Source organism: Salvelinus namaycush, chromosome 16 (genome assembly GCF_016432855.1).
Source record: "Salvelinus namaycush isolate Seneca chromosome 16, SaNama_1.0, whole genome shotgun sequence".
NCBI lineage: Eukaryota > Metazoa > Chordata > Actinopteri > Salmoniformes > Salmonidae > Salvelinus > Salvelinus namaycush.
The window spans coordinates 47,671,774-47,743,104 of record NC_052322.1 but is presented as its reverse complement, the minus strand read 5'-3'; the positions used below and the strand labels follow the sequence as shown (position 1 = coordinate 47,743,104).

Below are 71,331 nucleotides of genomic sequence, written 5' to 3'. Positions count from 1 at the left end.
CTCTCTGTACTATAGGACAATACTGTTACGTAACCCTCTGTACTATAGGACAATACTGTTACGTAACTCTCTGTACTATAGGACAATACTGTTACGTAACTCTCTGTACTATAGGACAATACTGTTACGTAACTCTCTGTACTATAGGACAATACTGTTACGTAACCCTCTGTACTATAGGACAATACTGTTACGTAACTCTCTGTACTATAGGACAATACTGTTACGTAACTCTCTGTACTATAGGACAATACTGTTACGTAACTCTCTGTACTATAGGACAATACTGTTACGTAACTCTCTGTACTATAGGACAATACTGTTACGTAACTCTCTGTACTATAGGACAATACTGTTACGTAACCCTCTGTACTATAGGACAATACTGTTACGTAACTCTCTGTACTATAGGACAATACTGTTACGTAACTCTCTGTACTATAGGACAATACTGTTACGTAACTCTCTGTACTATAGGACAATACTGTTACGTAACTCTCTGTACTATAGGACAATACTGTTACGTAACTCTCTGTACTATAGGACAATACTGTTACAATACTATTTAACAGTCTGATGGCCTTGAGATAGAACCTGTTTTTCATTCTCTGATAGCAGTGTGAACAGGCAGTGGCTCAGGTGGTTGTTGTCATTGATGATGTTTTTGGCCTTCCTGTGACATCGGGTGCTGTAGGTGTCCTGGAGTGAAGATAGTTTGCCCCCGGTGATGCGTTGGGAAGATCACACCACCCTCTGGAGAGCCCTGCAGTTGCGGGCGGTGCAGTTGCCGTACCAGGCATTGATAAAAGCCCGACAGGATGCTCTCAAATGTGCATCTGTAAAGTTTTGTGAGGGTTTTAGGTGCCACGCCATATTTCTTCAACCTCCTGAGGTTGAAGAGGCGCTGTTACGCCTTCTTCACCACATTGTCTGTGTGGGTGGACCATTTCAGTTTGTCGTTGATGTGTACACCGAGGAACTTGAAGCTTTCCACCTTCTCCACTGCGGTCCCGTCAATGTGGATAGGGGGGTGCTCTGCTGTTTCCTGAAGTCCACGATCATCTCTTTTGTTTTGTTGACGTTGAGTGAGAGGTTGTTTTCCTGGCACCACACTCCCAGAGCTCTCACCTCCTCCTTGTAGGCCGTCTCGTCATTGTTGGTAATCAAGCCCAGCTCTGTTGTGTCGTCTGCAAACTTGATGATTGAGTTGGAGGTGAGTGTGGCCGAGCAGTCGTGGGTGAACAGGGAGTACAGGAGAGGGCTGAGAACGCACCCTAGTGGAGCCCCAGTGTTGAGGATCAGCAAAGTTATAGTCAATGAACAGCATTCTTACATAGCTATTCCTCTTGTCCAGATGGGATAGGGCAGTGTGCAGTGCGATGGCGATTGCATCGTCTGTGGATCTATTGGGGCAGTAAGCAAATTGAAGTGGGTCTAGGGTGACAGGTAAGGTAGAGGTGATATGATTCTTGAGTTGTCTCTCAAAGCACTTCATGATGATAGTAATTTAATTCAGTTACCTTCGCTTTCTTGGGTACAGGAACAATGGTGGCCATCTTCAAGCATGTGTGGACAGCAGACTGGGATAGGGAGAGATTGAATATATCTGTAAACACACCAGCCAGCTGGTTTGCGCATGCGGCTAGGGATGCCATCTGGGCCAGCAGCCTTGCGAGGGTTAACATGCCTAAATGTCTTACTCACGTCAGCCACGGAGAAGGAGAGCCCACAGTCCTTGGTAGCGGGCCGCGTCAGTGGCATGCGTCGCGTCACATGACCTACTCTTCCTGGGGTCCAGCAAAATTAAGGCAGTTATATACAATTAAAAACATTACAACACATTTCACAACACATTTCACAACATATTAAGTGTGTGCCCTCAGGCCACTACTCTACTACCACATATCTACAACACAAAATCCATGTCTACGTGTGTGTATAGTGCTTATGTTACCATGTGTGTGTATGCGTGTGTCTGTGCCTTTGCCTGTGTGTGTATATCTCTTCACAGTTCCCGTCTGTTAGCTAACTCCCTGTACTGTGGGACAATACTGTTAGCTAACTCCCTGTACGGTGGGACAATACTGTTACCTAACTCCCTGTACTGTTGGACAATACTGTCAGCTAACTCCCTGTACTGTGGGACAATAATGTTACCTAACTCCCTGTACTGTAGGATAATACTGTTACCTAACTCCCTGTACTCTGGGACAATACTGTTACCTAACTCCCTGTACTGTTGGACAATACTGTGTCATTTGGTAATGTGTTTGTGTTTTTCTGATGCCAAATGGGAACATGAAATGAATGCAATTGAGGCAGAAAAAGTGCAGTCAGATGTATTTTTATAACAATGACATCAGCATGGTTCATCAACAGCTGTTTAACCACAAACCAGCCAACCGTGGCCTTGTGCCTTATCACTGGACTGCTGTTGAGATGCATTCCAGCAGAGTGACTGTGTACACGTTTGTGGGTCTGTCTGACAGTTTATTTTTCCGTCCGTCCGTCTGTTTGTCTATCCATTTGTCTGTCCGTCCGTCTGTTTGACCGTCTGTCCGACTGTTGCCCTGGATGAATTTATTATTTCTTTGTCCTCTCAAGGTTAAAGGTCAGAGGAGGTCAAAAGAGGTCAAAACGCCACCGGTCAGGTGTGCGCCCACAAACACACATACAGTACAGGAGTAATACAGTAATTGCACGCATAAACAAGTCTGAACCAAAGTTTACAGCTGAAGGGCTGAGCAAGTAAAGACTGCTGGGATGGCGGATCTGTCTGGACCTGACCACCTGACTCACTTCCCTTCTGGTATCAGCTGTCTCAGGGAGGGGGAAATTCCCATCTCTTTCTCATGTCTTTTTCCCCCCTTTCCCAAACAGTGGTTTTCCAAAGTTGTCAGATACATCATACACTTCCGTAGACAGAACTGTCAGCAGTATAGGACGTCTCTGAAAGTCAGACATCGTATAACTCTCAGTGTGTTGGGAACAATAGAGAAGCACAACAATGTTAACTAAGCCAAGGCCCTTCTTAAATATTTTTAGGAATAAAAAACAAAAACAAAAACAAAGCTAGAAAACGACATCTCTTAAAAAAGTTATGAAGGCGTCGTCCCAGATAGAAAAGAAAAACAAACATTAAACAACCAATAGTGTAATAATATCTGGAGCAATCAAAGCCCTCGGCTGTCTCTCTCTCTCTCTCTCTCTCTCTCTCTCTCTCTCTCTCTCTCTCTCTCTGTCTCTGTCTCTGTCTCTCTGTCTCTGTCTCTCTCTCTCTCTCTCTCTCTCTTCTCTCTCTCTCTCTCTCTCTCTCTCTCTCTCTCTCTCTCTCTCTCTCTCTCTCTCTCTCTCTCTCTCTCTCTCTCTCTCTCTCTCTCTGCGGCTGGCTCTGTGGAGGCTCTGCTGGGTGACAGAGAAAGACACACCCATATAGGCCACCATTTTATAACTGTACGTAATTAGGCTTTAACCGCCGCGGAAAGGGTTGGCTGTCCATAAAGGAACCACAGGACCCTGTTGCCCAGCCCTGCCCAGGATCGGGAGCCAGAGCCTGGGTAGACAACAGACAGAGTCAGCCTTCTGCACTCCCTCGTTCTATGGCCCTCAGTCAATACGCCTGTCTGGTCTGCTTTTCAAGACTCAAGAACAAAACACACTGGAAACACATTAGCTAACTGTCTCACTGTCTCAAATTAATCTGAATGGAAGTATCTGAGGGTTGCAGCAAAGTATATTCATCTCAGATTAAACCCACACTAACCATGCTGTTCATCTCAGATCAAACCCACACTAACCATGCTGTTCATCTCAGATTAAACCCACACTAACCATGCTGTTCATCTCAGATTAAACCCACACTAACCATGCTGTTCATCTCAGATTAAACCCACACTAACCATGCTGTTCATCTCAGATTAAACCCACACTAACCATGCTGTTCATCTCAGATTAAACCCACACTAACCATGCTGTTCATCTCAGATTAAACCCACACTAACCATGCTGTTCATCTCAGATTAAACCCACACTAACCATGCTGTTCATCTCAGATTAAACCCACACTAGCCATACTGTTTGGTCCATCCCATCACTAGTCATACATATTGTGTGGACACAGATACAAATATCTAAGCACATTTTGTTCATATCCACCTACATACTCATATAGGCTACAGTATAGGCCTCCACTTCGCTGATCCTCAACACAGGGGCCCCACAAGGGTGAGTGCTCAGCCCCCTCCTGTACTCCCTGTTCACCCATGACTAAAGTCTGCAGATAACACAACAGTGGTAGGCCTGATTAGCAACAATGACGAGACAACCTACAGGGAGGAGGTGAGGGCCCTGGCGGAGTGGTGCCAGGAAAATAACCTCTCACTCAACGTCAACAAAACGAAGGAGCTGATCGTGGACTTCAGGAAACAGCAGAGGGAGCACGCCCCTATCCACATCGACGGGACCGCAGTGGACAAGGTGGAAAGCTTCAAGTTCCTCAGGGTACACATCACTGACAATCTGCAGCAGCGCCTCTTCCACCTCAGGAGGCTGAAGAAATATGGTGTGGCACCTAAAACCCTCACAAACTTTTACAGATTTACAATTGAGAGCATCCTGTCGGGCTGCATCACCGCCTGGTACGGCAACTGCACTACCCACAACCGCCGGGCTCTCCAGAGGGTGGTGCGGTCTGCCCAACGCATCACCGGGGGCAAACTACCTGCCTGCCCTCCAGGACACCTACAGCACTCGATGTCACAGGAAGGCCAAAAATATCATCAAGGACAACAACCACCCGAGCCACTGCCTGTTCACCCCGCTATCATCCAGAAGGTGAGGTCATTACAGGTGCATCAAAGCGGGGACCGAGAGACTGAAAAACTCCTTCTATCTCAAGGCCATCAGACTGTTAAATAGCCATTACTAGCCGGCTACCACCCGGTTACTCAACCCTGCACCTTAGAGACTGCTGCCTGGTATACATAGACATGGAATCACTGGCCACTTTAATAATGGAACACTAGTCATTTTAATAATGTTTACATACTGCTTTACTCATCTGTGTAATAATGTGTATATCATGTATTCTATTCTACTGTATATTAGTCAATGCCACTCCGACATTGCTCGTCCTAATATGTATATTTTTCTCAATTCTTTTAGATTTGCATGTATTGTTGTGAATTGTTAGATACTACTGCACTGTTGGAGCTAGGAACACAAGCATTTCGTCTACACCCGCAATAACATCTGCTAAATATATTTATGTGACCAATAAATTGTTATTTGATTTTATTTGAATGGTTCTTTCACACATGTTTTCATTTACCAACACCTGGTCAGAATCAATTACTAAAACTGAAAAATCCTGAATATAGTATTCAAAGTATAAACACTCCCAATGAACACACACTCTGTTCGTGTGAGAGAACCATGTCACATCCTGTATCCTGTGTTGTCATGGAAACATTCTGGTAAGCCTACAGCACGTGGTGATATGGCCAATTGAGAAACTGCCACAAACTGTGCTTATGGTTGCCAGACACTGGAGGCTTGCCACAGGAATTAACATTCAAAAAGTGGACTATAGCTCACTTCTTAGATCTGCATGTGGCCAACTTGTAAGATTTGTATTTGCCAAGGCAGCAGCTACTCTTCCTGGAGTTCAGCAAAATTAAGGCAGTTATATACAATTAAAAACATTACCACACGTTTCACAACAGATTTCACAACATATTAAGTGTGGGCCCTCAGGTCACTACTCTACTATCACATACCTATAACACAAAATCCATGTCTAAGTGTGTGTATAGTGCATATGTTATCGTGTGTGTGTGTGTGTGTGTGTGTGTGTATGTGTGTGTGTTTGTGTATGCGTGTGTCTGTGCCTTTGCCTGTGTGTGTGTCTCTTCAAAGTCACCGCTGTTCCATAAGTTGTTTTTTAAATTAGATTTTAGTGCTAGCATGAGTTAGTTGATATGGAATAGAGTTCCATGTAGTCATGGCTCTATGTAGTACTGTGCGCCTCCTATAGTCTGTTCTGGATTTGGGGACTGTGAAGAGACCTCTGGTGGCATGTCTTGTGGGGTATACATGGGTGTCTGAACTCTGTGCTAGTAGTTTAAAGAGACAGCTCGTGCATTCAACATGTCAATATTTCTCACAAATACAAGTAGTGATGAAGTCAACCTCTCCTCTACTTTGAGCCAGGAGAGATTGACATTATTAGTGTTAGCTCTCCGTGTACATTTAAGGAACAGCCGTGCTGCCTTGTTCTGGGCCAATTGTAAAGTCCCTCTTTGTGGCACCTGACCACACGACTGGACAGTAGTCCAGGTGCGACAAAACCAGTGCCCTTCTCAGCTACTGTTGTATCAACATGTTTTGAACCATGACCGTTTACAATCCAGGGTTACTCCAATCAGTTTAGTCTCCTCAACTTGCTCAAATTCCACATTATTCATTGCAAGATTTATTTAAGGTTTAGTGATTTGACCCAAATACAATGCTTTAAGTTTTTGAAATGTTTTGGACTAACTTTTGTTGAAACTGACTGCAGGTCTTTGTTAAGTGTTGCAGTGATTTCACTAGCTGTAGTAGCTGAAGTGTATAGTGTTGAGTCAACATCATACATATAGACACACAGGCTTTACTCAGAGCCAGAGGCAGCTCATTAGTAAAGATTTTAAAAAGTAAGGGGCCTAGACAGCTTCTCTGGGGAATGCCTGACTCTACCTGGATTATGTTGGAGAGGCTTCCATTAAAGAACACCCTCTGTGTTCTGTTTGACAGGTAACTCTTTATCCACATTATAACAGGGGGTGTAAAGCCATAAGACATACATTTTTTATTATCAAGTTCTCTCAGCCAATCATTAGTCATTTGTGTAAGTGCCGTACATGTTGAATGTTCTTCTCTATAAGCGTGTTGAAAATCTGTTGTTCATTTGTTTACTGTGAAATACATTGTATCTGGTCAAACACCATTTTTTCAAAAAGTTTACTAAGTGTTGGCAATAGGCTGATTGGTCAGTTGTTTGAGCCTGTAAAGTGTGCTTTGTTATTCTCTTGGGTTGAGGAATTACTTTTGCTTCCCTCTAAGTTCTGAGGGCACACACTTTCCTGCATGCTTAGATTAAGATTGCTTAGATGGCTAATAGGAGTGGTAATATCGTCCATGATCATCCTCAGTCATTTTCCATCCAAGTTGTCAGACCCAAGTGGCTTGTCATTGTTGATAGACAACAATAATGTTTTCACCCCTTCCACACTCATTTTACGGAATTCTAAATTTCAATGCTTGTCTTTAATAATTTGGTCAGTTATGCATAGATGTGTAGGTTCAGAATTTGTTGTTGGCACGTCATGCCTAAGTTTGCTAATCTTGCCAATGAAAAAAATCATTAAAGTAATTGGCAATATCAGTTGGTTTTCTGATGAATGAGCCATCTGATTCAATGAATGATGGAGCTGAGTTTGCCTTTTTGCCCAAAATTTCATTTAAGTTGCTCCAAATCTTTTTACTATCATTCTTTATATCCTTTATCTTTGATTCATAGTACAGTTTCTTCTTCTTTTTGTTAAGTTTAGTCACATAATTTCTCAATTTGCAGTACCTTTGCCAATCGGTTGTGCAGCCAGACTTATTTACCATTCCATTTGCCTGATCCCTGTCAACCATACAATGTTTCAATTCCTCATTAATCCACAGGGATTTAACCGTTTATACAGTCATTTTCTTAGTGGGTGCATGCTTATTAGTAACTGGAATAAGCAATTTCATAAATGTGTCAAGTGCAGCGTCTGCTTGCTCCTCATTACAGACCAGCAAATATTCTTCAACACAGTAATCACTACAAAACCTTTTGTATGATCTCTTATACACTATATTAGGCCCAGCCTTTGGAACTTTGGTTTTCCTAGATATGGCTACTATATTATGACCACTACATCCGATGGATTTGGATACTGCTTTAGAGCAGATTTCAGCAGCATTAATAAAGATGTGATCAATACATGTGAAGGATTTCATTCCTGTGCCATTTGTAAATACCCTGGTAGGTTGACTGGTGAAAGCCAGTCAATATTTAGGCATACAGAAAATATACCTCTGTTGATTTCACATACATGATCAAGCATTTCACACATAATTATCCAGATACTGACTGTTAGCACTTGGCGGTCTATAGCAGCTTCCCACAATAATGGGCTTTAGGTGAGGCAGATGTGACATGAGATCCTCTCTAAGCTTTACATGAAAAAGACTCTGAACATAAAACGGCAACACCTCCGCCATTGGCATTCCTGTCTCTTCTGAAGATGTTGAAGATAGTACAGTATACCTATAGAAACAATAGAGTCGTCAGGGTTTTACTTTTGCTGCTACAGCATTCCTTTTTACTCTTCATTTTCCTTCAACCTAAATGGGAAACTACTGAGAATGCTAGCCGACTGTATTGCCACCCCTATGTGCTATATCTTTAACCAAAGCCTAAAGGAGTGTGTGTCCACAGGCGTGGAAGGAAGCTAAAGGAATTCCACAACCTAAAAATAGTAAAGCACCCTTTACTTGCCCTAACAGCCACCCAATCGGTTTGCTGCCTGTTCTTAGTAAACTGATGGTGAACATTTTTCAAAGAACAAGTTAACTACTGACTTTTGGCATGCATATAGAGAAGGACACTCAACGTGTACTGCACTGACTCAGATGACTGATGATTGGCTAAAATACATGGATAATAAGAAGGTAGTTGGAGCTGGATTAGATTTCTGAGCAGCCTTTGATGTTATTGATCATAATTTGTTATTGTTATGGCTTTACATCACCTGCCATCACATGGTTGAAGAGTTACTTATCCAATATAACCCAGAGAGTATTCTTCAATGGAAGATTCTCTAACATCAGATATGTACATTGTGGTATCCCTCAGTTGCCTTGGGCCGTTACTCTTCTCTATATTTACAAATGATTTGCCGCTTGTCTTGCAAGAAGCTAAAATGACTAAGTATGCTGATGATTGCATACTCTACACATCAGCACTTACAGCCAGTCATCTCACTGAGACTCTTAGCAAGGAGTTACAGTCAGTGTCAGAATGGATATTAACAATAAACTGGTCTTAAATACATATAAAACCAAAAGTATTGTATTTGCTTCAAAGCGTTCTCTTAGACCTAAACCTCAGCTGGAGTTGTGCATTAAGGGTGTGACCATTGAGAAAGTTGAAGAATCGTAGTAACGTTGGATGGTCAGTTATCATGGATTAAAGACAAATTTGTTGTGAAGATGTGGAGAGGTCTGTTCTAAGAAGATGTAGTAGTTGTTCGGGCACTGGTCTTGTCCCATCTCGATTACTGGTCAGATGCAGCAAACAAACGCCTAGCAAAGCTGCAGCTGGCTCAAAACAAAGCAGCATGCCTTGCCCTTAACTGCACACACAGAACTAACATCATAAACATGCATGATAGTATTTCATGGTTGAGGGTTGAGGAGAAATGGACTACTTCTCTTCTCATCTTTTTAAGAAACATTCGTGTGTTGGAAATACCTAACCCCTCGTATAATCTATTTGCATACTCTTCAAACAGACATACATACCCCACCAGACACACCACTATGGGTTTCTTCACAGCACCCAAACCAAAAAACAGATTTAATGCATCGCTCAGTTATGTATAGAGCCATGTCATCGTGGAATACTCTGCCACCAGAGGTTACTCAGGCAAAAAAGCAAGTTTAGCTCTTTCTATAGATCTAATTTAACTGTACTGTATATGAATATGTATAACAGTATAAGTAAATTTGTCGTAATACATTTGGTCCCTTAAAATGGGGAGACTATGTACAAAATTAAAGCTGACAGTCTACAACCTCATAGTCATTGTGTCCTTTCAAATCCAGAGTGCTGAAGTACAGCGCCAAAACAACAGCACATGTGTCACTATCCCAATACTGTTGGAGCTGTACATTATCTCTGTATATATCTCGCTGTATTTGTGTCACTGTCCCAATACTGTTGGAGCTCAACTTAATGTACATAAAGTTTCAATATTTCGATGGAAAACCTTCACCCTCCCATCTTCATATACCGTATGCATTTCAGGCTCCTTTAAGAAGTAGGTGAAAAATAAACCTTTTGTCACACAAAAAACATCATCCCCCCCCATCAATTACAAACCATTTCACGTGTCGGCCATGGTCGAGCAAAACAGCAGACAGATACACCTCGTTGCTGTACTAGACCCACACAAATGTCCATGGATTTATTAAATATAAAACAGACCTTTGAAATAGTGCTGTTTTTGGTGCTGTTTTCAAGGACTGTATTGGCAAAGTTTCTCAATGAACAGGTCACATAACAGCCTGTTATACTGTCCATGTGTATTACCAAACCACACACAGAGAGACCTTGGATTGCACACACTGGTTTCGCAGCAAGAGCTCTGTTTTTCTTCAAAACGACATAGTCTGTCAACATCAAACCCCTGTCTGGTTTGATGCAGGCTTTACGCTCATTCAGACACAATCATATGGTTATTTCTGTTTATGTGTGGCCCCTCAGACAATCCACAGGCCTTCATTTGAAAACACCTGCCACTGATTTCACATGGCGTCAAATGAACACGGCTCTGTGGATGTTAGCTAAGAAAGGCCAACGTTTTATTTATTTAGCTGTTTCTCTCTCTCTCTCTTTTTCTGCTCTCTCTCTCTTGCTCTCTCTCTGCTCTTTCTCTCTTTCTCTCTCGATCTCTCTCTCTCTCTCTCTCTCTCGCTCTCTCTCTGCTCTTTCTCTCTCTCTCTCTCTCTCTCTCTCTCGCTCTCTCTCTGCCTCTCTCTCTCTGCTCTCTCTCTCTCTCTCTCTCTCTCTCTCTCTCTCTCTCTCTCTCTCTCTCTCTCTCACTCTCACTCTCTCTGCTCTCTCTCAATTCAATTCAATTTCAATTTAAGGGCTTTATTGCATGAAAACATATGGAAACATATGTCTACATTGCCAAACGCAAGTGAAATAGAAAATAAACAAAAGTGAAATAAACAATAAAAAATGTACAGTAAACATTACATCAGTGACCTAGTAGTATCCTGGCACAGGCCATACTGTATGTTGTCATATGAAGTGGTGGAATAGATATAACAACTACGGTCATCAGGGTTGTGGGTTTGATTCCCGCATGGGACAGATATAGAGTAGATGATATCATGGTGCTCGTCCTACAACAAGCCCTTTATTGATGGATGAGCACCATGTGGGCCAAATCTTAGCAGAGCCAGAGAGCCATTGAGCGTGCTACTTTCAGAAGTACTGGGTAAAAAGCATACAAAAGTACTGGAGAATCTCTTTAAAGATAAGCCTCACAAAAGTATCTGTGACCAGTCTCTGTTACTGAGAGCATAGAGAGAGAGAGAACACCAAATAATGCATGCAGAGCAGAATTAGACCGACACCCGCTAATTATCAAAATCCAGAAAAGAGCCATTAAATTCTACAACCAACCAGGAAGCGATTCCCAAACCACCATAACAAAGCCATCACCTACAGAGAGATGAACCTGGAGAAGAGTCCCCTAAGCAAGCTGGTCCTGGGGCTCTGTTCACAAACACAAACAGACCCCACAGCGCCCCAAGACAGCAACACAATTAGACCCAACCAAATCATGTGAAAACAAAAAGATAATTACTTGACACATTGGAATAAATCTACAAAAAAACAGAGCAAACTAGAATGCTATTTGGCCCTAAACAGAGAGTACACAGTGGCAAAATACCTGACCACTGTGACTGACCCAACATTAAGGAAAGCTTTGACTATGTACAGACTCTCTATTGAGAGAGGGCGCTGTAGGCAGACCTGGCTCTCAAAAGAAGACAGACTATGTGCACACTGCCCACAAAATGAGGTGGAAACTGAGCTGCCAAACCTCCTGCCAAATGTATGACCATACTAGAGACACATATTTCCCACAGATTACCCAGATCCACAATTTTTTTTTAAACAAATCCAATTTTGTTAAATTCCCATATCTACTGGGTGAAATACCACAGTGTACCATCACAGCAGCAAGATGTGTGACCTGTTGCCACAAGAAAAGGGCAACCAGTGAAGAACAAACACCGCTGTAAATACAACCCATGTCTATGCTTATTTATTTTCCCTTTTGTACTTTAACTATTTGCACATCGTTACAACACAGTATATTGACATAATATGATATTTGAAATGTCTCTATTCCATTGGAACTTTTGTGAGTGTCATGTTTACTGTTAATTTTTAATTGTTTATTTCACATTGGTTTATTATCTATTTCACTTGCTTTGGCAATGTAGACATATGTTTCCCATGCCAATAAAGACTTTTGAATTGTATTGATTTGAGAGAGAGAGAGAGAGAGAGAGAGAGAGAGAGAGAGAGAGAGAGAGAGAGAGAGAGAGAGAGAGAGAGAGAGAGAGAGACAGAGAGAGAGAACACAAAAGCCTTACCAAATTGTACAATATTGTCTCTTGTATTTTTACATTTTATATTCAACCACAGCTGTGGGCCAAAACAATCTCATGTAGCTTTAATCCACATTGGAGTTGGAGCCCACTGTTCAGCATTTACCCTGCATGCATAGGGCCTGATGTGATTCAGAATAACTCCGTCTGGTGCCCTGAACTAGCCTAGCCTGGGTACTAGTCTGCTTGTGCTGACATTTAACTTCTTGTACTCTGTGTCATATGCAGTTTGGCATGACATGGAGTGGCAAAGAGTGGAATGATAGCACAAACAGATCTGGGACCAGGCTATGGCCAAGCTTTCTTCCTTCTCAAATGTTTACAACTCACCACTTTTGTTTAACAACAAGTCATCAGTCTTTGGGCATAATTATGACATGGCCTGTTTGGTTTTAGACCGGCTTGTTAAATGTAAGCAAACTGTTTATGTCTTGTACATTGTTTATAGAAGGTGGGAGTGGTGGTTAGATACACCAAACTCACTTCCTGTCTCTCTCTCTCTCTCTCTCTCTCTCTCTCTCTCTCTCTCTCTCTCTCTCTCTCTCTCTCTCTCTCTCTCTCTATCTCTCTCTCTCTCTCTCTATCTCTCTCTCTCTCTATCTCTCTTTAAGCCTGAAGAATGATGCAGTTGCTTTGTCGTGGCTCTCCACTTCAGAAGCCTTCAGCTGAACTGTACTTTGTTGCCATTGGATTGTTGATCTAGTGGTCTGCACAGCAGTTCATCTACTTTGTGATGTGGAGAGTGTGTACTTTACCCAGGCTGTGTTGTGGAGCTTTTCTGGGAAAAGTTTTTGTTTTTTATACTAGATTAGGGTTGGTGTCCTGCCATCATTTTTCTCCTCACTGACAAAACATTTCTTGTTTTTTCTATGCTTCCTCTTTCGGGATTAAAATGTTTTTTTTTATTGTTCCTATTATTACTACCGTGACAATTATCCAAAATGATTTTTTTAGAAACAGTAAAAAAAAATTAAAAAAAAGCAGTGGTTTCATATTTGTATTGTTACAAAAAAAAATGATACATCTGGTAACTTTAGTACAGTTGAGTGAAAATAATGAGGATTCAAGGTCAATTCAAACTCCCACACGCCAAGCAACAGTTGGCTGACTGGCCTCGGAAACAGCCATCCTTCTGTACTACTCAAAACTAAAAACAACTCTGAATTGATTTACATTGTTTAGAACCCACCTGAACAGTTCTGTGTGTTTTTCTCCTCTTACAACGGGTATGTGGACACCCATTCAAATGAGTGGATTCCAGCTATTTCAGCCACACCCGTTGCTGACATGTTATAAAATTGAGCACACAGCCATGCAATCACTACAGACAAACATTGGTAGTAGGCCACCCAACCTCACAGAACAGGATCTCCGAGGGCTGAAACGCGTAGCGAGTAAAAATCGTCTGTCCTCGGTTGCAACACTCACTACCGAGTTCCAACCTGCCGCTGGAAGCAACGTCAGCACAATAACTGTTAGTCGGGAGCTTCATGAAATGGGTTTCCATGGCTGAGCAGCTACACACAAGCCTAAGATCACCATGCACAATGCCAAGCGTCGGCTTGAGTGGTGTAAAACTCGCCGCCATTGGAAACACGTTCTCTGGAGGGATGAATCATGCTTTACTATCTAGCAGTCCGACGGACAAATCTGGGTTTGGCAGATGCCAGGAGAACGCTACCTGTCCCAATGCATAGTGCCAACTGTAACGTTTGGTGGAGGTGGAATAATGGTCTGGGGCTGTTTTTCATTGGTCGGAATAGGCCCCTTAGTTCCAGTGAAGGGAAATCTTAACGCTACAGCAGTTTGGGGAAGGTCCTTTCCTGTTACAGCAGGACAATGCTCCCATGCACAAAGCGAGGTCCATACAGGTTTGTCAAGGTTTGTTGAGATTGATGTGGAAGAACTTGACTGGCCTGCTAAGAGCCCTGACCTCAACCCCATCAAACACCTTGGGGATGAATTGGAACGTTGATTGCGAGCCAGGCCTAATCGGGCAACATCCGTGCCCGACCTCACTAATGCTCTTGTGGCTGAATGGAAGCGAGTCCCCGCAGCAATGTTCCAACATCTAGTGGAAAGCATTCCCAGAAGAGTGGAGTCTGTTATAGCAGCAAAGGGGGGGACCAACTTCGTATTAATTCCCATGATTTTGGAATGAGATGTTTGACGAGCAGGTGTCCACATACTTTTGGCCATGTAGTGTAACAGTATGTCAGGTACACACACATACAGAAAAAAAACATACCTGCTGAAGGTGAGTCATGTGTATTGTATAAGACCGTCCTGCAGGCAGGCGGAAACACTTCCCCTAACAGAGGAGTGGAGCCAGACTGATTTAACTCATCAGTCCCAAGGACAACAGCCAGTCAGAAGTAGTTATTTCTGGTCCATTAGACCAGTCTTCATCAAAATAGTCTATTTATCTGATACTTGATCTCTCTGTCAGTCTCCAGATCTCTCTGTCAGTCTCAACTGTGCTGAGTCTGACAAACAGCTTTTTTTTAGGAGCAAGTTAGTATGATTGACTGGGTTTGAACAATTTACAAGACTGTGTAATTACGCTGAGCTAAAGGCTATGGCATTAGCTTCGAGAGCCAACACAAGTCTTCAGGTTTCTGTTACGCATCAAGCGAGCGAGGTTCTGACAAACTATAGCAGAGCAGATCTGTTCCACACATTTTCCCTTAACTCTGCTGGTATAATTAAGAAATAAGGCCCGGGGGGGGTGTGGTATATGACCAATATACCACGGCTAAGGGCTGCTCTTAAGCACGACGCAAAGCTGAGTGCCTGGACACAGCCCTTAGCCATGGTATATTTCGGCCATATATCACAAACCCACGAGGTGCCTTATTGCTATTATAAACTGGTTACCAACATAATTAGAGCAGTAAAACATTTATGATTTGTCATACCCATAGTATACAGTTGATAAACCTTGGCTGTCAGCAAATCAGCATTCAGGGCTCGAACCACCCAGTTTATAAATGCACACAATGACTCCTGTTGTGGTTTTACAGTAAGAGATTTTCAAGAGATGTTTCTATGGTTTTTAATTTCCTTTGTTTTATGGTACTTGTTACCTTTTCCTGACCTCCATTTTACACAGACATTATTTACTCAACCGGCTCTTCTTAACTGCACCTTTATGGCATCAGGCCTACAGTGAGCATTGGCCAATGTATGTTCCTGGACTGGAGCAGTATATTTTTAGGCTGTTGCTGTATGTGTATACCAGGTGCATCAAAGCTACTGTATACTTTAGACTGAAGTGAATTGTGTATGGGATCGAGTAAATATATTTTGCACCTTGGACAGCTATCAAGATAAGACACAAGATATGCTCATGCAATATCCTAACGAATACGGCAACATTTCTTTGGTGTTGTTTGTCATATCCCTTTACCAATAATTCCGAGAAAACCAACCAGCCTTTCGCCAACCACTGGCAGAAAGTAGATGGACAATGCTTCCCATCAGTCCCTTGCCTCACGTCCTGCCTACAGAACTAGAATGAATGTGATTCAATGTCTATAGTTGTATCATCACCTGGATCATTCCCAGCTGTAGACCGCTTCTCGGCACATCTGGTCTAGTGTATATGGGGACGGGGACGGGGACGGGGGCAGAGGGGGGGGGAGGGGGGGGGGGGGGGGTCAGCTGTGTGCTCATAGAAAAAAAAGCCCCTCGTGCAGGTTTGAGTCATTCTTCCTGCTTCACTGAAATGCTGCTATATACAGAAGTAATTAACCACATAACCACATCATAATAATAGGTCATGTTGTATCTGGTCTTTCGGGGGTCATTGTCTCCATTTTGATTGGAAGGCTGAAGAGCAAACCAATACTCTACTCTGTATGTTGTAAAGGTGTTGCACTGAGGCCTATGTAAGATTATTGGACGCTTGGACTGGAAATAAAACCAGTCTTGAATGATGAAAGATCTCCTCTGTTGGGAAACACACACTACTGATGACCCAATATGGGGCTCACGCGTTTGATCACAATGATTTAGGTGATGATCATCACTGTTATGGTGACATTAATGTAGCTTGTTACCTAAAACAAATTGACCACAGACAGTATTGCAACGCCATTATTACATGGACATGTTCAGTAAGCCATGTTGTGAAATTAATCACAACGTGTGTTGTTAAGAAGCATTTTATTTGTGTAATAATGTGCGTAGCATCATTATATCCTTATATATAAAAATAAATATATATTAAAAACATGACTTTCTATATCAATTTATTTAGTAACATTTTTATTTAGTTCAATGTCAGCCATATCATTCTGAACCATACCTCATCTACTACATGTATTCAGTCATTGATCTGTGGGGAAAGACAGAGAATGTTATTTTTATACCTTTATTTAAACTAGGCAAGTCAGTTAAGAACAAATTCTTATTTTCAATGATGGCCTAGAAATAGTGGGTTAACTGCCTTGTTCAGGGGTAGAATGACAGATTTTGTACCTTGTCAGCTCAGGGATTCAAACTTTCAACCTTTCGGTTACTAGTCCAACACTGTAACCACTAGGCTACCTGCCTGTATATCTTAGTCAGTTGTCAGTACAGTAGTTATAGCTTGACCCAGTCAGTCACAGTTTTCCAAGTCTGAAAATAGAAAAGTGGAAGCAATCTCCATTTAGAGAAGTTTTTTTGTTTTTTTTTGCAGCTACAATGTATTATTTTAGATAACAGAAGTTTGTGTATTATTTTACATTTTACATTTATCTTCCACATGTGTTACAGTTACACAACCTCTGGTTAAACCTCACAGATGAATATGACCATTGAATAAACATGCCGTAACCACAACTATGCATATATTTATGTGACTCAAACTAGTCAGCAGGTGCTTTTCCTAGAACCTCGTACAGGAAATGAAAACAATGGATTTCTGGGACACTACAGCATACTCTGTTCAAATCAAATCAAATCAAAGTTTATTACGTGCGCCGAATACAACTAAGGTGTAGACCTTACAGGGAAATGCTTACTTACAGGCTCTAACCAATAGTGCAAAAAAGGTATTAGGTGAACAATAGGTAAGTAAAGAAATAAAACAGTAAAAAGACAGGCTATATACAGTAGCGAGGCTATAAAAGTAGCGAGGCTACATACAGACACCGGTTAGTCAGGCTGATTGAGGTAGTATGTACATGTAGATATGGTTAAAGTGACTATGCATATATGATGAACAGAAAGTAGCAGTAGTGTAAAAGAGGGGTTGGCGGGTGGTGGGTGGCGGGACACAATGCAGGTAGCCCGGTTAGCCAATGTGCGGGAGCACTGGTTGGTCGGCCCAATTCAGGTAGTATGTACATGAATGTATAGTTAAAGTGACTATGCATATATGATAAACAGAGAGTAGCAGCAGTGTAAAAAGAGGGGTTGGGGGGGGCACACAATGCAAATAGTCCGGGGAGCCATTTGATTACCTATTTAGGAGTCTTATGGCTTGGGGGTAAAAACTGTTGAGAAGCCTTTTTGTCCTAGACTTGGCACTCCGGTACCTCTTGCCATGCGGTAGTAGAGAGAACAGTCTATGACTGGGGTGGCTGGGGTCTTTGACAATTTTTAGGGCCTTCCTCTGACACCACCTGGTGTAGAGGTCCTGGATGGCAGGAAGCTTGGCCCCAGTGATGTACTGGGCCGTTCGCACTACCCTCTGTAGTGCCTTGCGGTCAGAGGCCAAGCAATTGCCGTACCAGGCAGTGATGCAACCAGTCAGGATGCTCTCGATGTTGCAGCTGTAGAACCTTTTGAGTTTCCTGAGGGGGAATAGGCTTTGTCGTGCCCTCTTCATGACTTTCTTGGTGTGTTTGGACCATTCTAGTTTGTTGTTGATGTGGACACCAAGGAACTTGAAGCTCTCAACCTGCTCCACTACAGCCCCGTCGATGAGAATGGGGGGCGTGTTCGGTCCTCCTTTTCCTGTAGTCCACAATCATCTTCTTAGTCTTGGTTACGTTGAGGGATAGGTTGTTATGCTGGCATTTCCTGTTACTACAGGAAATAGGTTCCCATAAGAAATAGTTATTTTAGATTACATTTATGTCATAGTGTCACTCTTTTGCCAAAATTCCATACATTGCTTTGACTAGAATAAAAGCCAAAACATAATTATTCAACTGTGTATGTTCCCAACTGTGTATGTTATCCTCGTCAGTGGAGGCTGGTGACGGGAGGACAGCTCATAATAATTTCTGGAACGGAGTGAATGGAACGGCATCGAACTCATGGAAATCATGTGTTTGATGTATTTGATATCATTCCACTTAATTCCGCTCCAGTCATTACCACGAGCCCTGTCCTCCCTAATTAAGGTTCCACCAATCTCCTGTGATCCTTGTACATGTCAAAACGGAACAAAAAAAGTTAGATATTGGGATACATTTGTAGATTACTACATTTTGGAAACCCCCTGAACAATAACATAATGCTCACTCCCAGTGGGAGGGGTAATGACTGGGAGAGAGAGAGAGAGAGAGAGAGAGAGAGAGAGAGAGAGAGAGAGAGAGAGAGAGAGAGAGAGAGAGAGAGAGAGAGAGAGAGAAAGGGGGTGGAGGTTAAGAGGGTGACTAAGACTAAGAGCATAAATACTGAACCCAAAGCACAAAGCACCAAAGGAGAACATCCTATCCACTGAACTTCAAGGAACAGTGATCCACTGCAAGCTTTGTTACTGTCACTGAGAGTCCCTTCATTGGCTGTCTGGCACATCATAGTATCTTCTCTATTACTTTGGGCGACTTTCATCTTACCTTGGTCTCACCATGAGATCTCACCATAGAGTTCTGGTTTTCCTAGTGTTGGCAATGTGCACTGTAGGTGGATGGTGCGTTCCCCTGAAGAAAAGCGTGTCTGTCACCTTCCCTGGAGATGTCCTTCAGAACATGACGGATTTGGAGCTAGCAGAAGTGAGTAGCGGATACATAGAGATGCATTAAATGTTCTAGCTTTTTTTTTTTTTTTTATCTATAAACAGATTTAATTTGTCCTGAAAACAAAACATACAGCCTGGGCTGTGTGTGGAGGATTGCTAAAATACATTTGGTCGAATTGTCCATCGTATCTCAATGTCATGACTTATAATATAAACCTAAAGTCAATCAATCTAAATGGAGTCATTTCTAATTATATGCAATAATCTCAACATTTGCAATCTCATTATTTGCAATTATCAAAATGATCTATTAAATCTCGTTGCATTCATTATTTCCTACCTCCAGAGCTACCTGAAGAGATTTGGCTACATGAACGTTCAGCACCGCAGTGGTTTCCAGTCCTTGGTGTCCAACTCCAAGGCTCTGACGAGAATGCAGAGGCAGATGGGGTTGGAGGAGACAGGGACGCTGGACAAGTCTACGGTAGCAGCCATGAAGGCACCTCGCTGTGGGGTACCCGACGTACGCTCCTACCAGACCTTTGACGGGGACCTAAAATGGGATCATCATGATGTTACATACAGGTACTGTGAAGGGGATTATGTGGGACTAGTTTAGGGTTCTAGCATTAGGGTTGGGGTAATCTCATCCACCCAGTGTGGACGAGGTTAGTGTTACAGGTATAGTGTGCGGAGAAGTTAAAGCCAGGTGTGCACAGTGTAACAATGGCCTGGAAATACTATATGATTTACAGTAAACAGAGCAAGTAGCTAAGCATGTGGCCGTTAAAGCCTCAGTTGCCTTCATAGCGATTTGCTTTTCTCTCTAGGATCCTGAACTACTCTCCAGACATGGGAGCCTCTCTGATAGACGATGCCTTCGCCAGAGCCTTCAAAGTGTGGAGCGAGGTCACCCCTCTCACCTTCACGCGACTGTTCGACGGCACCGCCGACATCATGGTGTCATTTGGAAAAGCAGGTAAAGAAGGGCTGCGGTAACTGTATGCAGCCCGGGATCCAAACTGATGCTCTTGTTTTTTCACCCATTGTTTCACTTCAGTGAAACGGCGCATGTCAGTTTTGGATTTCAAGGCTATGCAATATGTGCCATACAATCTCTGAAAGCATCAATTAAACAGCCTCAGCCTCCCAGAACATTTACAGTTTTAAAATATATCTCTAATTTGAAGAATACACATCCAAATTAAATCTTTATTGAAGAAACATGAAAGGAACTAACTGAACTGACCATATTGAAATACATTTGACCCCAACCCTGCATGAAATTAATGGCATTAATTCATTGCCTTGTTATTTTCCAGATCATGGAGACGGCTACCCCTTCGATGGTAAGGACGGCCTTCTGGCCCACGCCTTCCCCCCTGGTGAGGGCATACAGGGAGACGCCCACTTTGACGATGATGAAAACTGGACCCTCGGCAAAGGAGCAGGTAAGCATGGAGGTGTATAGTCAATCCTGGCTGTTTCAGTCAGTCAGTATTTCATGGAGCTAGGTCTCGTCCGTAGTGTCCAGTATTTCATGGAGCTAGGTCTCCCCGTAGTGTCCAGTATTTCATGGAGCTAGGTCTCCCAGTAGTGTCCAGTATTTCATGGAGCTAGGTCTCCCCGTAGTGTCCAGTATTTCATGGAGCTAGGTCTCCCCGTAGTGTCCAGTATTTCATGGAGCTAGGTCTCCCCGTAGTGTCCAGTATTTCATGGAGCTAGGTCTCCCAGTAGTTTCCAGCGTTTCATGGATATTGGTCTACCTGTAATGTCCAGTATTTAATGTAGCTAGGTCTCGCCCTAGTGTCCAGTATTTCATGATGCTAGGTCACCCTGAAGTGTCCAGTATTTCATGATGCTAGGTCTCCCCGTAGTGTCCAGTATTTCATGATGCTAGGTCTCCCCGTAGTGTCCAGTATTTCATGATGCTAGGTCACCCCGTAGTGTCCAGTATTTCATGATGCTAGGTCTCCCCGTAGTGTCCAGTATTTCATGATGCTAGGTCTCCCCGTAGTGTCCAGTATTTCATGATGCTAGGTCACCCTGTAGTGTCCAGTATTTCATGATGCTAGGTCTCCCCGTAGTGTCCAGTATTTCATGATGCTAGGTCTCCCCGTAGTGTCCAGTATTTCATGATGCTAGGTCACCCCGTAGTGTCCAGTATTTCATGATGCTAGGTCACCCCGTAGTGTCCATTTTAAGCATCTTATTGACTGAGATTGAACTGAACTATGTGCCTCTGTCAACATCTCCACATCATCTGTAGGATTGAAATCTTGAGCTGCAGTGAACCATCTTATTATATGTATTTAATCATGTTTGACATAGCTATTGTTCACAATTGCTCCCAATAAAAACATCACTTTTTTGTTCTAGCTGTGAAGACTAGCTTTGGCAACGCAGAGGGTGCCCTGTGCCACTTCCCTTTTTCCTTCGAGGGCAAGCAGTTCTCCACCTGCACCACAGAGGGGCGCTCTGACAACCTGCCCTGGTGTGCCACCACAGCCGACTACGGCAGAGACAAGAAATTCGGCTTCTGTCCAAGTGAACGTAAGATTGATAGTTAATACTTGAGAGGAATGATTGGTCAGAAAGTCTTTTAGACAGAGTTTGCTTTGACATGCCTCTAATTATATGTCCCCTGTCTCTCTACCTCTTTCTCTCTCTCTTTCTCTCCCTCTTTCTCTCTCTCGCTCCCTCTCTCCGTTTTCTCACACACAGTTCTGTACACATTCGACGGAAACAGCAACGGCAAAGAATGTGTGTTCCCCTTCGTGTTCCTGGGGGAGACATATGAAGGTTGCACCACGGAGGGTCGCAGTGATGGATACCGCTGGTGTTCCACCACAGACAACTTTGACAAGGATAAGAAATATGGCTTCTGTCCCAACAGAGGTAAGGGAGTATCACTGTCACCACTACCAGACCTGGGTTCAAATAGCATTATTTTTCTTTCAAATACTTTGAATGTTTGATTGATCCTGTCTGGAGAGGGGCGGGGTTGGCATCAGATGGGCGGGGTTGGCATTTTTGGGACTATTCCAATGGTTCCATTGCTCCAGGAAACCTCAATCAAGCACAGCCAGAGAAAACAAATAGTATTTGAACCCAGGTCTGATTACTGTCACACATACATGAATCACTAGCCTGCCTTCAGTGACACATGTTCCCTAATAGTGTTGTGTCTGTGTTATGACAGATACGGCTGTGATTGGTGGAAACTCTGAGGGAGAGCCGTGCCAGTTCCCCTTTGTCTTCCTGGGGAAGAAGTATGACGCATGCACCAGCGAGGGACGGGGAGACGGCAGGCTGTGGTGCGCTACCACCGGCGACTTTGACGCAGACACGAAATGGGGCTTCTGCCCAGATAGGGGTGAGTGACATAGACAGTGTCAGTGCACCTACCATGCTGACTCAAACTGCTGGCTCGGATCATTTACTTTCAAATTGCCCTTTCCAGCACGGTTCTTGGTATATGCATAACCAGGCCAGCGCAGTATAGCTCATCTTGGTTCAATAGTGTGGAAAATGTATATTACTGTAGGTGCACTAGCCTGGTCCCAGATCTGTTGTCTCCTTCTATAGCCTGGTCCCAGATCTGTTGTCTACTTCTATAGCCTGGTCCCAGATCTGTTGTCTCCTTCTATAGCCTGGTCCCAGATCTGTTGTCTACTTCTATAGCCTGGTCCCAGATCTGTTGTCTACTTCTATAGCCTGGTCCCAGATCTGTTGTCTCCTTCTATAGCCTGGTCTCAGATCTGTTGTCTCCTCCTATAGCCTGGTCCCAGATCTGTTGTCTCGTTCTATAGCCTGGTCCCAGATCTGTTGTCTCCTTCTATAGCCTGGTCCCAGATCTGTTGTCTCCTTCTATAGCCTGGTCCCAGATATGTTGTCTCCTTCTATAGCCTGGTCCCAGATCTGTTGTCTCCTTCTTATAGCCTGGTCCCAGATCTGTTTGTGCTCGAGCCAACTCCATTACTGTAATTTTACAGCCAAACATGACATGGCTTGACGGGTAGTTGGCATGATAGCAGACTTGCACTCAGGCCATAGGTGCACACTACAACTGACTTAATGATGTGTTTCTACTCACCCTCTCCTCTCTCAGGCTACAGTCTGTTCCTGGTTGCGGCCCACGAGTTTGGTCATGCCCTGGGTCTGGACCACTCCAACATCAGAGACGCCCTCATGTATCCCATGTACAGCTACGTTGAAGACTTCTCCCTGCATGAAGATGATGTTGAGGGCATTCAGTATCTCTATGGTATGATATTATCACAATATGACATGATTACACAATATCCCCAGTCTGGTCCTAGATCTGTTTGTGCTTTCTTGACTGACAACGACCATAGGAGTTGGCAAAACAAACAGACCTTGCACCAGGCTGCAATATCATGTGATCCCACAGAATTCACAACATACATACATACAACAACGCAGTATTTCCCTCTATCACCACAGAGACCAGTTGGTAATGGAACAACAATGACAATAGTTAAGTGTTGTTCATTTCATTCATTGCATTCCTTCCCACTATCTTCCCACCCAGGATCCAAGACAGGCCCTGACCCCACACCCCCTGGGCCCACCATCCCTACACCTGGTCCCAGCGATGAGCCTGAGCCCAACACCCTCACTACCACCACTACCAGCCCCACCACTACACACTCTGTGGACCCATCCCAGGACCCCTGCCAGATCAACAAGTTCGACACCATCACAGAGATCGATGGAGACCTGCACTTCTTCAAGGATGGGTGAGCAACCTTTTAAAAAAGAAGGTTGCTTTGCTGTCCGACAGTAGAACCTTTTTGAGGGCTTTGATGTTAAATGGGTGTTGTGCCCCTTTAAGAGAGCACAAGAGTTGTGAGATAAGGGAGAGATAACTGGAGAGAGATAGAGGATAGAGTTATGAGCTAAGGGAGAGATAACCAGAGAGAGATACAGGATCGAGTTATGGGCTACGGGAGAGATAACCGGAGAGAGATACAGGATGGAGTTATGAGCTAAGGGAGAGATAACCAGAGAGAGATACAGGATAGAGTTATGGGCTACGGGAGAGATAACCGGAGAGAGATACAGGATGGAGTTATGAGCTAAGGGAGAGATAACCAGCGAGAGATACAGGATAGAGTTATGAGCTACGGGAGAGATAACCGGAGAGAGATAGAGGATAGAGTTATGAGCTAAAGGAGAGATAACCAGGAGAGATAACCAGAGAGAGATACAGGATAGAGTTATGGGCTACGGGAGAGATAACCGGAGAGAGATACAGGATGGAGTTATGAGCTAAGGGAGAGATAACCAGCGAGAGATACAGGATAGAGTTATGAGCTAAGGGAGAGATAACCGGAGAGAAAAACAGGATATACAATGTAAGAGTACAGGACAGAATGTAAATAAACAAGCCAAGGATTCACATATTCCTTACACCGGATTACCCTTTTACTACTAAGAACAGCTACACCACAAGGACCATAAGAGCTCATGAACACTTTTTGGTTCATTATAGTACAATTTCTTCTGACAGTATAGCCCATTATCTTACAATGTAGAAAATAATTATACATTGTTGCTAATTTCCTAATTGTGATGTTTTTTGTTTTTTGCTGATCCAACAGGCAATATTGGAGGCTGTCAAGCAAGACAGACGGTGGACTGAAGGGTCCGTTCTCCATGTCTGAGAGGTGGCCAGCTCTGCCAGCCGTCATTGACACGGCCTTTGAGGACCTTGTGACAAAGAAAATCTACTTCTTCTCAGGTAAACCTGATTTTTACACACACATTTCCCATCCACACAAACACACACACACACACACACACACACACACACACACACACACACAGACGACATCACTCTAAGCTTTGTCTCTGTTATCCCACAGGCACCAGGTTCTGGGTGTATACAGGACAGAGTCTCCTGGGACCCCGCAGCATTGACAAACTGGGTCTGCCCTCTACTGTAGAGAAGGTGGAGGGAGCACTGCAGAGAGGGAAAGGCAAGGTGCTGCTCTTCAGTGGAGAGAACTACTGGAGGTGAGTCAAGTTTCAATGTCCCGTATACAAGTACAGTGAAATGCCTTTCTTGCAAGCTCTAAAACACAAAAAATGCAGTAATCAATATCAATTTAGTACTAAAAATAACATAAGGTAGAACAAAAACCAGGGGGGGAAAAAGTTCAGGAAGGAGGGTGTGTTGAGATAAGGTTGTGGGTTCAAGTTCTGAAGGGATTGTCATCGCATACACATACTAGAAATGCATGCACACACTGTATTGTAAATTGCTTTGGATAAAAGTGACTGCTAAGCAGCAGAATATTGTTATAAGCTATATTATCATAACCTAGAGAATACTGACCTAAAATGTAACTAGAAGATGAAGAGGATCAGAAGAGCTCAAGGAAGGGTTAAACTTATAACTATTTACTGGATCTGTAGGTCTGTGTTTTGTAATAACCAAACCAAATGTATCTGATCCTTACAGGCTGGATGTGAAGGGCCAGAATATCGACAAGGGATATCCCCGCTTCACAGACATTGTCTTCGGGGGTGTTCCCAATGATGCTCATGATGTCTTCCACTTCAAGGGTAAATATTAAATTATTAATTTACTCTGTGTGTAGACCTTTAAAAAGGGCCTTATTTTATTCTACATGAAGCAAAAAATATTACAGCAAACTGTCAGTTTAGTTTGTACTTTCTTATCAAAGTTAGACACATTACAATCATGTTATAACTCCTCATAACGTATTGTGATTGTTTCTACTCTAGGCCACATCTACTTCTGTCGGGATCGTTTCTACTGGCGAATGAACTCTAGGAGACAGGTAGACCGTGTGGGATACGTGAAGTACGATATCCTGAAGTGCACCGACTCCTCCATCTACCGCTACTGAGCTACTTTACCCATAGAAATTGACATAGTAGAATGAGTATCCCCATTCAAGTCAGTATTCCGTGGCGGTCTAAGGGGCCATCTCGGTTCTAGTATGTCTATTTCTATGGCACTGTTTCTGGGCTGAATATTTAAGAACCTTTCCAACAGGATGTTCATTCTTAGCCTGAGTCCCAGATTTGTTTGTGCTGTCTTGCCAACTTACTGCTATGCCATTCTCTGTCTCCCCTGAGGCTATAAAAGGGGATCTCTGATGTGAGAATTATGCAGATGAGTGCTTGTGGTACTGTTGGTGTATGGGGTGCCGTTTGTAAAGTTGAAACGACGCCCCACTTTGTGTGCTTTGTAAGATGGTGAAATATTGCCCCCCGCCCAGTTGATTCAGGTCAAACCAAATGATACACATGTATGGGCAATTTCCTTCTAACTGTGTGAGTAAATGGGTTTATTGTCACTCTAGTCTAGGGTCCAGAGACAGATAACCACAGCCCTGAAATAACGATTTCAGCACCAGCAGATCCGATTCACAATCTGTTGGTGCTTAAGCCTATCTGCCTGGCGCAGATATTTTTGATGAGCCATGAATTTGTATGTATATTACCCTCTGGTTTTATTTTTGTGTTCAACAATGCAATGTTGGTTTATTTGGTGTTATTTTATATTTCTGAACTGGCTCAAAAGCCATGTATTTTGCACTGGATGTCACACAATGGTGTCTCCATCACTTTTAAGTTATTTTGTAAGTAAATCAATGTTTTGTATTAGAACTGGAAATTCAATAAACAAATAGCACTTCATTATTAGTTGTTGTCATTTTAACTATATAGCTAACTAATCATCTTGTGCAGCTGTCACCAAGCCTCTTCCTCTCTGCTGTCAACACAATGAGGTTCCGCATAATAGTTGAAGCTATGCCTGTTTTTTGTTGTTGAATGTCCACACAGCTGACAGAGCCAAACATCCAGCGTAATTAGGTGCCACTGCTACATTATAACAAATCCAAGTAAATAGATGCATTGTAACATCTAACCATAGTTATACAATCATCAAGATGCTATTTTACAATTGTAAGAAGCAGCTTGATGCAACATCGTAAGAAGCTCGATATTACACTTGATATTACTGCGCTGCTCGTAGTCAAATCCTGTAATACGTCTTCCTCTGGAAACAATAATCCTATACTTTCCCCAAACATCTAAATATACTCTTAATTATATTTATTGAATATAATCGTTTAATACGATTAATTGGGGGGAAAGCTGCCCTTAACACAATGAAAATGCAAGGAGCACATTTTAAAGCAGCTTCCACTTTAGCGAAACAGAGAAATAAGATCCGGTTTGTCGAACAGGAAGCGAGGAGATACTGATGGCGCCCGACTAGAATGGAGTAGCAATTATCGCGTACAACTTCTTATACTGTTTGGCGTGTCTACTAAGTCATAAACGAATTCAACTCGCAATACACGGTAAGTAAAAATCCCACAGGATCTCGTGTTATATAGATAAATTAATTACATTTTCTTCAGGAACGAGCGTTGGGCGATCTGTTTTTGCTGAGGCCCTCGAGGCCCCACGCCTTGGTAGGTTCTATAATGCCTGAATGCAAAACGAAGGCAGGCGGAAAATGGCGGAGCAGGCAGGAGGGAGGGCAGCTAGGCTTGTTTAAATCAAAAAGAGGGGTCGTTGTTAGCTACACGCTCGACTCCAGGTGTGTTTAGCTAGAGTGGTCAAAATAAAAACGACAATAATGGCTATATTTGACCTGTTATGCCACCGACCTTGTTGCATGTGTTGTGCAACCTCATGTCAGCAGTATTATATTACCAGGATCTGACTGGCTTATCCAAGAACGAACGTTAGCTGGCTAACTAACCTTGCTGTCTTCCTAGCAAAGCTGCTATTACTAGCTAGTTTAGCTACTAGCTAGTAAACGTGGCTTTCACTTTGGCTATCTAAGCACACAGAAGAAGAAACCACGTCCAATGTAGTTAAGTTACAGTTAGCCATGTAGCTAACTAGCTAGATAACTACTGCATGTTAATCAGTGATATTGTTTACCTTCACACTCAAAGACCCACAGAAAGGAGTCCGTTCTACAAAGCACCCTCATGAATGCTACTCTAGAGAAACACCTATAAACTGATATGCAATAAGCTGCAATTCTTAAAATAAAAAAAAAGGGCATTTCACACAATCAATATCCAATTAAAAGTACACTCCGTGTGAAAGAATAGGCTAATGCCAGAAGATGGATATTCGATAGACGTATTATAGTTGAAAACTGGTATCCATCATCAATATAGATGTCTCTAGTGTGACCATGACTGTCCTAAGGATGGAAATGGGTCCGATGGCTCGAGAGTTAAAAGCATTATGTTGACAATGCCAAGGTTGTGGGTTTGATTCCCTCACACACTGAACATGTCACCCAGTCTCTTTGGATACTGAAGTTCCCTCTGGGGAAAATGAACATTCTATTCTAAAAGCGCTGCTATGGACCATATTATTTTCTATACTAGATGGAAGGGGAGATAGAGGTGGAGAGCAGCAGTGATGTGGGTCCGTCAGGGTCCAGGATGGAGGAGCCGTCGGAGAGCGGTATGGGCATGGAGTCCTCAGAGGCCATGTCTGCAGACAGCAGTGATGCAGCAGCCCACCATGCATCCCAACATCACAGCCAGCACCACCACGGCATTGCCCCAGAGTCAGACTGCCACGTGGGACAGAGCTCAGAGGGGGTCCTGGTATGAACAACAAGACTATCTGAACTGTTCAGAATCATCCAATTTTAATGCTATGTAACATACAAGAGATACTTAATGGTACAGTGTAATAAAGTCAAAAGTAATACACTTAAAGCCTGTGTGTTTGTAATGATAATCATAATACATTTTATAAAGCACTTTTTCAAGGATCCAATGACGTCTATGTTTGATTGTCCTGATAGGGGCTCTAGTGATTTGGTAACACTTTTATTTTGGATAGTCCCAAATAGATGGTTTGTAGATGTTCAATAACTGTCAACAACATTTCAACTAACTATCTACTAACCTTAACCCTTATCCTAACCCTAAACTTAACCCTTACCCTTATTCTCAACCTAACCCTAACTGTAACCATAACAAGCAGTTGCTTATCAACAGATAGTTTGTTGACAGTATGACCATCTGTAGAGCGTCTATATGGCACTATCCACATAAAGTGTGACCTTAAGTTTTAGCCTCCATGCCCATGCCTCTCACCCGTGTTTCTGTTTCCAGGTGTTCCTACCAGAGACTAGCTCCAGTACGGATGTCACCCACCACAGGGCCACCGTCCACCTCCCAGACTCCTCCTCTGTGGCCCAGTCCACCAGCGTCTCCACTGTAACGCAGTCCATCCTGGTGTCTGGGTCAGCCCAGGTGAGGATCTCTAATATTCAAGCGCACCTTGGTTCACCCCCATAGTACCCTTCTCCCCCCAAACATTTTTTTACTGGTATACTACACTCTTTTCTTACTAGCATTGATTTAGCTAATAGCTGTGTTTCTTTTAGATTTGACTTGGATTGACATGTATAAAGTTATTTTACCTACCTTAGTTGAATGTCACTGATCGTTAGTCGCTTTGGATAGAAGGGCATGTAGCCTAGTGGTTAGAGTGTTGGGCCAGTAACCGAAAGGTTGCTAGATCGAATCCCCAAGCTGACAAGGTATAAATCTGTTGTTCTGCCCCTGAACAAGGCAGTTAACCCACTGTTCCTAGGCCGTCATTGTAAATTAGATTTATTTCTTAACTGACTTGCCTAGTTAAATGAAGGTTAAAAATACATTTAAAAAAACGTCATACCATATATTATATTACAGGTGATGGTTCACTCCAGCGCGGCGGTGTCTGACTCGACAGCCTCCACCTCCTCAGATCTGGGATCAGCCATAGACAAGATCATAGAGTCTACCATCGGACCCGACATCATGAATGGTGAGGGAATGAAAACATTTTCCCCGAAGGGAATTTGATTCCTATCAATCGGGAAAATATATAAAGCATTAGACATAAACGTAACAATCAATGTCAGTACAACATACGCCATTCAGGTAATGTAATCTGTCCATCACAGTCAATATCTATGTATCATTGTTCTCCAGGTTGTATAGCAGTGACCAGTGCAGAGGACGGCGCTGCAGAGACCAGTGAGGGTCAGTATTTGATACTACAAGGATCAGATGATGGTGAGCTTTTCTCTCACAGGCTACAGGAACTAATTCCGCTTGTGTACAGTAGTTACAAAAACTCTCCGCTCATTGCTAGACAATTAAAATGCTATTACTAAAGTATTATGTAACAACATGCTAATACAATGTTGCTTCAAAAGTAAATTAGTTTTTTTTTACATAGGCACAATAGTGTTTTAATGTTAAGTGTTAGTGAGAATGCTAACAGTAACAAAATATGGCTCTTAAGTATCGAAGGGAAACAAAACATTCCAAAACTGCCTTCTGGAATCAAATACAGCTGTTAGGTTCTAAATATCAGAGTAAGAACTCGACGGACTCTTATGAAAGCATAAATCAAGTTTAATCAAAAGAAGACAAATTCACACAAGCACTGATATTTAACCCTTTCTCCTATGCTGAGTCTCCTCCTACACGTCTGAACAGCCAATGCATCTCTGTTGCTAGACAGAACCTTTCGTGATATCTGTTCTTCCTCACTTCATCTGACCTGACCTCTGCCCCAAAGTGCAACACTCCTCCCCAACTCACGGCTGTCATGGTGACTGGTACCAGACTGTGTCTCTTCTCCTCCCAGAGGATCCTTCCCCATAGGATCTCTGATGGCTAACAATAACATATCCTGACGGAATGTAAACATTATACATTCCCATCTTTCCCTCAGTGAAAGGAATAAGTATATTTCATGATTTCCTAAGTCAAGAAATCAGAAGCCAACACAGCCATGGCAGGTTGAACATCATGTTTTGTATTCTGAATAAACTATCCCTTTTAAAGATGGTATAGTGTATTTTTGAAACAAGAACACTTATCTGTACAAAATATCATTGGTTGATTGGTTTGACTTGATTAGGTACACCTGGAGCGATGGACATTCAGGAGAATGGACATTTACAGAATGTAAAGATAGAAAAGTATTGTGTAGATCAAATGAAGAGTTTAATTTCAAAAATCTATATATATCAGGAAATGTTGGGCAAATTAGCTTTTGTTGTTTAAAGAACTTACGAAAGAGATGTTTTTTCACCATCTTATCATGGAATGGGGTTGTTCAATGACGGACAAATAATCATGTTTTGTTGCAAAACGTTATATATCCCACCTCACTCGCAGAGAAATGGGTAGTACTGCTTGATTTTACAGTCAAATGTAACAAATAACTACACTTTTAATAAAGAACTGTACAAACGATACATTTTGTGACATCAATATACACTGAGTATACAAAACATTAAGGACACCTGCTCTTTCCATGACATAGACTGACCAGGTGAATCCAGGTGAAAGCTATGATCCCTTATTGATGTCACTTGTTAAATCCACTTCAATCAGTGTAGATGAAGGGGAGGAGACAGGTTAAAGAAGGGTTTTTAAGCCTTGAGACAATTGAGACATGGATTGTATATGTGTGATATTCAGAGGGTGAATGGGCAAGACAACGATTTAAGTGGCTTTGAAAGGGGTATGGTAGTAGGGGCCAGGCGCACCAGTTTTGTGTCAAGAACTGCAACGCTGCTGGGTTTTTCACGCTCAACGGTTTCCCGTGTGTATCAAGGATGGTCCACCACCCAAACAACACCCAGCCAACTTGACACAACTGTGGGAAGCATTGTAGTCAACATGGGACTGCATCTCTGTGGAACGTTTTCAACACCTTGTAGAGTCCATGCCCCGGCGGATTGAGTCTGTTCTGAGGGGGAAAGGGGGAGGTGCAGCTTAATATTAGTAAGGCGTCCTTAATGTTTTGTACACTCAGTGTATATATGAGATATTATCAATACAGTAATATGAGATCATGTATGTAAAGTATTTACGTTTGACATGTTAATCATTTAGTAGATGCTCTTATCTAGAGCGACTTAGTTAGTGCATTTATCTTAAGATAGCTAGGTGAAACAACCACAAATCAAGGGTTCCATATAGAAACTTATGAGAATGGTTCTTTATTTAACCTTCAAAAAGGGTTCTATAAAGCGCCAAAAAGGGTTCCGCTAAGCCAAAGAACCCCTATCTGATACTATTTAGAACCATTGTTTTGTGTACAGGACACGAACATTCCGTTTCAGCTAAACAATTGATATATAGCGTTTTGCAACAAAACCCCATTTTAATACACATCTAAAATCTATAAAATAAAAAATCTGAGAACAGTAGTATTTTACACATACGCACATGAAGGTACGCTTAAGCAATTATTTCTGATCAAAAAACACAAATGTGAAGAATGTGTGTATGTCGCGTTTTGAACAGAAGCTCTAAAGAAATGAATGTCAGATTGGAATAGTTGAGCATCACAACTTATTTATACTTCTCTGTACAAAAATATCATTCGTTATTTGGTTTGACTTGATAATGTACACCTGGGGCAATGGACATTCAAGAGAATGGACATTTACACAATGTTCAGATAGAAATGTATTGCGTAGATCAACTATAACTGTCAGGATAGGATAGGAGATTGTATGTGCTCTATTCATTCTATTTCTATATCCAACATGCAGTTCCAGATACATCCCTGCCATTAGTGAAGGCAGCCAATCCAACATGCAGTTCCAGGCACAGCCCTGCCATTGGTTGAAGACAGCCAATCCAACATGCAGTTCCAGATACAGCCCTGCCATTGGTTGAAGGCACCCAAATCAATAGTTTCAGAAAAGGAGTCACTTCCTGACATCTGTATTCAGATAGTTGTAGTCACCTCCAAAGTTACTATTTGTCCCCTGGAAAGATAATTACTTTCCAGAAAGCAGAGTTAAAACTAGAGTTATCCAGGTTTGTACTAGACCTGGACAGAGAGTTACTTTCCAGAAAGCAGAGTTAAAACTAGAGTTATCCAGGTTTGTACTAGACCCAGACAGAGAGTTACTTTCCACAAAGCAGAGATACTAGAGTTATCCAGGTTTGTACTAGACCCGGACAGAGAGTTACTTTCCACAAAGCAGAGTTAAAACTAGAGTTATCCAGGTTTGACCAGTGTGGTTTCTCCCTCTCTTATTGTAGCCCACACGTCAACCTCGGCCCTGTCCAGCCATCACCGCATCACCATCGAGGCTCTGGGAGAGGGTCCTACCTCCACCTGCCACGACCAGGGAGACATGCAGGGTATGAAATATGCAACGTATGCCAGTGAGTTCCCATGAAAGAACATTGAAACATAGAGATTTCAAGTGAATGCTGTCCCTTTTTTTTCATAAAATGTTTTATGACATGCAAGATAACCTGCACCGTGACCAGCCAGACCAGCCCTCTGGCAGCCACTACCCAGACCATGAGGACCAGGACAACCAGCACTCCCACGCATCTCAGTACATGGACTGTAGCGGTGGAGACGCAGACAGACCAGACCAGGTAAGGGGCAGACACGATTTAGGTTTTTTGAGTCACGTCTGAAAACACAACCTTTTAAGTCAAGGATTTAATTCTTATTTTAGAAATCCTTCTTGTTTTATCTCCTTTATGGCTTTTCAGTTTCTTTTATTCCGTTGTTTTACGGTAAAGTGTGTAACATTTTTAAATGCAGTTTTAAATAAAGTTTGACTATTTGATTTGACCAGACTGGAGAGTCGTCCTCCTCGTATGTAGACGACGAGGAACCTGACCAGACGAGGATCTCGTCCCGGTCTCTGTCCCGCTTCCCGGAGTACGGTGTAGTCGACAACTCTGACCAGGACCTGCGGGGGTACGTGGAGGGTAGCGGAGCCGCCGACTCCAACCCCTCGTCCCCCGGCATTCGACGACGCCACTCTCACTATGTTGTGGACTGCAGTGCGGGGACGGAGGTGTACATGGAGTGTGAAGAGGATTTGAGGCCGCAGCACTCTCAGAGCTACATCGACAGCAGCAGCAGAGCTAACCACTCCCAGAGTCACCGTACCCTACAGCAGTATGTGGCGTTTGTTGCTGCAGATTCAGAGCAGCCTGGTTGTTCCAACTACCAGGATCAGGAAGGGCAAAGGGAGGACCCAAACAAGAGCCCAGACCAGAACCAGGGCCCAGACCAGAACCCAGACCAGCCACAGCACTCTGACCAGCAGCAGCCCCAGCACTCCCACTACATGGAGACCACCAGCAGCAGCACTGGCCCAGAGGCCTCCCCGGGCCGGTACACTGGGATAGGGGAGGGAGGCGAGGGCTCCTCCACAGACCACCACCAGCCCCAGGCAGACACTGTGGGATCAGACCACCACCACCCCGAAGCAGACACTGTGGGATCAGACCACCACCACCCCGAAGCAGACACTGTGGGATCAGACCACCACCACCCTGAAGCAGACACTGTGGGATCAGACCACCACCCCGAAGCAGACACTGTGGGATCAGACCACCACCCCGAAGCAGACACTGTGGGATCAGACCACCACCACCCCCAGGCAGACACTGTGGGATCAGACCACCACCCCGAAGCAGACACTGTGGGATCAGACCACCACCCAGAAGCAGACACAGCAGGCTCAGCAGAGGCTATGGAGTGCACAGAGAGCCAGCCTGGCCCTTACATCAGCAGCAGTGGGACCTACTCCTCCCGCCTGGAGCCTGACGTTGAGGGGGCCCCTGAGCCTCAGTGGTCCCCCAGTCTGGGGAGGCCTTTCAGGGGAGAGGAGGGTGGCATGGTGGGGGGGTCTAGATCTTCAGCCGTGGAGGAGGGGGGGGCTGGAAGAGGACCAGGGGTCACCGTCCCCCACACCATGGCTGAACTGGAGGAGATGATGGAGGTGGTGATCGTTCAGCAGTTCAAATGCAAGATGTGTCCCTACAAGAGCATCTCCAAAGACACCCTCATCAACCACATGAGAGACAGGCACTTCAAACCCACAGGTACAGTAGCCCCATCCCATCTAGAGAGAACTGAGAGACAGGCACTTCAAACCCACAGGTACAGTAGCCCCATCCCATCTAGCAAGAACTGAGAGACAGGCACTTCAAACCCACAGGTACAGTAGCCCCATCCCATCTAGCGAGAACTGAGAGACAGGCACTTCAACCCCACAGGTACAGTAGCCCCATCCCATCTAGAGAGAACTGAGAGACAGGCACTTCAAACCCACAGGTACAGTAGCCCCATCCCATCTAGCGGGAACTGAGAGACAGGCACTTCAAACCCACAGGTACATTAGCCCCATCCCATCTAGAGAGAACTGAGAGACAGGCACTTCAAACCCACAGGTACATTAGCCCCATCCCATCTAGAGAGAACTGAGAGACAGGCGCTTCAAACCCACAGGTACATTAGCCCCATCCCATCTAGAGAGAACTGAAAGACAGGCACTTCAAACCCACAGGTACATTAGCCCCATCCCATCTAGAGAGAACTGAGAGACAGGCACTTCAAACCCACAGGTACAGTAGCCCCATCCCATCTAGAGAGAACTGAGAGACAGGCACTTCAAACCCACAGGTACAGTAGCCCCATCCCATCTAGAGAGAACTGAGAGACAGGCACTTCAAACCCACAGGTACATTAGCACAATCCCATCTAGAGAGAACTGAAAGACAGGCACTTCAAACCCACAGGTACATTAGCCCCATCCCATCTAGAGAGAACTGAGAGACAGGCACTTCAAACCCACAGGTACAGTAGCCCCATCCCATCTAGAGAGAACTGAGAGACAGGCACTTCAAACCCACAGGTACAGTAGCCCCATCCCACCTAGAGAGAACTGAGAGACAGGCACTTCAAACCCACAGGTACAGTAGCCCCATCCCATCTAGAGAGAACTTAAAGACAGGCACTTCAAACCCACAGGTACAGTAGCCCCATCCCACCTAGAGAGAACTGAGAGACAGGCACTTCAAACCCACAGGTACAGTAGCCCCATCCCACCTAGAGAGAACTGAGAGACAGGCACTTCAAACCCACAGGTACAGTAGCCCCATCCCACCTAGAGAGAACTGAGAGACAGGCACTTCAAACCCACAGGTACAGTAGCCCCATCCCACCTAGAGAGAACTGAGAGACAGGCACTTCAAACCCACAGGTACAGTAGCCCCATCCCATCTAGAGAGAACTTAAAGACAGGCACTTCAAACCCACAGGTACAGTAGCCCCATCCCACCTAGAGAGAACTGAGAGACAGGCACTTCAAACCCACAGGTACAGTAGCCCCATCCCACCTAGAGAGAACTGAAAGACAGGCACTTCAAACCCACAGGTACAGTAGCCCCATCCCACCTAGAGAGAACTGAGAGACAGGCACTTCAAACCCACAGGTACAGTAGCCCCATCCCACCTAGAGAGAACTGAAAGACAGGCACTTCAAACCCACAGGTCAGTACATCCCATCTAGCGAGAACTGAGGGAAGAAAGACACATAAACATACAGTACAGGAGGCAGCCATCTATGAATGAATCACTAGTATTGATCTTCAGTTTAGACATCTGAGGGCAGAAACAGAATTCAAATGAAATCAAACTTTATTCATCCTCAATTGAAATAATTAGATTAAAACTATTTATCCTCAGCTGAATTAATTAGATGACAACTTTTATTTATCCCCCTGGGGAAAATAGACTAATACAACCTTTTTATCATTTACCAAACGTGCGCTCTGCCAACGAGGCCTGTATGGAATATGATCAAATAAAACGAGATAGTGCTTTATTAACTCCTAAACTGAGGTTCTGTGCTCCACTAGAAACTAAAAGGAATATGGCTAAATCAATCCCCAAAGGGAAAAATTGGATTTGATTGAACTGATTGATGGTCCTGAATGGAATACAATGATCTGATTGGTGGTGTGCTGTGTGACTTCCAGGTGGCCCCCCTCCTAAGAAGCGTGGTCGGCCCAGGCGTAGTGATACGTTGGCCTGTCAGCAGGCTGAGGTGAAACCAGAGCCACAGCCTGAGGAGCCAGAGGACGAAGACATCGTAGACGCTGGGGCGATCGATGACTCTGAAGGTACGTTGAGATCCATGTCAAGTTTGTTTTCTATATAAGCACTTGTCACAAGAAGCCGATAGCAGGTCGGTCGGTCAGCTGGACGGTCAGCCGGTTGGTCGGTTAGCCGGTCGGTCGGTCAGTTAGCCCGTTAGCCGGTCAATTGGCCGGTCAGCTGGGCAGTCGGTCAGTCAGTCGGTTGGTTACTTGGGTGTATGGGCTAGTGGTCGATTTGGGATTCACACACTCACTTTCTCCCTCTTTTCTCTCCAGAGGACAGTGACTATAACCCAGCAGATGAGGACTGTAGGGGCAGACAGCCTGCCCTGCTGAGACAACCTGCCCCTCCTCCCTGCTCCTCCACAGACCGCCCCCGACGCAGGGTGGGACGCCCCAGGAAGTTCACCTACACAGAGGGCAGCTACAACTGCAAGGGTGGGTACTACTGTAGGAACAATACACTCACCATGCTCACATTCAACGAACAATACGCTCAGCTGTTTCTGCACGTCTTCCCAATTTTTAAGTGAAGGCTTTTCCAAAGATCACTGCAGGAAGACAATTGTGTGCTGTTTTCATTCACTAAGCTGTTATTGAATAGGTTTCTTATGCATGAACTCTGCTCTGTATTTCCCTTGTTTCGGCTGAGTACAGAAGCTGAGGGTGCATCCAAGCAGCGTAACGGGAGTGGGGACCCTCAAGGCTCCGAGGAAGCCAGTTCCTCAGGCCTGGGAAACGGACCAGATTCCTTGGCCAATGGAAAAGCAGTGGAAGCCGGCATCAGCCAGTCAGACTCTGAGAACAAAGACCCGTCACCCAATGGGAGGCCGGAGGAGGCAGAGTTTTTCCCCAGGAAACGAGGTCGACCCTCCAAGCGGTTTCTCAGAAAGAAATACAAGAAGTACATGAAGTAAGACTCATTATTACTGACACCTGAAGCGAGCTACTGTATCTGAATACCTGTATCGTACTGTCCTGTGATAGCCTGGATTTTGACATTTTACATGGTCCCTTCCAGCAACTATGGTGGTTGCGTACGGCACAGATCTGTACTGTTGGAAAGGATATTACATGATGTAGCCGCATACTGAGATCTTCTAACTAAATACCTTCACTCCCCCTACCGGTCTGTATCACCAGGTATTACACGTCTCTGAAGCCCCTTCTGAGGCCTCACAACTGTTGGATTTGTGGCTCTCGCTTCCTGTCCCAGGATGACTTGAGGTTCCACGTAGACTCTCACCAAGGAAACGACCCAGAGTGCTTCAAGTGCCTGCAGTGTAACTACCGCTGCAAACGCTGGTCCTCGCTCAAGGTGAGTGGGGCCGGGGGCATACAGTCCGATCAGTCAGTCAAATGTATATAGCCTTCATTACAGCATTTATTGCAAATGAATTACACTGCTTCTTTAATCATTGAATCAGTCTTCAGTTTTTTCTCTTGTATCTCAGGCCTGGTCTGTTCCTTGTACTGTCTGTAATAACCACAGTGGAATGGTGCCTGTTTTCTCTGTTGTGTTTAACAGGAGCACATGTTTAACCACCAGGGGAACAAGCCCTTTAAGTGTGAGGAGTGTGACTACAGCAGTGTGTATAAGAAGGACGTCATCAGACACTCTGCAATACACAACAAGGACAAGTATGTATACACACACACACACACACACACACACACACACACACACACACACACACACACACACACACACACACACACAGGACGTTATCATACACTCAGCAGTACGTAACCAGGGGCAGTGTGTTCTCTCCTGACACCATGTGTGTGACATTCACATGTGAGCATCATACAACTCACATCACCAGACCAAAATGGCACATTAACCTTTATTGTTTTTTTAAGCTGGAGATCGATCGAAGCTTAAAATCGATTTTAATTAATCAATCAAATCATTCGATCCAGTAACTTATTTTTCATCCTTTCACAGGAAAACAAAGTCTGAGTCTGTAAGTATTTTCACCTTTTTAAATCTATAAAATGTTGAGTTACTATAGTTGGCCACCCTAGATAGACTTTTTCTATCCAGGTCATCCCATTTAAAAACATGTTATAAACCTAGTGACATATCTTGTTTTCATGCCATAGCAGGTTTATGAAATCTGTATAAAGGTTTTAAACCCAGTATGATATCTTGTTTTTTATGCCATAGGAGTCGTATGGTCTGTCTGTACAAGCCAGATGTATTTGTACAGGTCTGTCTGACTCTCAGCAGGTATCTAAGGTGTTGTCGTTCCCGTGACCAGTGTGGTCTGTCTGACTCTCAGCAGGTATCTAAGGTGTTGTCGTTCCCGTGTCCAGTGTGGTCTGTCTGACTCTCAGCAGGTATCTAAGGTGTTGTCGTTCCCGTGTCCAGTGTGGTCTGACTGACTCTCAGCAGGTATCTAAGGTGTTGTCGTTCCCGTGTCCAGTGTGGTCTGTCTGACTCTCAGCAGGTATCTAAGGTGTTGTCGTTCCCGTGACCAGTGTGGTCTGTCTGACTCTCAGCAGGTATCAAAGGTGTTGTCATTCCCGTGTCCAGTGTGGTCTGTCTGACTCTCAGCAGGTATCTAAGGTGTTGTCGTTCCCGTGTCCAGTGTGGTCTGTCTGACTCTCAGCAGGTATCTAAGGTGTTGTCGTTCCTGTGTCCAGTGTGGTCTGTCTGACTCTCAGCAGGTATCTAAGGTGTTGTCGTTCCCGTGTCCAGTGTGGTCTGACTGACTCTCAGCAGGTATCTAAGGTGTTGTCGTTCCCGTGTCCAGTGTGGTCTGTCTGACTCTCAGCAGGTATCTAAGGTGTTGTCGTTCCCGTGTCCAGTGTGGTCTGTCTGACTCTCAGCAGGTATCTAAGGTGTTGTCGTTCCCGTGTCCAGTGTGGTCTGTCTGACTCTCAGCAGGTATCTAAGGTGTTGTCATTCCCGTGTCCAGTGTGGTCTGTCTGACTCTCAGCAGGTATCTAAGGTGTTGTCGTTCCCGTGTCCAGTGTGGTCTGTCTGACTCTCAGCAGGTATCTAAGGTGTTGTCGTTCCCGTGTCCAGTGTGGTCTGTCTGACTCTCAGCAGGTATCTAAGGTGTTGTCGTTCCCGTGTCCAGTGTGGTCTGACTGACTCTCAGCAGGTATCTAAGGTGTTGTCGTTCCCGTGTCCAGTGTGGTCTGTCTGACTCTCAGCAGGTATCTAAGGTGTTGTCGTTCCCGTGTCCAGTGTGGTCTGTCTGACTCTCAGCAGGTATCTAAGGTGTTGTCGTTCCAGTGTGGTCTGACTGACTCTCAGCAGGTATCTAAGGTGTTGTCATTCCCGTGTCCAGTGTGGTCTGTCTGACTCTCAGCAGGTATCTAAGGTGTTGTCATTCCCGTGACCAGTGTGGTCTGTCTGACTCTCAGCAGGTATCTAAGGTGTTGTCGTTCCTGTGTCCAGTGTGGTCTGTCTGACTCTCAGCAGGTATCTAAGGTGTTGTCATTCCCGTGTCCAGTGTGGTCTGTCTGACTCTCAGCAGGTATCTAAGGTGTTGTCGTTCCCGTGTCCAGTGTGGTCTGTCTGACTCTCAGCAGGTATCTAAGGTGTTGTCGTTCCCGTGTCCAGTGTGGTCTGTCTGACTCTCAGCAGGTATCTAAGGTGTTGTCGTTCCAGTGTGGTCTGTCTGACTCTCAGCAGGTATCAAAGGTGTTGTCGTTCCCGTGTCCAGTGTGGTCTGTCTGACTCTCAGCAGGTATCTAAGGTGTTGTCATTCCCGTGTCCAGTGTGGTCTGTCTGACTCTCAGCAGGTATCTAAGGTGTTGTCGTTCCCGTGTCCAGTGTGGTCTGTCTGACTCTCAGCAGGTATCTAAGGTGTTGTCGTTCCAGTGTGGTCTGTCTGACTCTCAGCAGGTATCTAAGGTGTTGTCGTTCCCGTGTCCAGTGTGGTCTGTCTGACTCTCAGCAGGTATCTAAGGTGTTGTCATTCCCGTGTCCAGTGTGGTCTGTCTGACTCTCAGCAGGTATCTAAGGTGTTGTCGTTCCCGTGTCCAGTGTGGTCTGTCTGACTCTCAGCAGGTATCTAAGGTGTTGTCGTTCCCGTGTCCAGTGTGGTCTGTCTGACTCTCAGCAGGTATCTAAGGTGTTGTCGTTCCCGTGTCCAGTGTGGTCTGTCTGACTCTCAACAGGTATCTAAGGTGTTGTCGTTCCAGTGTGGTCTGACTGACTCTCAGCAGGTATCTAAGGTGTTGTCGTTCCCGTGACCAGTGTGATCTGTCTGACTCTCAGCAGGTATCTAAGGTGTTGTCGTCCCCATGTCCAGTGTGGTCTGTCTGACTCTCAGCAGGTATCTAAGGTGTTGTCGTTCCCGTGTCCAGTGTGGTCTGTCTGACTCTCAGCAGGTATCTAAGGTGTTGTCGTTCCCGTGACCAGTGTGGTCTGTCTGACTCTCAGCAGGTATCTAAGGTGTTGTCGTCCCCGTGTCCAGTGTGGTCTGTCTGACTCTCAGCAGGTATCTAAGGTGTTGTCAGTCCCGTGACCAGTGTGGTCTGTCTGACTCTCAGCAGGTATCTAAGGTGTTGTCGTTCCCGTGTCCAGTGTGGTCTGTCTGACTCTCAACAGGTATCTAAGGTGTTGTCGTTCCAGTGTGGTCTGACTGACTCTCAGCAGGTATCTAAGGTGTTGTCGTTCCCGTGACCAGTGTGATCTGTCTGACTCTCAGCAGGTATCTAAGGTGTTGTCGTCCCCATGTCCAGTGTGGTCTGTCTGACTCTCAGCAGGTATCTAAGGTGTTGTCGTTCCCGTGTCCAGTGTGGTCTGTCTGACTCTCAGCAGGTATCTAAGGTGTTGTCGTTCCCGTGACCAGTGTGGTCTGTCTGACTCTCAGCAGGTATCTAAGGTGTTGTCGTCCCCGTGTCCAGTGTGGTCTGTCTGACTCTCAGCAGGTATCTAAGGTGTTGTCAGTCCCGTGACCAGTGTGGTCTGTCTGACTCTCAGCAGGTATCTAAGGTGTTGTCGTTCCCGTGTCCAGTGTGCCATAGAGTCTACCCCATGCAGAAGAGACTCACTCAGCACATGAAGACACACAGTGCTGAGAAACCACACATGTGTGACAAGGTAACACATCATCTGACCTTGATTAACAATTTCAATAATCCACTCAAATCAATCAGGGTTCTAGTTTTAATCTCCTGATTTTCTTTGACGTCTTTATAAATATCTGTTTGTGCTTTGACTTCCCAGTGTGGGAAGTCCTTCAAGAAGAGATATACGTTCAAGATGCATCTCCTGACACACATCCAGAGTGTTGACAACAGCAGGTCAGTACAGGATGTAGCGCCATTTTCATTGGGCCTCTTAGCAGAACACAGGGTCTCAGCAGAACACAAACATAGTCAGTCCTGTGAAACCAGGGTGGTGTTCATTACACACTGTAGCAAAACCAATTTGCACTGTGAAGTTCAGTTAGTACCTCCCTGTTTCAAAATGGTTTTCTCCTTACCATACACTACACAGTGTTAATATTCTGTAACCTGTCTAATGCATGCGTCTGTCTACCAGGTTCAAGTGTGAGTTCTGTGACTATGACTGTGACAACAAGAAGCTCCTGCTCAACCACCAGCTGTCCCACGCCAACGACCGGCCCTTTAAATGTGACTACTGTAAATACTCCACCTCTAAAGAGGACTTCCTGGTCTCTCACCTGGCCATCAAACACACAGGTGAGTTCTACACCTAATCCTGACTCTTAAAACCCTATCAGTCCCGAGACCCCAGGGGAAAAAAATAGTATTTTCTTTTATGACTTTCATTGATCTGCATGTCCAGCCTTTTATATTTAGCCTCACAATGAGGTGTTTTACCATGTTCAGGACAACCAGAGCTAGCTACCAAACAATTTGACATAAACAGTAGGGCTGACCCCAATTAGTCATCATTTTCATTTAGATTTGGATATAAATTTTGATTAACCACATAACAATGATTTTCAGGTACAAAGATGTTATTATAAATTAAATGAAACTGTTCCAGGAAAATGTGCATATGTAAACCATAAATGGCAAGATAAATGGTCATTCCACATGAGAAAGGTTGCAGACTCCTCATGTAGCCTATTACCGGCAACTTCAGGAGAGTAACGGCAGAATCTGCCAGTAGGAGCAGGAGGACAATCGGGTCAGGTTAAGTTATTTTTCTTCTGATTATCTTGCTCTCTGGCTCCCTCTTGAGTCATTTGTCTTATTTCATCAAACAGTGCGCTTAAAACGTCAGACAAGCTCAATGCATATATGGTTTATTTTCTTAACACATAGACATACCCTATGTATGGAAAAATACACGTTTTAAATTTCTACCAATCGGTTGGATCGAAAGAGCAGACTACTTTTGGTCGACCAAGTCATTTTTAGTCACGGACAGCCCTAATAAACAGTTGCATTCAAATGTCATTTATTTATTTTTTTAACGCTAAAGCAAAAACTAAATAAAAATGTATTTATAAATAAAAATGTATTTATATGAATGCTGTAAGTACAGAAATTGTTTGCTCAGTAGAAAATGAATCCAACTAGTCAGTGACAACTATGTGGAGTTTGTGACAGCAACTATGTGAGTTGATTATAGACACTATGTCCATGAGATTTCTTATGATCTTCTATGTAGAAGAACCCCTTACCGTCTAACAGCTCTGTAGCTTGTGAGCATCATGTGACATGTTACATGTGCGTGTTTGACTCTCAGCCATTTTTGTAAAAAGACATGTCGCCGGGGCCCCTTCGGGTTCCGCCCTTGGTCTCACTAACACCTCTCTAGCTCATCCCCCGTTTAATCACACAGATTAATGGTACCAACCGATGCGGAAGAAATAGACCAATCCTATGGTACAAGCCACACTGTTTAAAAGGGGTTAGAAGTCCAAATTGCACCGGCGTTGCAGTGGGACTCATTTGGGTTCAACCCAACCCTAACCCTTTTAAATGTGACTACTGTAAATACTCCACTTCTAAAGAGGACTTCCTGGTCTCTCACCTAGCCATCAAACACATACGTGAGTTACTGTAATGTCACTATGATCTTCTCCATCCCAATCAGTTTAGTTCACTAGCTATTACAAGGGTTCACCACTCAACCCCTGGAGACAAACACACCCTTGAGGGGTCGGTAGCACAAGGTCAGGCTCACTCTCCACCAGTCCCCGCTGGACCTGGGATTTGATCCAGCGACCCTTCGGCCAATGGCTCTCTTCTCTAACCTCTCTAGGCTATCTGCCGCCCCTATTCAGCTATTCAAGGTGTTGAATATCTAGAAGCAGAAGGATTTAGGATCACTGCTTTAGCATATTTACCCCAATGGGTAGATCGAATGTGCCCTCCTTTCACCCTCTAGGAGAAAAGCCGTTCTCCTGTGAGATGTGCCACTTCATGACGAAGCACCGTAAGAACCTGGGTCTGCACGTCCAGTGTCGCCACCCGGAGGCATTTGAGGAGTGGAGCGCTACGCACCCCGAGGAGCCCGTCAGGCGGAGGAGGAGACCCTTCTTCACCCAGCAACAGATAGAGGAACTCAAACAGCAACACGACGACACAGCGAGCCTACAGAATACTATAGTACGCCTGGGGAAGAGATATACTGTACTTTAAATATCTATATGCCTCTAAATATAGAGATGAACAGGAGTTTGTGGGCTTCAGAGGGTCTTCTAAAGGAAAAAGAGTAGAAGCTAGTAACTTGGAATGGAAAAGTTTTGGATAGGGAATGTTTGACTGTTTTTCCACCCATGTGTTAGGTAGCAGTGGATTCTGACACACTACAAGCCATGCAGACAATGCAGAACGCCTCAGTCTCCCAAGATGCAATGGGAAACACCACCATCACTTACGAACAGGGTCAGTTATTTTTCGTCTTCATTCCTCAATATTCTTCCTTCTTCTTCAGTGGCCAACTGCCCCACCAAGGACAGATAAACAGGCCTAAGATCTCTACCAAGCCCAATGGTAATGTTTTATAATGCATTGAGAAGCATGACACAATAATAACTAAAATCTCTCTCCATCTCCACAGCCGGGAATTCGAACCTGTCAGCCCAGAATGCTCTGGATCTGCTGTTGAATATGAGCAACGCCAGACAGTTGGTGGAAAACTCACTACAGGTACTGGCTGGTTCACACATTGGCTCATTGAGTAGACCTCTGCTGTTTTACCGACCTATGTAATGATTCCTACAGGTCTGCTACACAGTTCTGCATGATTGGGACAGACTAGGTTGTGTATTGGATGAGCAGTCTGTCTGTGTGTACTCCTCAGGTACAGATGTTGAAATCATCGGACTCTGAGGTTCTAAACGCAGGCTCCTGGACAGCGGTTACCTCAGCGACCGCGGGAGCACAAAAGGTTCATTTGATTTTCATTTATTTCAGGCTGGTGTAGCGTAATGTTTCTTTAAAGGAGAATTTTGGCTTATTTACAACCAGATCTCAATTTGTATGTAAATTGCATGTTATAGAAGGGTCCAGACACAATTTCGTACGCACACTAGGGGGTTAGTACTGTATATATGTGCTTTAGGAAGCGTCATTAGATCAGAATTTCTTAATCCTGGTCCCTGGTCCTGGGTAACCAAAGGGATGCAAGTTTTAGTTGTTGCCTTAGCCCTCACACACCTGATTGCAATCAAAGGCTTGGTGATGAGTTGATTATTTGAATCAAGTGTCTGAGTGGAAGGGCAAAAGTTTAAAAAAAAGTTGACCCCTTTGGGTCCCCAGGATTAATGGAGAAATATGTGTGTTTTTTTTTGTGGTTTTTTTGTGTGTTTTTTTAATTTATTTTTTTAATTTTATCCCATTTTCTCCCCAATTTTCGTGGTATCCAATCGCTAGTAATTACTATCTTGTCTCATCGCTACAACTCCCGTACGGGCTCGGGAGAGACGAAGGTCGAAAGCCATGCGTCCTCCGAAGCACAACCCAACCAAGCCGCACTGCTTCTTAACACAGCGCGCCTCCAACCCGGAAGCCAGCCGCACCAATGTGTCGGAGGAAACACCGTGTACCTGGCCCCCTTGGTTAGCGCGCACTGCGCCCGGCCCGCCACAGGAGTCGCTGGAGCGCGATGAGACAAGGATATCCCTACCGGCCAAACCCTCCCTAACCCGGACGACGCTATGCCAATTGTGTGTCGCCCCCACGGACCTCCCGGTCGCGGCCGGCTGCGACAGAGCCTGGGCGCGAACCCAGAGACTCTGGTGGCGCAGTTAGACCACTGCGCCACCCGGGAGGCCCGTGTTGTTGTTTTTTAACCAAATCTCTGTCTTTGTATTTGGCATGTTATAGGAAGGGTCCAGACACTTTTTCTTTTTTCTTTTGCGATTTCAATTGTTTTTGTATAAACTTACCCCCAGCCAGCGATTTAATTTCCTCATCCTTGTTGTGCGGTACGGGGGTCTCTGAAAAAACACCATACTGAGAGCTTTTCCTTAAAAGTACCCAAAAATTATTTTATAAATTTAAAAAAAAAAAGTATAGTCCTTTTAATTTCTGCTGTGGTCCTTTAGGTTGTGACGTTCCACATGTCTGAGAATGGGGAGACCCTGGTGCAAGAGGTCCAAGAGGTCTATGAGGCTGGGACCAATGAGAATGGAGAGATTACTCAGATAGCCATCCAGGCCTATGAGGGGGCAGAGGGCTTCAGTGTGGTGGAACAGATGGAACAGGCTACACAGGAGATAGAAAGCACTGGACCTGGATACAGGTACTGTAGAACCTGGCCTCACCTGGCCAACACGGCACTGGCCATTAGCTAATGAGCGCCATTCTGTCTGATCTATACAATTCGCATTCCTGATGATATTTTCCCATGATTTTTGAAGCGCTGAAATAAGTTTCTTCTCCCATTTCAAAAAAAAAAAAAGTATCAAACATTTTTGGAGATAAATCAACTTAGTTGACTTCTTCTTCACCGTGTTCCAATGTGTTGTGTTTTCAGTAGTGACGTGGGCAGTCCCCAGCCCATGGAGGAAGAGCAGGAGGGAACAACAACACTCAAAGAGAACAGAGACACCCAGTACTACCTGACCTCTGGTGTGGGGGATGGAGTTCTACAGCAGGTAGAGGTAAGCCAGCCACAGGAATACCACATTCTGTAGCAGGGGGTGTTAGAGAACAGTTTCTACAGGAATACCACATTCTGTAGCAGGGGGTGTTAGAGAACAGTTTCTACAGGAATACCACATACTGTAGCAGGGGGTGTTAGAGAACAGTTTCTACAGGAATACCACATACTGTAGCAGGGGGTGTTAGAGAACAGTTTCTACAGGAATACCACATGCTGTAGCAGGGGGTGTTTGAGAACAGTTTCTACAGGAATACCACATACTGTAGCAGGGGGTGTTAGAGAACAGTTTCTACAGGAATACCACATTCTGTAGCAGGGGGTGTTATAGAACAGTTTCTACAGGAATACCACATACTGTAGCAGGGGGTGTTATAGAACAGTTTCTACAGGAATACCACATTCTGTAGCAGGGGGTGTTATAGAACAGTTTCTACAGGAATACCACATACTGTAGCAGGGGGTGTTAGAGAACAGTTTCTACAGGAATACCACATTCTGTAGCAGGGGGTGTTATAGAACAGTTTCTACAGGAATACCACATTCTGTAGCAGGGGGTGTTATAGAACAGTTTCTACAGGAATACCACATACTGTAGCAGGGGGTGTTAGAGAACAGTTTCTACAGGAATACCACATTCTGTAGCAGGGGGTGTTATAGAACAGTTTCTACAGGAATACCACATTCTGTAGCGGGGGGTGTTAGAGAACAGTTTCTACAGGAATACCACATGCTGTAGCAGGGGGTGTTAGAGAACAGTTTCTACAGGAATACCACATACTCTTGCAGGGGGTGTTAGAGAACAGTTTCTACAGGAATACCGCATTCTGTAGCAGGGGGTGTTAGAGAACAGTTTCTACAGGAATACCACATTCTGTAGCAGGGGGTGTTATAGAACAGTTTCTACAGGAATACCACATACTGTAGCAGGGGGTGTTAGAGAACAGTTTCTACAGGAATACCACATTCTGTAGCAGGGGGTGTTAGAGAACAGTTTCTACAGGAATACCACATTCTGTAGCAGGGGGTGTTAGAGAACAGTTTCTACAGGAATACCACATTCTGTAGCAGGGGGTGTTAGAGAACAGTTTCTACAGGAATACCACATTCTGTAGCAGGGGGTGTTTGAGAACAGTTTCTACAGGAATACCACATACTGTAGCAGGGGGTGTTAGAGAACAGTTTCTACAGGAATACCACATTCTGTAGCAGGGGGTGTTAGAGAACAGTTTCTACAGGAATACCACATACTGTAGCAGGGGGTGTTAGAGAACAGTTTCTACAGGAATACCACATAATGTAGCAGGGGGTGTTATAGAACAGTTTCTACAGGAATACCACATACTGTAGCAGGGGGTGTTTGAGAACAGTTTCTACAGGAATACCACATTCTGTAGCAGGGGGTGTTAGAGAACAGTTTCTACAGGAATACCACATACTGTAGCAGGGGGTGTTTGAGAACAGTTTCTACAGGAATACCACATACTGTAGCAGGGGGTGTTAGAGAACAGTTTCTACAGGAATACCACATGCTGTAGCAGGGGGTGTTAGAGAACAGTTTCTACAGGAATACCACATACTGTAGCAGGGGGTGTTATAGAACAGTTTCTACAGGAATACCACATACTGTAGCAGGGGGTGTTAGAGAACAGTTTCTACAGGAATACCACATACTGTAGCAGGGGGTGTTATAGAACAGTTTCTACAGGAATACCACATTCTGTAGCAGGGGGTGTTATAGAACAGTTTCTACAGGAATACCACATACTGTAGCAGGGGGTGTTAGAGAACAGTTTCCACAGGAGTACAGTTCCTGTGTCTAAGATGATGTTAATTCTCTGAAACTCTCGGGAAACTCATCCCTGTTCTGTTGAACTGTAGATGTCTGAGAAGGTAATCTGCTGTCTCGTCCTCCATCTCTCTCTCTCTCTCTCCCTCTCTTCAGCTAAGCAGTGAGGTCCCCGGTTCCCCCTCCATGGTGGGATCCCCTCAGGACCAGAACCAGCTAAACCCAAAGAGGTTCTCCTGTCGTATCTGCTCCGAGTCGTTCCAGGGCCGCAGTGGCATGGAGAACCACAAGAGGGCCCATATCGACCCCTCCACCTTCAAGTGTCCCGACTGTGACTTCACTGCCTCCTCCTGGCCAGACGTCAAGGTGGGTCTTTTGTCATTTCTCAGCCAGGATGTAAATCTAAAAGAAATCTCTCCTTGATTCCTTGTGCCCTCTCTAGGGGAGGACTTTGGAAGAGTAGATAAGGACCCTCCCCTCAGATCTCTGTGCTTCTACACCTGCATTGCTTGCTGTTTGGGGTTTTAGGCTGGGTTTCTGTACAGCACTTTGTGACATTAGCTGATGTAAGAATGGCTTTATAAATACATTTGATTAATTGATTCTCCACCGTCTGACATTTTCAGAAGGTGGTGACGAGAGCACACCCATTAAATTGAGGAAAGAGTTTGAGATTAACCATTTTAATAAATATGAAGGGACAATTTTTTTGCCCCCCCCAAAAAAATGTTGGTCTTGAAAGGCAGCATTGACCCCTTGTAGTGAATTACAGTTCGTCTCTATCCAAAGCATGCTATCATTTGGTTATCAATGTACCATTCCTTTCCCAGACCCACATGGGCATGCATACCTACCTGCGGCCTCACAAGTGCCCCAGCTGCAGCTTTGCCTCCAAAAACAGGAAGGACCTGAGGAGACACATGATGACGCATACCAACGAGAAGCCCTTCACCTGCCAGATCTGTGGACAGAGGTAATTCAACCAATTAGGGCATCTTGAGGCCGTGAGAATAAACTTTGTTATGAAGTGTTGGGATGGTGACGCCAGCATAGAATGTTTTTTGTTGTTGTACAGAAAATGTTTTGAAAGCATCTTAGGTAACCATTCTGGTCTGTCCCACCTATCAGGTTTAATCGTAACGGCCACCTCAAGTTCCATATGGAGCGTCTCCACAGCCAGGACCCTCCGACAAGGAAGACCCATTCTGGAGGAGGCTCCCAGCAGCAGACCTTTATAGTCAGCAGTGATGAGGAGGCTCTCGCCGTGCTACAGTGTAAGGAACACACTCACACACACGTTTACACCAACTTGTAGGTCATTTCACTGGGTGAATAAATCACTGATGTCCTCTATTTCCATCCATACCATTTGGAGGACATTTTGTTTGAAATGTTAACACTTATGTTGTTATTGGCCATTGTCTGAGATGCTGTTGTTTCTCTCTTTGTTACAGCCCTGCAGGCAGGACAGACCATCAGTCCGGAGCAGATACAGAAGGCCCTGGGTCAGGACAACATTATAGTGTCCCAGGAACAGGGCCTGGATCAGGACCGCATTATATTGTCCCAAGAACAGGGCCTGGAAGACGAGGAGGAGGCCACGTACATCCAGCAGATCACCACAGTGGACGGACAGACGTTACAGTATATAACAGGAGATAACCAGGTGACGTTGCGGCACATGACAGGAGATAACCAGGCGACGTTACGGCACATGACAGGAGATAACCAGGTGACGTTACGGCACATGACAGGAGACAACCAGGTGACGTTGCGGCACATGACAGGAGACAACCAGGTGACGTTGCGGCACATGACAGGAGATAACCAGGTGACGTTGCGGCACATGACAGGAGATAACCAGGTGACGTTGCGGCACATGACAGGAGATAACCAGGTGACGTTGCGGCACATGACAGGAGATAACCAGGTGACGTTGCGGCACATGACAGGAGATAACCAGGTGACGTTGCGGCACACGGGGAGCCAGAGATGTATAGCTGCTTATAGACTTTTTATATGGATCCATATAGTTAAACAATGAAGATCTCATCCCCGTCCTCTACCCCATGTCAATCCCCCTCACACATTTCCAATTGGCAACATAAAGATTTAAAGATAAAAAAAATAAATAAAAAAAAAACTTTACTTTGACTATAAAGAAGCAGGACAGACAGTGAAGATATTGTGGTAATTCTCCTCCTTCACCCTCCAGGGTCTAATTCTCCTCCTTCACCCTCCCGGGGTCTAATTCTCCTCCTTCACCCTTCCGGGGTCTAATTCTCCTCCTTCACCCTCCCGGGGTCTAATTCTCCTCCTTCACCCTCCAGGGTCTAATTCTCCTCCTTCACCCTCCCGGGGTCTAATTCTCCTCCTTCACCCTTCCGGGGTCTAATTCTCCTCCTTCACCCTCCCGGGGTCTAATTCTCCTCCTTCACCCTCCCGGGGTCTAATTCTCCTCCTTCACCCTCCCGGGGTCTAATTCTCCTCCTTCACCCTCCCGGGGTCTAATTCTCCTCCTTCACTCTCCCGGGGTCTAAATCTCCTCCTTCACTCTCCCGGGGTCTAAATCTCCTCCTTCACCCTCCCGGGGTCTAAATCTCCTCCTTCACCCTCCCGGGGTCTAAATCTCCTCCTTCACCCTCCCGGGGTCTAATTCTCCTCCTTCACCCTCCCGGGGTCTAATTCTCCTCCTTCACCCTCCCGGGGTCTAATTCTCCTCCTTCACCCTCCCGGGGTCTAATTCTCCTCCTTCACCCTCCCGGGGTCTAATTCTCCTCCTTCACCCTCCCGGGGTCTAATTCTCCTCCTTCACCCTCCCAGGTCCAGTATGTCATCTCTCAGGATGGAGTCCAACACTTCCTACCCCAGGAGTACGTGGTGCTGGCAGACGGGAACCACATCCAGATGTCAGATGGACAGATCATCCAATATGAGAATGATGGGGCCTTCCTACAGGAGCAACAGGTGAGATGGAGGATCCCAAAAACACTCCCATCACAAAACAATCAAGCCCCAAAAGAATCACTTCTAGAATATTCAACCCCCAAAACAGTCAAACCAGAATACTGCTGTATTTTGGGATAAGGAATTTAAATGTTCCTTGTGACATAGAGTAAGATGGAAGGTTAAGTGTTTAACTTCCATGGTTCTCCTTTCAGATTTCCCTGAATCATGACGGCCAGATCCAGTATCTTCCCATCAGTTCAGAACAACAGATAGTCGGTCCTGAAGACTCGGAGGTTGCTGAACACTCTGCTGTCACCGGTATGATAACACACTGTCTGCTTCAGTCGAGGGCCTGGAGGGTAGGGCCTGGAGGGTAGGGCCTGGAGGGTAGGGCCTGGAGGGTAGGGCCTGGAGGGTAGGGCCTAGAGGGTAGGGCCTAGAGGGTAGGGCCTGGAGGGTAGGGCCTGGAGGGTAGGGCCTGGAGGGTAGGGCCTGGAGGGTAGGGCCTGGAGGACAGTAACATAAAGTATTCCCTGGTAGGTTCAGGAGGGTGTAGTAGTAACAGCAGCAGCAGATAGTCAGTCCTGAACACTTGGAAGATTGGAAGTTGCTGAACACTGCTGTGACTGGTATGTTAACCCACTTTCTGCTTCATACATTACAGCATTGTTTCCCAAAGCATTACTCTACTGTCTTCAACCATTCCACTTACACTATGTGATCTATGACAGTGGTAGGACACCTGATCAGAGGCAGTATGTGATCTATGACAGTGGTAGGACACCTGATCAGAGGCCGTATGTGATCTATGACAGTGGTTGAATACCTGGCTCACCTTATCAGTGGACTGCAGATGGAAATGAGCTGTTAGCTAATACGGTTTAATGTATCATTTCTCAGTTGTACTGAGACTTGTGTTTTTGTTGTACACTGAGTATACAAAACATTATGAACACCTGCTCTTTCCATGACATAGACTGACCAGGTGTATCCAGGTGAAAGCTATGATCCCTTATTGATGTCACTTGTTAAATCCACTTCAATCAGTGTAGATGAAGGGGAGGAGACAGGTTAAAGAAGGATTTTTAAGTCTTGAGACAATTGAAACATGGATTGTGTATGTGTGCTATTCAGAGGGTGAATGGGCAAGACAAAAGATTTAAGTGGCTTTGAATGGGGTATGGTAGTAGGTGACAGGCGTACCGGTTTAAGTGCGTCAAGAACTGCAATGCTGCTGGGTTTTTCACGCTCAACAGTTTCCTGTGTGTATCAAGAATGGTCCACCACCCAAAGGACATCCAGCTAACTTGACACAACTGTGGGAAGCATTGGAGTCAACATGGCATCCCTGTGGAACGCTTTCAACACCTTGTAAACAAATTTCAGGTCTGCTGAGCGCAAACTTGAACGGTGTGAAAATTCTGTGCAACTTCCAGTATGCGTTTACTGTGAACACTGAGGGTGTACCCGCTTTAAATTAGTAAAGTAGGCTACTGTGGCTATTTGATCATAATGTAGGCCTACCAGAGAGGCCTACCATCAAAAACAATGGAGAAAATGCATCCCATAACATTTTAACATGGAAATGGCTGTTCTATCATTCAGCCTACAGTAGCAGCCAATGTGTGGTGTTTAATGTAGGTCTACATTCCATGAAACTTTTGAAAAAAACATGCAGGACTTGACATTAACCTGTTGATCCACGTGTCCTTCAGACAAGGAGAAGGCTGAAAATGTTGCTGTTGTTTGACGTAAGAAACCACTTTACAAAATAAAATGCATTGTTATTCCCATAACATTATTACAGAGAATCAGACAAATTATGCTACCCTCTGCCTATTGGCTACTTAGCTTATTCAAACCTGGGAATTACCGGGAATATATGCATATTAATACCATTTATATGTAGATGCTTTTTGCATTGGATACATTTACCATATCATATGGAGACAGAAACATAAACCTTTTACCTTTTCATAAGTAGACTTAATTGCAAATGATTAAATCCTTCCAATAGAAATTTACGAATTTAACTTTAATTAAATGATTTGACACTTCACATGGGATGATTTCACTGAACAACAAAAGAAAGGGAATATTGAATGATCCCAATGATCCATTGCATCTCCCAAAAACGTTTTCAACACATCTGTAAAATGATAGTGTAGAAGCTAAAGCTTTGGTTGTCTTCCTCTCAGGCTTCCATGTCTTCTCCCTGGACCTCCTCAATGTCCACCTCTTGAATATCAGACACTGAGGCCGCATCTTCACTGTCATTTTCCAACCTTGTTGAGGATGGCTCGTTGTCAGGCTCAAAAAGCCCCAATTTTTCAACCCTTGTATTGGTCAGCCTGTTGCGTGCTTTGGTGTGTGTTCCCAAACATGGACCAGTTGCGCTCTGAGGCAGCTGATGTTGGTGGGATTTGGAGGATGATAGAGGCAACAGAGGAAAGAGCCTCAGATCCACAAAGTCCCTTTCACCAGGTGGCTGATGAGATATGTTGGCACGACTGCCATATTGCATCTCCATCCCAAGGCCCTTGCTTGGAAGTTTATTTCGCCAGACTGCCAAGAACCTTGCCCTGATCCAGGCCAATGTGGCGAGACACAGTAGTGATGACACCATAGGCCTTGTTGATCTCTGCACCAGACAGGATGCTTTTGCCAGCATACTTGGGGTTCAACATGTACGCTGCGGCGTGTATGGGCTTCAGGCAGAAGTCTTCACGCTTTTTGATGTATTTCAGAACTGCAGTTTCCTCTGCTTGGAGCAACAGTGAAGTGGGCAGGGCAGGACGGATTTCTTATCTTACATCTGCAAGCAGAGTCTGAACATCAGACAGGATGGCATTGTCTCCCTCAATCCGTGCAATGGCTACTGCTATAGACTTCAGGAGTTTCAGGCTGGTTACCACCCTCTCCCAAAATACATCATCCAGGAAGATCCTCTTGATGGGGCTGTCCATATTGGCAGACTGTGATTTGGCCATTTCTTGGAGAGACTCCTTCCCCTCCAGGAGACTGTCAAACATGATGACAACACCACCCCAATGGGTGTTGCTGGGCAGCTTCAATGTGGTGCTCTTATTCTTCTCACTTTGCTTGGTGAAGTAGATTGCTGCTATAACTTTATGACCCTTCACATACCTAACCATTTCCTTGGCTCTCTTGTAGAGTGTATCCATTGTTTTCAGTGCCATGATGTCCTTGAGAAGCAGATTCCATGCATGAGCAGCACAGCCAATGGGTGTGATGTGAGGATAGGACTCCTCCACTATAGACCAAGCAGGCTTCATGTTCACAGCATTGTCTGTCACTAGTGCAAATACCTTCTGTGGTCCAAGGTCAATGATGACTGCCTTCAGCTCATCTGCAATGTAGAGACCGGTGTCTCTGTTGTCCCTTGTGTCTGTGCTCTTGTAGAATACTGGTTGAGGGGTGGAGATGATGTCGTTAATTATTCCTTGCCCATGAACATTCGACCATCCATCAGAGATGATTGCAATACAGCCTGCTTTCTCTATGATTTGCTTGACCTTCACTTGAACTCTGTTGAACTCTGCATCCAGCAAATGAGTAGATGAAGCATCTCTGGTTGGAGGAGTGTATGCTGGGCGAAGAACATTCAGAAATCTCTTCCGATACACATTGCCTGTGAGCATCAGAGGTGAACCAGTTGCATACACAGCTCGAGCAAGACATTCATCAGCATTTCTCTGACTACGTTCCTCCATTGAGTCAAAAAAAACTTTTGATTCCAGGAGGGCCATGAGCTGTTGCTATCGATAAGGTGTCTGATTCATCATTTTCACCTCGAATAAAAGTAGAGGGACTTTTGTCAGAGGTTGCTTGTTGTGAGCATTGAGGGAACTTTATGCACTTGGCCAGATGATTCTGCATCTTTGTTGCATTCTTCACATATGATTTGGCACAGTATTTTCAAAAGTACACAGCTTTTCCTTCTATGTTAGCTGCAGTGAAATGTCTCTACACATCAGATAATGCCCGTGGCATTTTATTGTAAAGATTAGGAAAAAATGAATGAGTAAAAAAAAAAATATATACAATTCCATGTACAGATAAATAGTTAAGCAGTTAGATTAAACAACTCCTTTGTAAGATAAATGTTTTAAAATGAAACATGTATGGAAACAGGTGAATTAATACTCCTCAGTTACCAGGCTCAATCAAGCTAAAACCCACATGGTAGCAAAAACTAACTAGCAGCATTTGTTACGTTAGAAATTATTTAAACACACTTTGCTGTAGGCTACTATTTACCAGTTAACAAAAAATCATGTATGTCATATAAAATATATTCACCCCAAACAGTATTGTAATCAAGACTTACCAGAAAGCACGTAGTCCTTGGCTCAGACAGTGTAGTAGTGTGGGTTCAATAGCATCTCATTAGTGTACAAGATCTTGAGAATCAGCTGTACATGTGATGGAAGAGTGCACTGTGCATGCAGAGGGTTGCAATTCCATTGAATTGGGGATAGTTTAACCAAAATATGCCACAAGACCTAGAATTGCCTTATGTGTATCCCACAAAAAGGTTCACCGTTATAAGCTAACTTTTTATGATGAATTTAAGCAAAATTCCCCAAATTCCCAGGCTTAACGTCCCATAGAAAATTTCCAGAGATTTACCGGAAAGTTTCCGACCCTTTGCAACCTTAGTTCTGCCACAACAAAATCTCTTGCAGACTAATAAGTCTTGCATAGTTTTTTTGTTTGTTTTGGTATGTTGCATTGAAAGAGACTTAATATTTGCGTTGATTCGATCACAATTCCCACAGTAAAGGGAAACGTTGATAGTGTTAACGAAGGGAGAAAACTCTAGAAAGTTGAGTGTTCAATCTCGTGTTTCTCTGCGCAGGCTGATATTTCTTCTGCGCTGCAGTCCCGGCGGGAGCTGCGTGAGCGCGCAGCTTAGAGGGAACGTTGCTTGTAAATGTCCATTTCCCCCAAGGAAACAAGGCTGTTCTGAGGGCGAAAAGGGGGTGCAACTCAAATATTAGGAAGGTGTTCCTAATGTTATGTACACTCGCTGTACATCGTTCAAATTAACATTAATAAATAAATCAAGGACTAGATAAGGGGTGGGCAACTCCAGTCCTCGGGGCCTGATTGGTGTCACACTTTTTCTCCATCCCTATCAAACACAGCTGATGAATCAAACTGCATTCTAAACTGAAGATCGCGATTAGGTGATTATTGGAGTCAGGTGTGTTTGCTGGGGCTGGGGGCAAAACTGTGACACCAATCAGGTCCCCGAGGACTGGAGTTGTCCACTCCTGGACTAGATAGATGATAAGTTGAATCAGTACTTACTCTCTATCTGTGTTCTAGTCATAGCAGATGCCGCAACGCAGCAGACGCAGACAGTCTACGCTGAGGCCACACAAGAACAGCTGGAGCTGCTACAACAGCAGGGCATCCAGTATGATGTAGTCACCTTCACCGACGAGCAGAGATGACGTCATCGCCTTCAGATGGGATGGGGACCTGCTTTAAAGGACAGAGAGACAGGCCTGCAGTGCAGGACCCAGTGTGATGGAACCACTATGAGCTGACAGAGGGGCCAATGACATACATAGTTTTTTATTTTTATTGATTTAACCTTTATTTAACTAGACAGGTCAGTTAAGAACAAATTCTTATTTACAATGATGGCCTAGAAATAGTGGGTTAACTGTCTTGTTCAGGGGCAGAACGACCGATTTTTACCTTGTCAGCTTGTGGATTTGATCTAGCAACCTTTCGGTTACTGGCCCAACGCTCTAACAACTAGGCTACCTGCCGCCCCCTAGTAGCCCTCGTTTAAGAAGTTCAGCCAAAGCAAGGCTCTGCAACACATTTCCCAAACTACAAGTCATCTTGTATCCCAAACAACTACATTACATGATCAGGATTAGCAAATCTGGGCAGCGCCTTGCTCAAGCTGATCCCCTCGAACACGGGTGCTCTACTATTAATGCCCATGATGTTTGGGATGAGATGTTCGACGAGCAGGGTGTCCACATACTTTTTGTCATGTGGTGTATCTTCAGATTATCTAAGTTGATAGGGACAGTAATAGAGAGGATTTTAGTGGCTGCTAGCTATCACTCATCTTTTCAGTGTTCAAATAGATAAACTCTCACTGTTAAATACATGTACAAAAATCTTCTTTAAATTCTAAAATGTTGCTTCTAAGTTGATCATAGGGGCTGCTGTACATTTTAAGGAACAAAGTTACACGAGAGGTTGGTTGATCTAGTGTGGATCCCAAATGACACCCTATTCCCCACATAGGGCACTACTTTTGACCAGAGCCCTGGTCAAAAGTAGTGCCCTAAATCAGTAATAGGTTGCCATATGGTACGTAACCCCACTGTAATTATTTAAAAGGATCTTTCTGCGTGTGCCTCAATACCCGCTTTGACTTGCAAGACGAAGAAGAAGATGGAATTAAATGGCTGATTTTATATTTAAGCAATATGTCCCGAGGAGGTGTGGTATATGGCCAATATAACACGACTAAGGGCTGTTCTTAGGTACCACACGCTAAGCCGTGGTATATTGGCCGTATATCACAAACCCCTGAGGTGCATTATTGCTAACATAAATTGGTTACCAATGTAATTAGAGCAGTAAAAATACATGTTTTGTCATACCCGTGGTATACGGTCTGATATACCACGGCTGTCAGCCAGTCAGAATTCAGGGGGCTCGACCCACCCAGTTTATAATTCAGAATAGAGCGCAGCATCCAATCGACGTTTCAGTTTTGAATAGTAAAAGACTGTGTGAAGGCTATGCCTATGGAGGATCGGATGACTGACTGTGTGACTACAGGATTGATTGTGATTCGTGGATAAAGAGTGGTTAATCATTTTGGTAATTTGTACATATATTTTTGCATATAAAGCATTTTGTTCCCATGATCAAGGACATGCTTGAATGAAAATGTCTGAATAACTAAAAGCTGATACCAAATAAATCAATGCTATATTGTGTAAGATCTTTCACTTCCCTTTTTTGTGATTGTGTTTTTATTTTGGCCAGATAATTTGTTTTTCTATGACCAAAACAGAGGTATTGTGATACTACTTGGAACCATGATGGCCGAGCTGGTACCGTGACAACCTGTCATCTTCATACTCTAAGCCAATAATGAGCGTGTTCTAAAACTTGTCAAATCTAATTTTATTTGTCACATACGCTTTGGTTAGCGGATGTGTAGCGAAATGCTTGTAATTGCAAGTTAGAGAGATCACCTCCCCCAAATGAAGGAAGTTAATCACAAGGCTGGTGTCAGAACAGTGCTGTCCAACCGCTATCAACTTCTGGTCCTTTTTTGGGGGGGGTTGGTGAATAAGATGTATGGGGACAGCTGCCCCGCCTCAGTGAGTATTTCACTGAAGATGAAAATGATTATCTTTCTCTTGCTTCTTCTATTAGGTGAGATTTTATCTAGGTTTGTCTCATTTGAGATAAAATCTCTTGCTAAACTTTTTTTTTTTTTTTTTTGTGCCATATTTGGTCATTTCTAAGTGTTTTGTGTTCGCTTGTTTGTTTGCCAGATGACCCTGAGATAGAAGCACAACAATGGACAGAGGTGAATGGACAGGTATACGGACACGTTCTGCTGAGATTTATCTTTCCTCCCTTCTACAATGGTTATGAGAAGTTATGTTCTAAACTATATCCGGGGCCATTTCCTGTTGTGAATACCAGAGGATATGTCAACCACTTCTACAAGGGAAGAATATCGAGAACGGAATACAACGGTGAGATGTACGTTATGATATGGAACTTAAAACCTGTGGACGCTGGCGACTACAGGTGTGTTGTCAGCAGTGTGAATCATATCTACTCTGACTTTCACCTCCACATTGGTAAGAACCCTCGTAAATGAATCAAACCATCTTTTAAATGAAGTAAAGAACTATTTTGTTCTATTCTAGTAACTGCTATTAGAAACTGGAATTTCATACTGTAGGTAAACCAATGTGTTGAGGCCAAGGAAATCTGTAAGCATTGTACAGTAGCAGGAAGATTACATGTATTTATTTTATTTAACCTTTATTTAACTAGGCAAGTCAGTTTAAGAACAAATTCTTATTTACAATGACGGCCTACGCTAAGTCAACTTGTAAAAGAACAGATCGCTGTGTTGAAATGAGTGCTTATTCGGTCTCTGTTTAGATAGTGGTCGACGTAGCGGTCTTGTACCCCCTCGACCTCGTGTCAGAACAACCATCAGACCCTCCATCTCATCATCATCCTCCTCAGACACCTCTGGGCCTGTTTTCCCCAGGTGCAATCTCACACACACAAATGCTGGTTAATTATTCCTTCTAGTTGATAATGTTATAGTTGATAATAGTTGTGGGAGTGGTGTAATGCCTATGTCAATATTTAGTAATCTTTGTCCTATTCACCTGTTAGTGTTTCCTGGAGTGTTGGTATACCACTGGCTGCAGGTCTCTGCATCACGATGGGGATCATTATCTGTTCAATCATAGTTGCTGTGGTTCATCGCAAAGTCAGGGCAAAAAGTAAGAGGACGCGCTTTCAGTTACAGCTTTCAGTGTTTCATTACATGAATTGCTGTTCATGTTAAATCGTCTATTAAATACGTAGGCTACGACCTTTAGCCAGTAGACGTTCAGTGATTTTTGACATTGTTGCACTGTGTCTGTTCTTTAAGTTGATGTCATTTTCTTCACAGAGAAATGTGGAGCAACGTCCAGTGACTCAGCAGCCCACATCGTCTCAGTAAGTGCTAAACTTGGACGTTGTCTTCGTGACTCAGTGTCAAATGTCCTGTTTTGTCTCAGAAACGACAACAAAGAGTAATACTAGTGTTTGCGCTTGACGTCCCCATGATGTCTGTTGATATGTCACCTGCAGTGGGCCCCGTAATAAACAGTTTATAAACAACTTATACATATGTATAAATACAAATTATAAAAGTTATATACCTTAATATAAAGTGTTACCAAATAATATTTAATATGTATGTCTCCTGCAGCATGTCCCTCAAGAGGAGAGCAGTATTGTCTACACCACAGTGAACTTCAAACCTCATGAGAACCATACCACAGAGCTGTATGCTAACCTACAGACACTCAGCAGCCCCAGAGGTCATGACCCTGACACACACAGAGAGCCTGCTGGGACGGTGGTGTACTCCACACTGGCTAGCAACCAATGCTGAACCGGATTGTTACGTATCTGTATCTTTCTTAGCCTGGTGGTCACAGATCTGTTTGTGCTGTCTTGATATGCTATCATGACCAGGCTATCTGTATAATCCTTAGTTGCTACATATTTAACATTTTTTATTAATTTTATTAACTTATAAATGCCTCATGAGCTTAGTTCATCTGTCGTACCCCCATCAGAACCCAAAATATAAGCTTGTTTTACTCCAATGTTTGTAAACAAAGTAAATGTAAACAAACACATTATAGCCTCAACACATGGTTAAAACTATAGTGTTGATATCATGGATGGTCAGTCCTTTTATCCATAGCTCTGTCTAGGAATTAGACAGGCCCATCCTTCTGCTTTTTACCAAAACAGCGGCGGGGTGCCACTTTGTTTCAACTGCGGATTCTAGCTTTAAGATGATTGATTTATGTCTATATCCTTTTGACTTATGAACTATACGAATAAAATAACTCAACTGCACCAGGATTTACCATGACTGTCTTTCAACAAGCTGGCTCTATTGACAGGCTGAGAGACACTATCTGGCATCCAATCACCATGTCCATATCAGTTTCCTCTGGATAAAACCTTTCAGACACAGAGTTCCCCTACCCATTCATATAAGAGATGGTTGTATATGTCTCTGGGCCTACCTACCTCCACCATGTTTGGGTCTATGTCTCTGGGCCTACCTACCTCCACCATGTTTGGGTCTATGTCTCTGGGCCTACCTGCCTCCACCATGTTTGGGTCTATGTCTCTGGGCCTACCTGCATCCACCATGTTTGGGTCTATGTCTCTGGGCCTACCTGCATCCACCATGTTTGGGTCTATGTCTCTGGGCCTACCTGCCTCCACCATGTTTGGGTCTATGTCTCTGGGCCTACCTGCATCCACCATGTTTGGGTCTATGTCTCTGGGCCTACCTGCCTCCACTATGTTCGGGTCAATATTCTATCCCTATTCTTATCTTATATGAAGAGGTTCCACAAGAGGATAGTTTCACTTCAGGGAAGAAAAGCTACAGACAACGAAACACAGAACATAGGCTTTATTTGCAATGTTAAAATACATTAGAATTTGATTACATTTAACAATCTGCAAAATTTCCCCAACCAGTTTAGAGCATAAATCACATATACAACATACTATTCATTACCTGGAAAACTAGGGTCTCGATTCAATCCAGACTGTGGAAAACCACGCTATAAATTTAAAAGGTGATGTTCCCGCATTTGCCAGAGACTTCATTCACGGTATACGCTGCATATGTCGGCTCTATTGCACTATTTACGCGGATTTTCCGCTGTCAGGATTTCATCTAGCAAGGATCTTTTAAGATCTCTGGGATAAGTGGACCTCTGTAGATCTAGTGGATCTCTTACACAGCATTGGCCAGACCAACCATGTTGTTGTCCCTGTCGAAGATTGTATAGTACTGCCTGATGAAGACATCTCCAAGAATCCAAAGCTGCTGAAATCCACCGTTACCAAAACCAGTCCTGCAGCCGTAGGAGTCCTAGAGAGAGAGAAGAAGAGGGGGGGGGGGGTAAAATCAGGATTTCTTTCTGATACCATTGCTTTTCCTCTTAGATATGAGGCCCTTTGCTCCACTAGGATCTTAAAGAAAGAAGTCAAGTCTCAGATATACGGGAGCTCTGATGAAGGAGCTTGCTCCGAAACACATCATTAAAGATCAGATAGGTTGTATGTAACATGTCTTTCAGTAGACTACCTGGGAGGTGATAGGTTGTATGTAACATGTCTTTCAGTAGACTCTACCTGGGAGGTGATAGGTTGTATGTAACATGTCTTTCAGTAGACTCTACCTGGGAGGTGATAGGTTGTATGTAACAACATGTCTTTCAGTAGACTCTACCTGGGAGGTGATAGGTTGTATGTAACATGTCTTTCAGTAGACTCTACCTGGGAGGTGATAGGTTGTATGTAACAACATGTCTTTCAGTAGACTCTAGCTGGGAGGTGATAGGTTGTATGTAACAACATGTCTTTCAGTAGACTCTACCTGGGAGGTGATAGGTTGTATGTAACATGTCTTTCAGTAGACTCTACCTGGGAGGTGATAGGTTGTATGTAACAACATGTCTTTCAGTAGACTCTACCTGGGAGGTGATAGGTTGTATGTAACATGTCTTTCAGTAGACTCTACCTGGGAGGTGATAGGTTGTATGTAACAACATGTCTTTCAGTAGACTCTATCTGGGAGGTGATATGTTGTATGTAATTCCTATTGGACCTTGTAGACCTTGTAGATAATATTCACATTTTTGGTGACTTTAATATTCTCATGGAAAAGTCCACAGACCTACCCCAAAAGGCTTTCGGAGCCATCATCGACTTAGTAGGTTTTGTCTAACATGTCTCCGGACCGACTCACTGCCGCAGTCATACTATGGACCTAGTTTTGTCCCGTGGATTAAATATTGTGGATCTTAATGTTTTTCCTCATATTCCGGACTATCGGACCACCATTTTATTACGTTTTCAATCGCAACAAATAATCTGCTGCGACCCCAACCAAGGATCATCAAAAGCAGTGCTATAAATTCTTGGACAACCCAAAGATTCCTAGATGCCATTCCAGACTCCCTCCAACTACCCAAGGACGTCAGAGGACAACAATCGGTTAACCACCTAACTGAGGAACTTAATTTAACCTTGCGTAATACCCTAGATGCAGTCGCACCCCTAAAAACATTTGTCATAAGAAACTAGCTCCCCAGTATACAGAAAATACCCGAGCCCTGAAGCAAGCTTCCAGAAAATTGGAACGGAAATGGCGCTACACCAAACTGGAAGTCTTCCGTTTAGCTTGGAAAGACAGTACCGTGCAGTATCGAAGAGCCCTCAGTGCTGCTCGATCATCCTATTTTTCCAACTTAATTGAGGAGAATAAGAACAATACAAAATGTGCTTTTGATACTGTCACAAAGCAAACTAAAAAGCAGCATTCCCCAAGAGAGGATGGCTTTCACTTCAGCAGTGATAAATTCATGAACTTCTTTGATGAAAAGATCATGATCATTAGAAAGCAAATTACAGACTCCTCTTCAAAGCTCAGTTGTCCTGAGTCTGCACAACCCTGCCAGGATCTAGGATCAAGGGAGACACTCAAGTTTTTCCAATGCTATATCTCTTGACACATTGATAAATAGTCATGGCCTCTAAACCTAAAAGCTGCATACTGGACCCTATTCCAACCAAACTACTGAAAGAGCTGCTTCCTGTGCTAGGCCCTCCTATGTTGAACATAATAAACGGCTCCCTATCCACCGGATGTGTACCAAACTCACTAAAAGTGGCAGTAATAAAGCCTCTCTTGAAAAAGCCAAACCGTGACCCGGAAAATATTAAAAGCTATTGGCCTATATATCCTATAGCCTACATCCTGTTTCAGACATAAGGAAGTGGATGGCGGCAAATGTTTTACTTTTAAACTCGTACAAAACAGAGATGCTAGTTCTAGGTCCCAAGAAACAAAGTGATCTTCTGTTGGATCTGACAATTAATCTTGATGGTTGTACAGTCGTCTCAAATATAACTGTAAAGCCCCTCGGCGTTACTCTGGACTCTGATCTCTCTTTTGACGAACATATCAAGACTGTTTCAAGGACAGCTTTTTCCATCTATGTCACATTGCAAAAATCTGAAACTTTCTGTCCGAAAATGATGCAGAAAAATGTATCCATGCTTTTGTTACTTCTAGGTTAGACTACTGCAATGTTCTACTTTCCGGCTACCTGGATAAAGCACAAAATTAACTTCAGTTAGTGCTAAACACGGCTGCTAGAATCTTGACTAGAACCCAAAAATATGATCATATTACTCCAGTGCTACGCTCTCTACACTGGCTTCCTGTTAAGACTAGGGCTGATTTCAAGGTTTTACTGCTAACCTACAAAGTATTACATGGGCTTGCTCCTATCTATCTATCTTTTCGATTTAGTCCTGCCGTACATACCTACATGTACGCTACGGTCACAAGACACAGGCCTCCTTATTGTCCCTAGAATTTCTAAGCAAACAGCTGGAGACAGGGCTTTCTCCTATAGAGCTAAATTTTTATGGAATGGTCTGCCTATCCATGTGAGAGATGCAGACTCGGTCTCAACCTCAACCTTTAAGTGTTTCTTGAAGACTCATCTCTTCAGTAGGTCCGATGATTGAGTGTAGTCTGGCCCAGGGCTGTGAAGGTGAACGGAAAGGCACTGGAGCGACGAACCACCCTTGCTATCTCTGCTTGGCCGGTTCCCCTCTCTCCACTGGGATTCTCTGCCTCTAACCCTATTACGAGGGTTGAGTCACTGGCTTACTGGTGCTCTTCCATGCAGTCCCTAGGAGGGGTGCGTCACTTGAGTGGGTTGAGTCTCTGACGTGATCTTCCTGTCCGGGTTGGCCCCCCCTCGGGTTCATGCCGTGGGGGAGATCTTCGTGGGTTATACTCGGCCTTGTCTCAGGATAGTAAGTTGGTGGTTGAAGATATCCCGCTGGTGGTGTGGGGGCTGTGCTTTGGCAAAGTGGATGGGGTTATATCCTGCCTGGTTGGCCCTGTCCGGGGGTATAGTCGGACGGTGCCACAGTGTCTCCCGACCCCTCCTGTCTCAGCCTACAGTAATTATGCTGCAATAGTTTGTGTCAGGGGGCTAGGGTCAGTCTGATATATCTGGAGTATTTCTCCTGTCTTATCCGGTGTCCTGTGTCAATTTAAGTATGCTCCATCTCATTCTCTTTCTTTCTCTCTTTCTCTCTCTCTTTCTCTTTCTCTCGGAGGACCTGAGCCCTAGGTCCATGCCTCAGGACTACCTGGCCTCATGACTTCTTGCTCTCCCCAGTCCACCTGGTCGTGCTGCTGCTCCAGTTTCAACTGTTCTGCCTGCGGCTATGGAACCCTGACCTGTTCACCGGATGTGCTACCTTGTCCCGGACCTGCTGTTTTCGACTCTCTCCTCTCTACCGCACCTGCTGTCTCTAACTCTGAATGATCGGCAATGAAAAGCCAACTGACATTTACTCCTGAGGTGCTGACCTGTTGCACCCTCTACAAACCACTGTGATTATTATTATTTGGCCCTACTGGTCATCTATGAACGTTTGAACATCTTGGCCATGTTCTGTTATAATCTCCGCCCGGCACAGCCAGAAGAGGACTGGCCACCCCTCAGAGCCTGGTTCCTTTCTAGGTTTCATCCTAGGTTCCTGCCTTTCGAGGGCCTAGCCACCATGCTTCTACATCTGCATTGCTTGCTGTTTGGGGTTTTAGGCTGGGTTTCTGTATAGCACTTTGTGACATCAGCTAATGTAAAAAGGGCTTTATAATTAAATTTGATTAAATTTGATTGATGCAACAACATGTCTTTCAGTAGACTCTACCTGGGAGGTGATAGGTTGTATGTAACATGTCTTTTAATAGACTCTACCTGAGAGGTGATAGGTTGTATGTAACATGTCTTTTAGTAGACTCTACCTGGGAGGTGATAGGTTGTATGTAACATGTCTTTTAGTAGACTACCTGGGAGGTGATAGGTTGTATGTAACATGTCTTTTAGTAGACTCTACCTGGGAGGTGATAGGTTGTATGTAACATGTCTTTTAGTAGACTACCTGGGAGGTGATAGGTTGTATGTAACATGTCTTTTAGTAGACTCTACCTGAGAGGTGATAGGTTGTATGTAACATGTCTTTTAGTAGACTCTACCTGGGAGGTGATAGGTTGTATGTAACATGTCTTTTAGTAGACTCTACCTGGGAGGTGATAGGTTGTATGTAACATGTCTTTTAGTAGACTCTACCTGGGAGGTGATAGGTTGTATGTAACATGTCTTTTAGTAGACTCTACCTGGATGGTGTAGGCAGAGGCAGGGATGGTGAAGGTGTTTCCGTTGAGTGTGAAAGTCACCTCGGGCATGTTGGGAATGATGTTGCAGTTCACGGTGGTCTAGGAGAGAAATAATAACGTCACCCTTTATACTTTATACTGTGGTTAATGAAAGGGGAGCCGGTGATTTGAGAAAAACAACAACAAAACACGTTTATACCATGCCGGTTCCAACCTAAATATGCTTGCGCAGATATTTGCTGTTCACACTTGTTCAACACGTTCCAACAACACAATTAGTTCCAACAGTTAACAAGGCCAGGCAGCTTGGGTTGGCTCGGCTTGGCTCAATAGTTTGAAAAGCCCTATAATTGGACTCACATATCTGTACCGGTCGGTGTTTGCGTGTGCGTGCGTGTCACTCACATATCCGTACTGGTTGATGGTGGCTCCGACCCAGTAGTTCATGTTTTTGATGTCATCGGTTGGACCGACGATCAGGGAGGTGCCAGTATCTATGATAGCCTGACAACCACCATTGCAAGCCACTGTGTTGCCGTTGATGGTAACACTGGAAGGACAAATATTAGCTGTATTTAACTGTTGTTGTATGTATTTCTTGCTGTTATTGTGTTTTTTAAATGAGCAAATGAACTTGAACTTGGTAAGTGCACTGCAAGATTCAGTCAAAGGAAGTACACCGAGACACTCCATTTAGTATGATATTTTACGTTTTGCATGGTATGTATTAATTTGTGGATGTCCATCACCCATTTCGTATGATATGTTACGAATTACAATTCGTATTATATGTTACGAATTTGCCGAATGTACTATATGTAAAGAAAAAAAAAGCTAAACGTACTATATTTTACAGGTTTGCAAACGTATTATATGTTATGAATTCTAGCTAAGTGGCTAATGTTAGCTAGCTGGCTAACGTTAGCTAGGCTAGGGGTTAGGGGTTAAGGTTAGGGTTAAGTTTACGAGTTAGGTCAAATGGTTGAGGTTTGGGAAAGGGTTAGCTAATAAGTTTAAGGTTAGGGGAAGGGTTAGCTAATAAGTTTAAGGTTAGGGGAAGAGTTAGCTAACATGCTAAGTAGTAGCAAAGTAGCTAAAAAGTAGTAAGTAGTTGAAAAGTTAATAATTAGCTAAAATTATAAAGTTGTCCATGATGAGATTCCAACTCATTATACGCCAACCCATCCACCCCAACCAACCATTCTTCTTTGTTTTTTTTCGTTAAGTAACCATCTGTCTTATGTACCAAATCGTACTAATTTGAGTGTCCTGGATTTATATTTACTATGTTACGTCTAGTTTATGAGACCAGGCTGGGATGTAGGAATGTTCATTTTATGTACTGCTACATACAATGTGTATGTGGTTGATGAGTCTATGGCAAGCGTCCAACTCATTCCACGGAGGGCCTAGTGTCTGCGGGTTTTCGATCCTCCCTTGTACTTGATTGATGAATTAAGGTCACTAATTAGTAAAGAACTCCCCTCCCCCTGGTTGTCTAGGTCGTAATTGAAAGGAAGAAAAACAAAAAAACGCAGACACTAGGTCCTCCATGGAATGAGTTGGACACCCCTGGTCTATAGGTTATGGGAGGTGGCATGAAGGGATGATCCAAAAGTTGATAACATGTTGAACAGGGACTTAATTCTCTGTGTAGAGAGTAAAGGCGATATATAGGACATGGATATAGGCTCTGTGTGGACTAGTGTACCTACCTGTCCATGTTGATCTGCCAGTAGGTCTCGGAGGACAGGGGGATCCAGGTGATTTGTCCGGTGTAGTAGGAAGGCTCGATGACACCGAAGGACAACACGCTACCCTCTGCTGAGTTTCTATTGGTCGAGGAGAAATGGTCAAAAAAGGTTGTTTTAATTATCAACACATTTTTTTAAATGGAGGCCACCTCTCCTTCAAAGGCATTAAAGCAATTGTTTAATTGTATTTACTATCAATGCACTGGTACTTAGATATTTATATCACAACTAAGACAAAATGCCACTCTCGCCATCCAAATGCCACCTCCCGTCCAGGTGTATTTGTATAGTAACTATGTTACCCGCTCAGGTAGACAGAGAAGAGGGACTGGGACACGAGACCATTCGTCATCATGTTGTCAAAGACTGGTGTGGCTCCAGAGGCTGCCAGGTTGGGGAAAGCCAGGCCCAGGATACCGTCGGCAACCATGTAGGCCATGAAGGGACCCTCGGTCTCACTGGCACCAAAGATCTGCTGGATGACAGAGATACCTCCCACCTGGAAACACACAACAGCAGACGTCAGTCACTTGGCTCCATAGAAATATAATTACACTAGAATGGTTATCCCCATTTCAGTCAAATGTACTGTGATGGGCCAAATTGAGTCTGCCATATTGAGTGCACCTGGGGAACATAGAAATAGAAATACTAGAACGGATATTCCAATTCAATTGTTTTGTGATGTGTGGACCGGCGGCCATATTGAGTGTACCCAAAATAGTAATTATATTTCTATGCTGACTATACTGGAGCCAGTTACTAATTTACTTGTGTATTTGTTTTTTTTTATCATGTGACATAAAATGTGACTAAGATTATTTTGGGGTTGTATGTAATGTACAGTATGAAGTGTCAATGAAAAATATATCACCAGATTTTATGCACCCCAAAAATCTGAAGGGGCGCAAATTACATTAGGATGGATGGGGGGGTGGCCCCCTCCGTAAATTGGATAATTTAGCAATAAAAAAATTCAACTGAAACAGCTTTTTTTCCAGCAAACTAGAGCCATAATAATTCCGCTTAATTATATGTAAAATATAAAAATATATTTTTCAGCTTATCTAAGCATACCTCTTTTTTAAGAAACCAAATATGCTTCTCTGCATCTCTGTTAAAATCTGGGTAAAAGATTGAAAGGAATGTGAGTGTTATTCAGTACATTTAGTTATTGCTAGCTTTTCTAAAGTCTGCCAACCTTGCCATTAGGCATGCCAGCTAAGATAGTTAGACAGGCTAGCTACTCTAACTTGATTAATAGCCTGAAATGGCTTCTTATTAGCTAGTTTTGAGGTTGGGAACCTATCTGGGCTAACTAAAGCCTAACTTCATAACACGTGTGGCTAAAATGTGTGGCTAGTAGTATTACAGAGAAGAAAAAATATGTTATTATTAACATTTTAGTCATTTAGCAGACACTCTTATCCAAAGTGACTTGCAGTTTGTGCATTCAGCTTCAGATCGCTAAATGGAACAACCACTTCTCATTCATGGCATTTTTTCCTCAATAAAGTACCCATCAGCAAAGTCAGTGCTAGTACGGGGGGAAAAGAAGTCTAGTGCTATTATAAAAAAATATATATCGAAGCAGGAAAAATCTGAGAGGGCACGTGCCCCCTATGGGCATGCCGCTTCTGACAATAATAGGTAGCTAGCTACATTCACAATACTTACCGAAACAGTGTCGTATGCCAGCTTTCCAGTCATGCTGCCAGATCCATACTGAATGTAAACAGTCTTGCTTCCCCACTTGAAGGTGCTGGACAATCCAGGATTGAATTTGTCATGGTTCTCTATTCAAAATATGAACATGTTTATTACAGATCAACCACATACCATACCATTGCAAAAACGAACATTCATTAATTGATTCATTGGTATTTCAAACATTGCGTTATTCTCTGCAATACACACTGTAAAGGGGAAAATATTTAAATACATTTGTCCAATTTCATGTTTTATTGTGTTGAGCCAACACCCTTATGCAGTAAACCTCAAGGTACTCCCCTCAGACACGAACCTCAACCCATAACCAAGTCTCCCATTCTCTGGCTAGGTACTTAATATGACACTGTTTGTGCAACACTCACAAGGGACGACTCAGAGAGAGAACTCAGAGACTACACTGTGAGACTACCTAGAGAGACTATCCAGAGAGACTACCCAGACCCCTGGAGTATACTCACGGCAGGCCTGACTGGAGCAGTCGACAGAGGGAACCCACAGGTTGGAGGAACCAGTGTCAAAGATGACCTTGAAGGACTGGGGAGGGGTTCCAATGGAAATCACGCCATAGTAGGACAACTGCAGGGAGACGGTGAAACAGAGATTTACTGTAAGT

The 71,331-nt window shown here is 44.0% G+C and overlaps 3 protein-coding genes and 1 long non-coding RNA gene across 10 annotated transcripts in view; 3 read left to right on the top strand and 1 right to left on the bottom strand.

Moving 5' to 3' along the window:
• Positions 1–19,138: 19,138 nt before the first annotated feature.
• On the top strand, positions 19,139–27,085 carry LOC120061527 (matrix metalloproteinase-9-like). The gene is made up of 13 exons (XM_039011437.1): positions 19,139–19,421; positions 19,734–19,972; positions 20,218–20,366; positions 20,710–20,838; positions 21,767–21,940; positions 22,112–22,285; positions 22,590–22,763; positions 23,499–23,654; positions 23,943–24,150; positions 25,015–25,154; positions 25,279–25,429; positions 25,878–25,981; positions 26,165–27,085. Exons 1-13 carry the CDS (start codon positions 19,278–19,280, stop codon positions 26,287–26,289), a joined length of 2,067 nt encoding a protein of 688 aa, XP_038867365.1. The 5' UTR covers positions 19,139–19,277; the 3' UTR covers positions 26,290–27,085.
• Positions 27,086–27,622: 537 nt separating this feature from the next.
• Positions 27,623–57,872, top strand: LOC120061525 (zinc finger protein 335-like). Of its 7 annotated transcripts, none has more exons than XM_039011434.1 (30): positions 27,623–27,756; positions 28,810–29,034; positions 29,551–29,691; positions 30,136–30,250; positions 30,418–30,468; positions 33,505–33,630; positions 33,719–33,852; positions 34,059–35,319; positions 37,258–37,401; positions 37,654–37,815; positions 38,035–38,290; positions 38,521–38,695; positions 38,906–39,018; positions 39,326–39,344; positions 42,323–42,442; positions 42,569–42,645; positions 42,887–43,047; positions 44,711–44,931; positions 45,111–45,210; positions 45,386–45,474; positions 45,629–45,715; positions 46,875–47,071; positions 47,306–47,432; positions 49,377–49,586; positions 50,051–50,193; positions 50,349–50,494; positions 50,675–51,183; positions 52,044–52,187; positions 52,382–52,487; positions 57,525–57,872. In XM_039011434.1, the coding sequence occupies exons 2-30, from the start codon at positions 28,810–28,812 to the stop codon at positions 57,650–57,652; spliced, it is 5,487 nt and encodes a 1,828-aa protein (XP_038867362.1). In that variant the 5' UTR covers positions 27,623–27,756; the 3' UTR covers positions 57,653–57,872. The 7 variants fall into 7 exon arrangements, with proteins under 7 accessions (XP_038867362.1, XP_038867361.1, XP_038867360.1 ...); XM_039011433.1 differs by having other exon boundaries at positions 30,418–30,501; positions 33,505–33,606; XM_039011432.1 differs by having other exon boundaries at positions 30,418–30,501; positions 42,326–42,442.
• A 1,844-nt stretch (positions 57,873–59,716) lies between these two features.
• On the top strand, positions 59,717–61,533 carry LOC120061526. The gene is made up of 4 exons (XR_005478348.1): positions 59,717–60,477; positions 60,609–60,718; positions 60,892–60,938; positions 61,195–61,533. It is a non-coding gene; the product is annotated as an uncharacterized LOC120061526 (long non-coding RNA).
• A 1,224-nt stretch (positions 61,534–62,757) lies between these two features.
• The window catches only part of LOC120060808 (pepsin A-like), an 11,868-nt gene continuing 3,294 nt past the window's right edge, over positions 62,758–71,331 (bottom strand). Inside the window, exons 3-9 of the mRNA XM_039010229.1 lie at positions 71,177–71,294; positions 70,665–70,783; positions 69,290–69,486; positions 68,949–69,065; positions 67,639–67,783; positions 67,234–67,332; positions 62,758–62,895 (exon numbers count right to left, since the gene is read on the bottom strand). Of these exons, the coding sequence (XP_038866157.1) occupies positions 62,758–62,895; positions 67,234–67,332; positions 67,639–67,783; positions 68,949–69,065; positions 69,290–69,486; positions 70,665–70,783; positions 71,177–71,294 (933 nt within the window). The remainder of the gene's footprint in view (positions 62,896–67,233; positions 67,333–67,638; positions 67,784–68,948; positions 69,066–69,289; positions 69,487–70,664; positions 70,784–71,176; positions 71,295–71,331) is intronic.

Excerpts from the sequence above, each read along its gene's own strand:
- LOC120061525 (XM_039011430.1), top strand. The coding sequence starts at position 28,810 with ATGGAAGGGGAGATAGAGGTGGAGAGCAGCAGTGATGTGGGTCCGTCA. Across the intron at positions 30,251-30,417 it reads CGGACCCGACATCATGAATG|GTTGTATAGCAGTGACCAGT; the intron begins GTGAGGGAATGA and ends ATTGTTCTCCAG. Across the intron at positions 47,433-49,376 it reads GAGTTCTACAGCAGGTAGAG|CTAAGCAGTGAGGTCCCCGG; the intron begins GTAAGCCAGCCA and ends CCCTCTCTTCAG.
- LOC120061527 (XM_039011437.1), top strand. The coding sequence starts at position 19,278 with ATGAGATCTCACCATAGAGTTCTGGTTTTCCTAGTGTTGGCAATGTGC. Across the intron at positions 20,367-20,709 it reads GGTGTCATTTGGAAAAGCAG|ATCATGGAGACGGCTACCCC; the intron begins GTAAAGAAGGGC and ends GTTATTTTCCAG. Across the intron at positions 22,286-22,589 it reads TGGCTTCTGTCCCAACAGAG|ATACGGCTGTGATTGGTGGA; the intron begins GTAAGGGAGTAT and ends GTGTTATGACAG.